Source organism: Rattus norvegicus, chromosome 17 (assembly GCF_021556685.1).
Source record: "Rattus norvegicus strain SHRSP/BbbUtx chromosome 17, alternate assembly SHRSP_T2T, whole genome shotgun sequence".
NCBI lineage: Eukaryota > Metazoa > Chordata > Mammalia > Rodentia > Muridae > Rattus > Rattus norvegicus.
In genome coordinates this window covers 12,708,446-12,780,534 of record NC_141550.1, presented here as the reverse complement: position 1 = coordinate 12,780,534, position 72,089 = coordinate 12,708,446, and the positions used below count along the sequence as shown (strand labels likewise).

The 72,089-nt window shown below is 46.4% G+C and overlaps 1 protein-coding gene and 1 long non-coding RNA gene across 3 annotated transcripts; both read right to left on the bottom strand.

Moving 5' to 3' along the window:
* Positions 1-27,189: 27,189 nt before the first annotated feature.
* Diras2 (DIRAS family GTPase 2) lies at positions 27,190-58,563 on the bottom strand. 2 transcript variants are annotated; one of them, NM_001169578.2, is given in 2 exon segments: positions 27,190-31,147; positions 58,171-58,563. In NM_001169578.2, a coding segment is annotated over 1 exon segment (600 nt). In that variant the 5' UTR covers positions 31,112-31,147; positions 58,171-58,563; the 3' UTR covers positions 27,190-30,511.
* Positions 58,564-59,908: 1,345 nt separating this feature from the next.
* On the bottom strand, positions 59,909-63,650 carry LOC148000004 (uncharacterized). The gene is made up of 3 exons (XR_015641478.1): positions 63,475-63,650; positions 61,323-61,428; positions 59,909-60,647 (listed from the first exon to the last, which is right to left on the bottom strand). It is a non-coding gene; the product is annotated as an uncharacterized LOC148000004 (long non-coding RNA).
* Positions 63,651-72,089: the final 8,439 nt, after the last annotated feature.

Below are 72,089 nucleotides of genomic sequence, written 5' to 3'. Positions count from 1 at the left end.
GTTCAGTCCATAATGTTCTATCTATCCTTGCAAGCTGGAAGCCTGAACTCAATCCCCTAGGACACACATTTTAAAAGCCACGGTGAGTGGCCATCTCCTGTAGCCAGGCAGGATTCCCAGTGGAGGGATAAGGACACCGACCCACCCACAAAACCTCTACCTAAAATGTGCCCTCCCTACAAGATGCACAGAGGAGATGATGGAAGAGAAACTGGGGGGATGGCTACTCATTGACTGCCCCTAATTGAGACCCATCCCATGGACAAAAGCCAATCTCTGACACTAATGATACTCTGTTATGCTTGCAAACAGAAGCCTAGCATAGCTGTCCTCCAAGAACTCCACCCAGGTGGAAACAGATGCAGAGACCCACAGCCAAACATTAGATGGGGCTCAGGGAGTCTTGTAGAAGAGTAGGGGAAGGAATTGGGGGACCCAAAGGAGATAGCGACTCGACAAGAAGACCGAAAGAGTCAACTAACTTGGACACTCAAGGTCTCCAAGAGACTGAACCACTAACCAGAGAGTAAGCATGGGCTGGACCTAGGCCCCCACACATACGTAGCAAATGTGCAGGTTGGTCATCATGTGAGTCCCCCGGCAACTGGAGCAGAGGCTGTCCCTGAATCTCTCGTCTGCCTCCGGATCCCATCCCCCTAACTGAACCACCCTGTCTGACATCAGTGGGAAAGAATGCACCTGGTCCTACAGTGCTGGAGGTGGGGGGAGGATTGGAACCGTGAGGTCCTCATTTTCAGAGGAGAAGGGGAAGGGGGGTGGGGGAAGGTTTTGTGAGGGGGAGCTGGGAGGAGAGGGGAAGCTGTGATCAAGATGTAAAGTGAATGAATGAACAGATTAATGGGGAAAAAAGAGCCAAGGTGGTAGGATGTGCTTGAAATCCCATTGCTAGGGAGTTGACCATCAGCATAACCTCTGTGCTTATTTAAAGACTAAAGTATTTGGAGCAAAGGGAGAGGTTGGGGAGACAGCTTGCTGGGTAAAGCACTTTCCCTGGAAGCACAAAGACCTGAGTTCAATTCCCAGAACCCACTTAAAAGCCCAGGCCTAGTATGAGAGCTTCTGCCCTAATGAGGGTTACTATTGCTCAGCTGAAACATCAGGACCACAAGCAACTTGGGGGAAACAGGGTTTATTCGGTTTACACTTCCACACCGCTCTTCTTCATCAAAGGAAGTCAGGACAAGAACTCAAGCAGGGCAGGAACCTGGAGGCAGGAGCTGATGCAGAGGCCGTGGAGGGGTGCTGCTTACTGACTTGCTCAGCCTGCTTTCTTATAAAACCCAGGACTACCTGTTCAGGGATGGCACAGGCCATAGCAGGCTAGGCCCTCCCACATCAATCACTAATTAAGAAAACGCCCTAGAGGCTTGCCTAAGGCGCAATCTTAGATAGGCATTTTCTCAACTGAGTCTCCCTCCTCTCCAGGGACTCTCTCTTGTGTCAAGTTGACATAAAAGTATCCAGAACTGCTGACTGCTTGTCAACTTGACATGGGAACATCAAACCACAAACGTCCCTTCCTTATCCCCAGGAGCTCACATTAATACAATGTAAATGAGTCCAGATTTTAAAAGTCCCACGGACTTTAAAAATCCAAACACTTACGAGTCCAAAGCCTCTTTTAAATATCCAAACTTTCCTCGAAAGTCCGAAGTCTTTGCAAAACTCCAAAGTCTCTTCGAAAGTTTGAAATCTTTCAACGGTGGGCTCCTATAAAATAAAGAGTGGATAAAACATTTTCTTACTTTCAGAGGCAAGAACCGGGGTGCATTTACAATCAAATCAAATGTTCTAGCCTGGAAGTCTGGATTTTTAATTGTTCTTATGTATTTGTTCATTTTATGTGCACAAGCACTTTCTTGCATGTATTTACGTGCACCATGTATGTGCCTAATTCCTGGTACTCGCTGAGGCCAAGGAACAGCGCCACATCCCCTGACACTGGAGCTATGCCTGTTTGCAAGCAGCCGTGCATCTGCTGGTGACTGAAATGTGTCCTCTGCAACAGCAGCAAGTGCCCTTAGTCACGGGCCGTCCGTCTCTCACAATAACTCCAATCCGTTTGGTCCACTTTCTCTTTGCAGTGTGAATTCCCTTCTTCCAAGTGAGTTGATTTTTACCTCTTTGTCCAAGCCAGGACTCTGATCTCAACCCCAATAGAAATTCTGATGCAGTTTGAAAACATGGTTTCCAGAGAAATCTCCTATCGTTCTTCCAACTTACTGCAACCCAAGCTTGTGACCTGAAGCAAGAAATCACCAACCATTTCATCCAGGTTTTCATGGTTTCTGTCAAAAGTCGCGCGTGTTCCTTGAAGATATTTGTCCTTTGCTTTTCAGTTATGAGACTACAACTCTATGTGCACAAACATAAAAACAACTATACTATCCGGCAAGAAACTAGAGAGCTGAGTGATAAAGTCCCCCTCTCCTGGGCACGGTGCCAGCACGAGGTAGTTTTTGAGTAGTCTATTTGTCTCTGGCAAAAGGTTGTCATATCTTGTAATACGTATTCTGTTTTGTTTTGTTTTGTTTTGTTTTTTAAATAATGTGGTTGTTCTATGAGTTGGCAGGAGTACCACTTTGGGTATTTCTTTCTTGTAGAGACGTCTCACGGGACTTTCAACTTTTTGTTACTCATACAGAGACCATTGCTCTGACAGAGGCTGAGCGAAGAGAGTTTCTCACTTTAAGATCTCAGCTGAGGGGCTACAGAGATGCCTCAGTGGTTAAGACTGAATAAAGCCCTTTGCAGAGGACCTAAGTTCGGTTCATAGCACCCCTGTCGGCCACCTGTGACAGTGCCTGTAACGCCCTCTTGTGGCCTCTTCAGGAACTGCACTTACCTTTTCCTAATTCATCTGAGCCTAGCCCACATGCAATCAGAAATAATAAAAATGGGGGCTAGAAGATATCTCAGCTATTCAAAGTTCTGGCTGCTTTTTCAGGGAGCCTGGGTTTGATTTCCTAGCACCCACATCTTGTAATACGTATTCTGTTTTTGTTTGTTTTTTAATAATTTGGTCGTTTTACCGGTTGGCAGAGCACCTCACAACTGTCTGCAACTCCAGTTATGGGGAATCCTATGTCGTCCTCTGGCCTCTACAGGCACCACACATGCACACAGTTCGTGCACCCACACAAAGATAACCTTGTCTACTGCATCTAAGACTCCGATTTCTCTCCAATTAACTCTGGATTCAGGAATATCCCAACGCAGCCTCAAAAAGAGATTACAGCTTAGGATACGAGGGAATGGTAATCCAAGCTCTGAAATGCACTGATGGTTTTCAGGAAACAGCAAAAAGGAGACGTGTGCTGAAATTATTTGAGGGTTGGAAACCCCAGCCAAGATGGCAGAATCCTGACTGTGGGGTGAAAGACAGGAGACACGGCTGAAACCCACTGAGGCACACATAGGAGGGGGTTGTGGCAGCATTGAGGGGTACCACACTTAACTGCAGGACACTGTAAGGCCAGTGGCTGTCACCAGTGACCTGGAAACCTGCATGAGGCCACGGGAGACAGCCTGTGGCTTGTTGAAAACAATGACTACCATGGAACTCACCCTCAAGCAAGGGGGCACAAACACCCATCCACCAATTTGGGGCAGCTGCTGCTCTTGTTCTGTTCTCTGACAGCCGTGTCCACTGCAATGGTTTTGCCTACACACAAGATCTGCCCCATGAAGTCTCGTCCTCACTAGTGTTGGACCCTTAATGCCTTATAGGCCCCACACCACCACATACACCTGATAGTTTTAATCTCTACCAGTTAGACAAACTCTAGATGACAGAGAGAGACTGAGAATACACTTAGGGCAGAGGGCACAGAAAAAGAATTGGGGTGGACAGCTGCTGGAATGGGACAAGATCTCATTACCAAAGAACTACATGTCCTGGCATCATGACACGAGCTAAGGGACTCAGTGAACTCAGATGTCCACTAATGGGTAAAGAATCAGGAAGATGTGGCATCCGCACAGAAGGTGCACTGACTGGTCCTGTGTGTCAACTTGACAGTAGCTGGAGTTAGCACAGAGAAAGGAGCCTCCCTTAAGGAAATGCCTCCATGAGATCCAGCTGTAAGGCATTTTCTCAATCAGTGATCAAGGGGGATGGGGGAGGGCCCAGCCCATTGTGGGTGGAGCCATCCCTGGGCTGGTGGTCCTGGGTTCTATAAGAAAGCAAGCTGAGCAAGCCAGGGGAAGCAAGCCAGTAAGTAACATCCGTCCATGGCCTCTGCATCAGCTCCTACCTCCAGGTTCCTGCCCTTGTGTGAGTTCCAGTCCTGACTTCCTTTGGTGATGAACAGCAATGTGGAAGTGTAAGCTGAGTAAACCCTTTCCTCCCCAACTTGCTTCTTGGTCATGATGTTTGTGCAAGACCATGACTAAGACACAGAGAGGGCTATTTGGCTGCACAGGACGAGAAATTCTTGTCACCAGCAACAACATGGATGGACCTGGGGGATGTTTCAGTCAGTTGACAAACTAGGCCTCAAAGGACATATTGTACACACTGCCACTCATTTGTAGAATCTGAAAAGATGATGTTATAGAAGGGGGTTTGGGGGTGCCGATTGCCAGGGTCTGTTGAGATCAGTGCCAAGAGAGATGTAAGAGGTTGAACAGCATGTTCAAAGTTAGTGTGAGAGGGGAGCATTAGGTTCTAGTTCACATGAGTCTGCCCATGTCCTGATAATATGTCTCAAGACAGAAAGTTTCAAAGAGATCCTGAGCTGCTCACCACAAAGAAATAAGGATTTTGAGCAATGAATGTGCTAACTAATCCCGATTTAATTATTAAACATTATGTGTGTATTAGTCAGGGTTCCTTAGAGTCACTGAACTAATGGGATGTCTCTATACATTAAGGGAATTTACTGGAATGACTTACAGTCTTTAGTCCAACTAACCCAACAGTGGGCACTTGTGAATGAGAAGTCCAGGACTCTGGTAGTTTCTCAGTCCCACAGGCTAGTCATTTCAGCTGGCCTTCTGTATCCTGAAGCTGAAATCCTGAAGTAGGTTCCACCACATGGGCTGGCAGGTAAGTCCAAGGAGAAGAAGAGAGAGAGCCTTCCCTCTTCCATTGTTCTTATGTAGGCCTCTAGCAGAAGGTGTGGCCTATATTAAAGATGTATACCACCATGCCTGGATTTGGAACTTGTTCTCTCCCTGGCTGGCCTTGAACTCAGAGATCTGCCTGCCTCTGTCTCCTGGGATTAAAGGCTTGTACTACCTTGCCTGGGCCTAACCTTTCCGTGGCCACTATGCCTCAAGATCTGGGGTTAAAAGTGTGTGTCATCCCATGTCAAGATCCGGGTCAGAAGCCTGTGTCTTCCAGCCTCAAGATGTGCATCACAGGTGAGTCCTCCATTTCTGGACTGTAGTTCATTCCACATGTAGCCAAGTGGACAACCAGGAAGAGCATCCCAACATGTAAGACGTAAAACTCTCCTTCATACCTTGTACGTCCACACAATTATTTTGCGTCAATTACGAACTCGAATAATAGAAACAGGGTTGGTAAATGCTGAGGGTGAAGCTGAATTCGGCCTAGAGTTAAAATGACTGACACTTACTGTCTCATAGCATTGCAGGTGTAACATCTGACCACGCCTCCTGGAGTAAAATCAAGGATCCACTGCTGTGTCCTCAATGGCTCTGAGGAAGACTCTGCTTCATTACTGCTCCATTGCAGCTCCCTCACATTCCTGGTGTCTGGAGGCTGCGGGCATCGCTTTCAGTCAAGGCCTCTTTGCTTGTCTGCAAATTCATCAAGCTCACATCTCACTGACCATTCTTCATGGCCACAGCCTCTCTCTGACCTCCACTGGAATATTTTCATTTGCTGAGAACAGTGGTATTCGGCCTGGGCCTCCCTGCTGACCCAGGATCACCTCCTTTTCTCAAGGTGCTCAGTTTAGTCACAAGTACAAAGTCACTTAACCAGAGGAAGTTACTTACTTTCATATGGTATCTCTAGATTCCAGAGCTTGGGATATGGTGGCCATCTTTGAAGTCATTATCTCTCTACTGCCTTGCTCAGTTGAGTAAGACTTGATTGCAGGGCTGTGGTGTCAGTAAGAGGTAGAAAGCTATTCAACCAAGGCCTGATCCTGGAATGGTTCTTCCCAAAGGATTGAAAGGAACAGGGGGAGAGAAACTCTGAGCATCTCCGGAAGACGGGCAGAGGCTGCACTTGACTAGAGTCTTATCTGCAAAAGGAATGAGAGTGACAATCTCCCTCTATGGCCAAGTCAGGTCCATGTCCAGCGTGTGGGTGAGTATCTGCTTTTCTTTTCATCAAAGAGAGGATGACGTGTCCAGTTAAGCATGGGAGCTATTTCTACAGGGTCATAGAAGTGAAGGACTGTGTGATGTCACTTGGTCTTAATAGAAACAATGAGTCTCCATTCTCCTCTACCTTTCTCACTTTCTCAGGCCCCACTCACGGATATCAGGAAGTAACCAGAGAGTGGGAAGGCATTCTCAGAGGCTAAATGTTGCATAGCACTCACGATTTCCTCCCAAGTGAAGCATTTCTTCTCTTGGGGCTGCTCCTGAAGACTCTCTGAGTAAATTCAAGGTTGCATAAGCAATGACAACTACTGAGAATAAGGGACTCTCTGAGCTAATTGTATGGGAAGCTCCAGGGATGTAGCTTCTGTGAGTTGTCACCCATGCTGGGGTGGACTCTCCAATGATGCAGCTGCCTTTGAGTCAGCTCTGCTACTATGGGTCATCCCAATACACTCACTGGTTCACAACACCAGGTTTGGGTGCAATTGTTTCTTTGTTCTGGCATTGGTGCCCCATCTGAGAAAAACAGATTTGTTTCTCACAACACCCCACGAAGTCAACACAGCTTTGTGATGCTTTCCTTCCAATGCTAAGCTCTGGTTTCCAGAGATCATTTCAGTTCTCAGGATCTGTTCTATTCCCACGGGGTTCACAGCACAGCTATCTACTGTTCCGTCCTACTTTGTCATCGGAGTGGCATGGTGATTTTATGTATTTGTTTTCTCTTGGGGGAACTTTAACCAAGGTTCCACAAATATTGTATCATGTCGTATCAACCAGTGAGAAGAGGCAGAATCATTTTTTTTATGTCATCTCTGATTTACAGATGAAAACTTGGAGGCTAATCGGTGTCCGGTATGAGTTGGTAACATCACAATCACGGGGGAAGCCAGCCATCGAATCCACGACCTATGGTGCTGAATTCCAAGAATCTGCCCTGGAAAAGGCAGAATAATGAATGATTCTAAAAAAGGTCCACAGGCTTATCCTGGATTCAGGGAATACATTGGTCCATGTGATAAAGGGACTTTGTGGGTGTGACTAAGGATCGTGGAGTAGAAAGTGCCCTAGTCTGATGTCTGTTACTATGACAAAATACCCTGACAAAAACAATTTAGGAAATAAAAAGGTTATGTGGTGTATAATTCCAGGTTATATCCACTGTTTTGGGGAAATTAAAGGCAAGAACTCAAAGCTTAATGTCCATGGTCAAAAGCAGAGAGATGCATGCATGGATCCGTGCTTGCCTGTTTACTTGCTCTCAGATAGTTTTCTTCTCTCTTACACTGTTCTAGACCCCACTGCTTAGGGATTGGTGCAACCCACAGGAGGCTGGGTCTTCCTAAATCAATTAGATGGCAAGACAATCCCACCACCACAGGCATGCCCACAGGCCAATCAAATCTTGATAATTCCTCATTGAACTTTCTTCTCAATTGATTCTAAGCTGTGCCATTTGACTAACCAGCACAGAGAGATTATCTTAATGCATAGCTTGGATATATCATTATAGTGGTTTGAATATGCTTGGCCTAGGTAGTGGCACTATTAGGAGGTGTTGTCTTGTTGGATTGGGTGTGCTCTTATTGGAGGCAGTGTGTCACTGTGGAGGTGGACAATGAGACCCTCTTCCTAACCACTTGGAAGCCAGTCTTCTCCTACCAGCCTTCAGATGAAGATGTAGAACTCTCAGCTCCCCCTGCACCATGCCTGCCTGGATGCTGCCATGCTTCCTGCCTTGATGATAATGGACTAAACCTCAGAACCTATAAGCCAGCCCCATTTGAATGTCATTGTTATAAGCATTGCCTTGGTCATGATGTCTGTTCACAGAAGTAAAACCCTATGATAACGGCCTTTACCAGAAGTCCTAATGAGACTAATGGAACTACCTAATCTTGGACTTGAAACTCTAGAACCCTGAGCCAAACCTTTTCACTTCGCTTCACCATCCATCTGTGCCAGCTATTGCATCAGAGCGGCACATGGCTGATGACTAAGAGAAGACTAATTATTGCCACAGAGCCAATTACTCAACACCAAGCAATCTAAACGACCATTTATTATCCTTTCATTTCTATGAGTCAGGAAGTCAAGCCAAGAGCCAGCAGGGTCCCCCTGGCTCATGGTTCCCTGTGAGGACACAGTGGAGCTGTTGGTGAGAATGGTAACCTAGCCAGCATGCAGGGACACAGCCTCAGTCCTGAGCTGCAATAGCCACTCAGCAAGCTACAGCAGGCTTAGCTAGAGAGAATATGGAGGGACGAAACTTCTCCTGTGCTAATCAGAAAGTGGCATCCTATCACTTCTGCCCTTGTCTGTCCATCAGAAGGAAACCAACCAGACCAACCCAGGGGAAATAGTCTGCACTGGGTGAGAATATCAAGAGGTACATCTGGTCACTGAGAGCCATTTAAGAGCCAGACTAGCAGAGATTCGATTTAAGATGAGGAAAGACTCTAATTCAGGCTGGTGCTACTCTTCTATGGCAGCTGGAACGGTATAAACAAAAGGGCTTTTATTTCCTCTAAATTGAATGAGAGTGAGGAACAAGAAAATGGTCCAGGAATTGGACTAGTTTGCTAGTGCACGCTTGTAACTGTGGCTGAGACAAATGAACTGCAAGCTAGAGGTGGGGCTAGGCTATGAGACTGTGATTCAGAGAAATACAAAGAAAAGGTAGACGGAGGAGGAAGAGGAGAGGAGAGGAAGAGGAGAGGAGAGGAGGGGAGGAGGGGAGAAGGGGAGGATAAAGGGGAGGAGGGGGAAGAGGAGGAGGCAGAGAAAGCTTAGATGACAATAATCAGAACTTGGAGGGAAGATAAAAGCCAAGATGCTGATGGTAAACACTGAGAGTAAAGGTAGAGAATGATCAAGGAAGACACCTGATGTCAGCCTCAGGTCTCCACATGCACACATCCCATACATACAGGCATTCACACACACCATTCATACTACACCAGAGAAAAGAAAACTAAACAAAAGAAAGGAAAGAAAAAGCAGAGCATACCCAGGAGGCTTCAGACAAGAAAAAAAGACTCGACCAGGAATTGGACTCGTTGTCATTCAAATATGTAACTCTCTGGCAAAACAGCAATAACGACAAAACAAACCTGTCTACATGCCTATGTGCTGAAGATTTGAGTGACACTAAATCCAAACGCAATAGGCTCGCCAGACCAGCTTATTTCTTAGGGGAAGTTTTATGAGAGCATGGCATTCAAGCTGTGGCGTGGTTGCTACTCGATGCATTTATCCAGATTTAGAGTGATAATTCAGAGCTCAAAGAGGAGACGACAAATGGAGGAAAGGTACGGTTTGGTGAGGAAAGGGACATACACATTAAAAGCTGTAGACGAAGTGCCTGTCATTGTTAAAGAAATGGGTGCCATTAAAGAGAAAGCAGGAGAGATGGTGCTGGGGAGTGCTGCTCAGGCAGGGCAGCCTAAAGAAATGTTAGCTCAGATTCAGACACCCTGGCACATATAATGGCTGTCCGGGTGAGTCCAGCTTCTGCTTGAACATCAGCATAACTTAATATTGTCCATGAAATCTTGAAACAAGAGTTTTGGGGGACAAAAAAAAATCCAGAGACTAAAAAATATATGCAAGAGGACAGGGCACCATGTGTGGAATACGTGAGACAGCTGTGTATGCAGCTGGGTAGGCGAATCTGGAGCTGTCATGGAGACAGCCCCAGTGTGTTGGACATGGCAAGGATGTAGGACATCTACTGTGTAAAAGCACAAGAACTAGGTCAAGTTGACCCAAGAGGGCACATATGATGCTACACAGGTCTTGAATATATTTGTTCTTCCTGAGAGGAGGTCTACTTAAGAAGTCCCAGCTTCCCTTGCCTCTGGGACACTTGGCTAAATATCACTGATCAGCTTAAAAGGAATTGAATCCCAACTCACAGACTCTGAGCAAACTCAGGGTGACCCTTTCAGACACAGCTCTTCCAAAGTCACTGGCCCCATTCGGAGCTCCAGAAAGGGGCCTCAGAAGGGTCACTGTGACAAAGTGAACTGTTAACTTTCTGGATTTAGTAGGATTATTGCGAGGTAGAAATGAACTTAGGAAAAGTTTGACCAGGTCTTAATAATAAAAAGAAATTAAAATTTTAGTTCTTTGGAACCCTGGAAAAAGTTAATAACTATTTTCCAAGAAGAATCCTACCAAATGTGTGAAACAAGACTGGGACATTCTGTTAAATAAAGCAATTGGCCTTTGTGACAAAGATCCAGTTGAGCACCCCTCGTGCTCAAACAAGCCCTTTGTGTGGTGGTATCCTCTAGAGGGCTTCAGCCAGTTTGGACAAGAGGGCTATGTGACTAAGAAAATAGCAAATAATGGAGAGTTAACAACCATAAAAGAAAGACACTGATAAGATAGCTGAGACTTGCTGGAAGCATGGAGCTCAAAGGACTATTGAGCCTTAGAGGAAATGACATTTTAAAAGGAGCCAGAATTTTAAAAAGTGTTTCATTGTTAAATCTTGGGCCATGGTGTAGAACGTCCCTTTGGCTGCTCCAATTGCATGAGCTGGAATTGGGCAGCAAATCTGAACGGAAGATAGGGAAAGGTCATTGGTGATTGGTCTCAGATATGTCTGTAGGGTCCTGGGTATGGAAAGAAGTGGGGACAGTTCCTCACAGTACTACCCAATAGTGCACAGGTCAGTGTCCTCTACTCTGCGTCTCTCAGTGTCTGGAGAAACCTGAGAGTATGAGCAGAATCTCTGGCCACCACAGCCCACAGCTGAGGAGTGCTGAGCTCCCGCCTTTCTTCCCCAGTGTGGGACACAAGTGTCTGTCACCAGAGGACAAGACCCTGCATCCCGAGTCTGTCCAGGGTCATCCTGAGCAGACAGTGGACATCAACTGTCTAGTTTCTTTCTATTGTTTGTGTTTTCAATTTGTGAGATAAGGTCTCACTGTGTAGTCCTAGGGGGCTTATAAATCACTACGTAGACCAGGGTGGCCTTGAACTTTCAGTGATCCCCCTGCCTCTGCCTTCTGAGGGCTGTGATTACAGATGCACACTACCACACCTGGGTCTTATTTTTATCTATTTATTTATTTATTTGTGTGTATCTGTATGTGCTTACATACATGAGTCTATGTGTGTGCGCACATGTGAGCTCATGCGTGTGTGTGTGTGTGTGTGTGTGTGTGTGTACATTTACATGTGTACCTGAACCTGCGTCCCCTTGTATGAGTCTGAAGTATTTTCCTGAGGTTAGAGCTGTGATAAGTGGATGTCTGTGGCCTCTGATCTCCCATCTTTGATGGATAATTATTCTTTAATTAGAACATAATTTTTTGTATTCCCTGAAGGAATGTGTGCTCAGTAGGAACCAAATGAATGGTAAATAATAAAGCTATAATTAAGCTGATAGTCCGTAGTACTTCACTGCAAGCATGGGGCACACCACTTCTGGGTTTTTAACTCTATTTACTGCAGAGCCTCTCGGAGTTCACAGGATACTGTGCAACACACGAGACAGCTAATATCTTGATTTGATATTTGAGCTGTTCAGAACACACTCAAGTCATAGAACCTTATACTTGTACGCTGAATCTTTGCTATGCTGTGGGGTACTCACCAGAGAAGACTGCTCAGACATGGGTTTATGCCAACAGAAAAATCTCTGTTAACCGGCCAGGGACTACTACACTGGGTGTTTGGGATCCCAAGGTAGCCCTGAGAATTCCTCAGGTGAGCTTTAAAGAACAAAAATCATATCCTGGGTTGACATACTTCAGTTAGCAAGAACAGTTGGCCAGTACCAGAACTACAGAAGCAAAAAAAAAAGCAAGGTGAGTGTACTTAGAGAGTTCCCCAGAACTCTGGATGCTGATGAATTAGGTCTTTGTTTTCATTTTAATAGGTGGTGGTGTCTACTTGCTGAGTTTTGCAGCCTGAATGGCACTTCCATTGTGGAGCCAGTTGTGCTAGGGGATGGGGAGCCTTTTACTGCCATAAGTAGCAACTAGATGCTCAACTGCTTAACGGCACCAAGATTGTTCTAGACATGTGCTGTGGGTGCACAGGTCCAACATCTCAACACGATACCCAGTGTGTACCTGTGCTCAGTTGAGTTACAACTTAGGCAGGCAGTGCTACACCCTACAGGCAAAGCCCTGGCAATCTTGGAGGGGATTCCCTTTCCTCAGGGTCTAATTCCTTCTTTTCTACTTTCCCTAGAATGTGGTGTGTCCACGGACGTCTTCCTTTACCGAGTGTAGACCCACAGACCTCCTTGTGTAACCGGAGTGATTTGATTTTCTTGTGTGGAAGCTGTTTGCAGGTCAAAGGAATTTCCTGCGGTTGCTGTGAGTATCCCGGGCCAATTCACACCTGACTGACTGATGCAGCCAGGAGTGGATGTTCTGTAAGGGACGGTCACACACTTGTCTTCCCAAGACCCGAGGCTGAGCTTTCAGCACCAAGGGCCGGAACGCAGGGAGTTTTGCATTTGTGACATTTTCAACACATCAAATTTTCGAATACCAAAAATCCTGCCATAGCCAATCAAGACCTTCCCTTTCTAGGGAGAAAGATAGCCATACTGCTTGGAAAAGGTGTGAATAACATAGTGTAGACTGACAATTAGCCAGTGTTTTGCTCTCTGTCATTGCAAGCTGAGTTGTGCAGGATTGAATCAGTTCCAACATGAATCACCCCACAGTCCCTGAGGGTTAGAAGCTTAGCTGTCACTCAGCTTGGACCGGGGCTATCGCTGGGATCTGCAAAGCTAGCATGGTGGCCATCCCAAACATGGCTGGTCCCGCGTTCTCAACCGTTGTTGGCTGGAAGCAGCCCTTGCTTCCTTCCTCTCCGTGCAGGTTTCTCTGTATGCGGGCTGCACGGCGAGCAAGCACAAAGAGCCAGAGAGAGAATAAGCAGGGAAGCTTCCATAAGCCACTCTCGGAAGTCACATCCCGTTGTTTTTCCAAGTTACATGTTAGAAATGAATCTTTCTATTCAGTCCTCACGGTCAACAGCTGATGACGTAGCACTGAATGCCAGAGGGTGGCGCTCGTCCGGAGCAAGATTCTCGTCACTTTTCTTAAGGCAAAACCGACGTCAGGATGGCAGGGATGATTTGGGCTCCATGTTCTGAGGAAATGCGATCCATCACGACAGGAAAGGCGTAATGGTGGGAATTTGTGAGGCAGCTGTTCACATTGTATCCATAGTCAGGGAAGTATAGAGAGATGGATGTGGGTCTTCTCCTTTATACTCAGCGGTGTGACGTCACCAGGGTGGGTCTTACGAGGGTGCAGAGGAAGCCCCGTGTGGGTCCTGAGTCAACGCGTGCTATTGACATGCGCATGGCCCATTCTCCCATGGGAAAACAGCACAGCTTCAGTCTTGGTTGGAGTTCTAATGTTGCTAATGTCCACCGTAGCTTTCTTCCAGCAGGTATTTACAGCCCAAAGACCGCTCCCTCAGAGACTGCTCCCACTGAGATTAGCTAAATCCGGCTCCTTTATCCATACATATACCTCGTTTATCTGTATGCATCAGCATCTCCTCCTTGTTCAGATGGTTGCAAAAACACTCTGTCTCCTTGTTCGACTCTGTATAACAAACTAAGCTTCCAGGGTACTGTGGCTTCTCCACCAGAGAGCCCAGCCCACCTGAACCAGATTTGTCTGTAAGTCTCTATGTTTGTATTTCCTTCATTCTCTTGGCACCCGAGTCGGGTCAAGTCCCTAGAGCTGTGCCGAACATGGAAGGGTTTTTCCCTCCTCCATTAAAACCTCCCTGGAGACTCCGTCAAAGCCCAGAGGAGTGTCTTCGAGGTGACTCCAGACCTTGTAAAGTTGATTATCAGGATTGCCCACCACGGGAACCACCCAGAACTGATGGCTACAACTCGGCAGATAGGAAAAGATGCTAATGACGAAGAAATAGTATGCCAGCATTGGGTGTCTCTGACTGTGCTGATGGACCGGAACGCTCAACTCTGGGAAAGTTAAAAAGAGAGAAGTTAACGTATTATGTACTGGAAAGTTCAGAATCTCCAATGAGCTGTGAGAGTTTTTTGCCAAGTCACCATAAGAAAAAAAGCTAGAGAGGGCTGCCTGAGCTTGCCCTTAGTGTGCTTCTTCTCGCTTTAAGTTTTTAATAAATTATTGTAAAATTGTATGCATATTTGATACTTGGGAAGAGTAATACACTCCCTGGTAAATATGAAATAGTAGAAAATGTAAAATATGAATAAAAGCATTAAAATAATTTTATTTATAACAATGTGTATGTATGTACATGCGAATTGGTGTGGGTCCAGGATGTACATTTTGGAAGGCTCAAACATTCTGGTCACCTCAGCAAATCCCTCGCCCCTGAAGCCCTATAGCTCAGTGGTCACTAGCCTCAGAATAAGAAAACCAGCATTTTCTGTTCTTGCTATGTGCTGGCATTAACGCCTTATTTACAGAAGTCCCTCCAAGGGCTGGAGAGATGGCTTAGCATTAAGAAGGCTGCTGTTCTTACAGAGGACCTGAGTTCAGTTCCTAGAACCCACGTGGGATAGCTTACAACACCTGTAACTCCAGGTTCAAGGGACCTGACGCCTTCTACTGGTCTCTCCAGACAACGGCACAGGGGTGCACATACCAAGAATAAATACATACACAACACAAATAAAAATAACGACAAATCTATTTTAAAAGCAGTTACTTGGTGACTGAAGGCAGTCAAAAATGCGGACGAGAGATCTTAACGTCATAACACAAAATAATAAAGTGTAGTCGATTTAAAAACTTAGCTCCTTAGGAACATAGCCGGTATCCTTAGACAAAACCCGCCAGTTATCCAAAAATCTCTACAAAATTAAGGATGGAAAAGCAAATGCGCCGTAGATTAGTGTTTTAATCTTTTCAGTTCAGAGATTAGAAGGGTTTAGAATATATAAGCGTATTTTAAACTAAAATAATATAAACCAAAGAAGAGAGATGGGTTTATTTATTTATTTTTAGTTATATGAGTACACTGTCGCTATCTATCTTCAGACACACAAAAATAGGGTATCAGATCCCACTACAGATGGTTCTGAGTCACCATGTGGTTTCTGGGATTTGAACTCAGGACCTCTGGAAGACCAATCCCTGCTCTTAACCACTGAGCCATCTCTCCAGCCCCAAGAATGGAGATGTTAACAGAGCACTTGCCTACTGTGCCTGAAGCCCTGGGCTCCATCCCCAGCACCACATGACCAGACATGGTGGTTCGAGTGCCTGTGATACCAACGCTTGGGAGGTAGAGGCAGGCCACTTAGATGTTCAAGGTTAGCCTGAGTTACATAGGGAGTTAGAGGCCATCCTGGAATGTGCGAGGTGGGAATACATGAGATCGGGTCAAAGGAAGAAGAGGAGAAATGAAGGGAGGGCAGGAGAGGGGAGGGAGAGAGAGGAGGGAAAGGAAAACTGTGCTGTCTTTCTGGTTTACAGATTTAAAGAGACTTGTGGATCACCCACCATCAGCATGGTCCTGTATTCACTAAGATGCGTTTCAATGGATGAGGGTATTTCAGGAATATGGTGTTTGGTGCTGAGCCTGGACGTCTTACAGACAAGCAGGGTTCCCTGTGTGCCTCTGTGACAATCTCAGGAGCAGGTGCTGAGCAGTACTTCAGACTCTGCTGTGCTGGCATTGCTCCCAGCCGAGCCCAGTCTCTGTCCTTCCCAGCCTCCATAGAGCATCTCTGCTTTCCTCACAACCTCTGGTGTTCACACATAGTATCCTGCTTGCTGGTCAGCAGCAAAAGGTCCCCAATCTGACTGCCTTCCTTTCACTTCAAGCATTTGCAGAACAATCCACCCAACCCCAGAAAACAGCCGAGGAAAGACACAGATGGTAAGGGACACAGGAGGCCCAGGAGGTCAGTGTTCCTGCCACCAAGCACCCTTTAGTCCTGGCAGATGTACACATGTCCTTTCGGCAGGACAGCAGATCACAACAGTGTCCTGTCACCGTCAGATCTCAGATGCCAGCAGAAGCCAGCGGCCTCTGCGTACTGATCAAGGACGCGAGGGTCGTCTTCTCTCTCTATAGTTTCAGTTCGCACTTACTCCCTCTGCTAAATACTTATAGGGCAAAGGCATTGTCCCACTTCTGAGCTACGTGATACTAGAATCAGCTACTTAGGATTGCTGTAGGGTATGCTTCCTAGAAGAATAAAAGAGAACAGAGGCTGCAGAGGTGGCACGGAACTTCCAGGGGACCCAGTTTGATCCCCAGAATTCACACTGCAGCTCCCCACTATCTGTAACCCCAGTTGCAAGCAATCAGATGCCCTCTTCTGGCTTCTGTGGGCACCAGGCATGCATGCGGTGCACATACATACATAGAGACATACATACATACATACATACATACATACATACATACATACATACAGGCAAAGTACTCATATGCATAAAATAGGAGGAGGAGGAAGAGGAGGAGGTGGAAAAGGAGAAAGTGAGTCTGGCAAGATGAGTCATCAGGCAAAGGTGCTTGCTGTGGAAACCTAGAAAACTGAGTTTAACCCCCAGAACCCGCCCACACATAGATGGAAGGAGAGAGACAACTGCACGATGTTGTCCTCTCACGTTCACACTCATGCACATACACAACAAAAAGCTTTAAAGTGGAAATTTCAATAAATAAAGATAAATGGCGAAGCAACTGCTTAAACAGTCTGCTGTCAAGACGAACACCTTACAGTCAGTGCCTCCTCTGGAAGCCCGGAAGCCCTATCACATACACCAACCCACGCTTTTCTTCACCGTTCCCACCCAATGTTATCCAGTTCTCCTACGATCCTTGAGTTCACAGATCCCAGGGCTGGCGAGACGGTCTAAAGGTTTACAGCACTAGCTGCTTTTTTGAAAGACCCAGGTTGGGTTCCAGGAACCCACATGGCTGCTCACGTCCGTAACCCCACTTTCAGGGGATCTGATGCTCTCTTCTGGCCTCCTCAGGACGAAGCACACATGTGGGGGACAGACATACATGCAGGCAAAACGTGTGTGTAACATACAAAGTAAAACTTTAAAAATTAAATATCCTGGCTTCTAAAGCCCTACATAACCCTTTCCCTCTGTTCCCCTCCAGAACCATGACATCACAGCCACAGTGACATTTGCCCACAGTCACCACCAGCTAACAGCAGCCTGGTGGAATCAGCAGTTCTCTGCATGCTTTTGGGGAAACTGAGAGCTGACAGCCAAGGACCATGAGTCTCCTGTGCAGGCCCAGCACTAACATGGCTCACTGTCTTAGTCAGGGTTTCTATTCCTGCACAAACATCAGGACCAAGAAGCAAGCTGGGGAGGAAAGGGTTTATTCAGCTTACACTTCCACATTGCTGTTCATCACCAAAGAAGTCAGGACTGGAACTCAACCAGGTCAGGAAGCAGGAGCTGATGCAGAGGCCATGGAGGGATGTTTCTTACTGGCTTGCTTCCCCTGGCTTGTTCAGCTTGCTTTCTTATAGAACCCACGACCACCAGCCCAGGGATGGCACCATCCACAATGGGCTGGGCCCTCCCACCCTTGATCACTAATTGAGAAAATGCCTTACAGCTGGGTCTCATGGAGGCATTTCCTCGGGGAGTCTCCTTCCTCTGTGATAACTCCAGCTTGTGTCAAGTAGACACACAAAACCAGCCAGTACACATACCTATGTGATTTCTGATTGGGTCTAGTAAATTCACATATGAGAATGTTCTTTCTTGTGCTGCTAAGATTTCTCTTGGGTTTCCAAAATGCTTCCTAGAACAGAATGTAAAAAGAACGCTGAGCTTTTTTTAAATCCACTATATTTTAGATAGACCCTCAAGGGTTATTGGTGTGACCCACTGTCAGTGCCAGTGCAGATTGATCTGTACACCCGACCCCGAGGTGTACTCAGCTTTGTTCTTGCTGTTCTGCTGCTGCCGTTCTTGTTGACTTTCGCTGTATGAGTCTCCTGCCCACATGTATGTCTGTGTACCACCACATGTATGCCTGGTACTTACAGAGGCCAGAAGGTTTCAGATCCTCTGGAACTGGAGTAAGAGATGGTTGTAAGCTGTCATGTGGATGCTAGGAATCAGTATATATGAAATGACATATATATTATAGATATATTCCCATATATATATTGGGTTTATTAGAATGACTTACAGGTTGTGGTCTGATTAACCCAACAATGGCTTCCTTGGAAGGTTGAAGAATCCAAGAGTTGATCAGTCCACGAGGCTGGATGTCTCAGCTGGTCTTCAGTATATGCCAGAATCCAGAAGAAGTAGGTTCTGATGTCAGTGAAGGAATTGACTTGCTGTTGGTCTCCCCAGCTCCAAAGACCTGAACTAAAGGTGTGCCTTCCCACCTCAACCACCCAAATTAGTAGTGGATGTTCCCATTTCAAATGATTTAATTAAGCAAAAAACCCTCACAGGTAGGCCTAGCCATCTTTTGGGTTTCAGTTAATTCCAGATGTCATCAGACTGACAGCCCAAGTAGCCATCACAGTATTATGAGGCTTATCTGTGTAACCTATCAGTGGCTATAGCCTTGAGGAGTATGAGTCCTTCCCCTCAGCTGACAGTAACTCAGAGAGGAATGGAGTCGGAGGATCCCTTCCCCCATCCATGAGGGTGTGTGAGTGGCTCCAGTCTTGTGCAAGGAGACACTACTATGATTTAAAGAAGACATCAGCCATGGAATATGCACAAGACAAGTGTCTCACAGCACCCATTCCCACCCTCCAGCAACACAACCTTTCTGTTTCTTCTTTTCTGACGTTCCCTTGAGCTGTGGAAGGAACAGTCACTTGTTCTCAACACTCTGACTCATTGTGAGTCTCTACATTAACCGTGGACCACTGTGAACAGAAGCTTCGTGAGTCAGACTGACTATAAACATGTCCAGATATAAACGTCGCTACCAAGAAGGCAATTCAGCACCACGGTGACACACATACCTTTACCCAACGCTCGGGAACCAGAGGCAGGGGCATCTCTGGGTTTGAGGCCAGCCTGCTTTACAGAGTGAGTTCCAGTATAGGTAGGGATACAAAGTAACACTACCTCAAAAAAAATGGCAACAATTTTAACAGAAGTTTCCCAAAACTAACCAGGTGGAGAGGAAAGGGTTAACGGTGACCAAATTAAAGCCTGATCTGGCTTGGAGGACTGTGTGGCTCACATTATTCAAGCTACAAATGTGTCCATCTCTCTTAAATGATGCAACATGAATGTCTGAGTTGGAAACCAAAGAGAAAATGAAAGAGAATAATTTAAAGCAGCCATGATTTATTGATGGCTGTTGGTGTCGGGAAATTTGCAAATATCTTAAGTCCCCTAAGCCAGCACATCTCAGAAGTTAATATGCTTGAGTGTTGACCATGGATCTTGTTAAAAGGCCGTAAAATTCAGTAGAACCATGGTCAGGCTCAGAAGGGCTCCTGGGGATTGGAAGTGTTTCCTATCCTAGATTCTGAAACTACGGGACTCTGTGTGCATTCAAATTCATAAAATTGTATACCAGAAAATAATTTACTTTCAAGGAACAAAACTTTAGGGCTTTAACAACAGGGGATATGAGCATTTGCTCTGTGGGTGCATAGGCCTGAGGGCCTATAACCCCGATGTTGGGAAGTAGAGACGGGTAAATCCTAGAAGATTTTGGTGAGCTTCGAGATTAGTGAAAGACACTGTATTGTAGAAATACAGCAAAGAATGACAGAGGAAGACACCTTACTTCCTCTTTTTGTCTCTGTATGTGTGCCCTCATGTGCATATCACACATACTCATACCACAAACACAAATATATGAACATAATTCGAAATCTCACACACACACACACACACACACACACACACACACAAACATTAGTGTGTCTTGTTCTAATGCCCTGGGAATTTCAAGATCCTGGTCATAAAGAAACAGAGCAGGTTCTGCAGAGAGAGATAGAGAGAGAGAGAGAGAGAGAGAGAGAGAGAGAGAGAGAGAGAGAGAGTCTACAGGATAACTAGCTAAGAATCTGAAAAATGGGCAATACCATGAAAGGAGGAAAAGCAAAAACGTTTGAAACTGCTTAGATTGAAAAACTAACTATAGACACCTGACACCCAATGGCAAGGTGTAACCTTTAGTCTCTTCACGAGGGAACCGTGAGGCAAGAACTAGTGCTGGCATAATGTGGAAAGATGACTGTGAACTCTGAAGATTAAGTACAGACCGATGGGCACATCGCTGAAGGCAGTCACTGTGTTCGCACTAGGAAAATCTCTCTGCTCTTCAACTTACTCTGAAAGACGAGGTAGCAGCATGATGGTGTCTACAGCTCGTGTGCAAAAGCCTGGACAGGAGCCACACGGCAACAGAGGGATTTGGAACTGGCAGTCTGTTAACTGACAGGTATGTGAAACAAATGTCATACTAAATCAGAGTGCATTAATGCCTGGTCTGCTGCAACAACTTGGCCCAATGTTAGCGATTTAAAGCAATATGCATCTTGTCTTTTGGTTTTGGAAGTCAGAAGCTCAAAATGGGTCTGGGGCACTGTTCACCCATGAAGGCTCTTAAAGAAAATCCATTTCTTTCATTCATCAATCTAGAAGCTCCTGCCTTGTGAATCTTGTAAGTTCCTGGCCCTTCCCCCTGTTGAGAGTTCTCTTCTTCTGAGGACCATTGGAAGCTCCAGAGTTGGCTCCCTATCTCCTAGCTTTTAATTCGTCATGTCTTCAACCCGTGGGTTTATTCAGCTTAGTTAGTTACTTTTCTAATGTTGTGGTAAGACACCATGACCAAAACAGCTCATAGAATAAAGTTTATTTGAGCCTTACATTTTCAGGGAGTTAGAGTCCACGATGGGTAGAGCAAAGACATGGTGGCAGGAACAGCTAAGAGCTCACATCTTTCTCCATAGTAGGATGCAGGGAGAGGGAGCACTAAGAATGACAGCCAGGGGCTTTTGAAACCTCAAAGCCTGTTCCCAGTGACACACCCCCTCCAATAAGGCTTTACCTCCTAATCCTTCTCAAACACCAGCTGGGATCAAGTATTAAAATATAAAAGGTTATGGAAGCCATTCTCATTAAAATACCACATGGGGTTATTTACAGCAGCAAGGGTGAATCAAGGGAAGTTGTGTCACCAAAAGACCCATGGAAGCTTGACTGAGAACCCAGAAAAAATGTGACTAGCTTGTAGTTGGCTCTGCTGATGAGTCTCCTACCCTACCCTCAGAAGTCATTCCTGCTTTGATAACATTGGGGAAGGTCCTTGTGAATCTTCTAACTTTCTGAGTTTCTTAGGTCTTGTAAGTTTTGTGAACTTCCTGAATCTTATAAGGTCCCTTCCTTCTGCCTAGATTGTTTCAATTCAGAGGAAATAGCTACATGACACAACGTAAGAATAAGAGAGCAGCCTCCACTACAGATCCCACTGACATTCAAAGGCTGATAAGAGAAACTCAACAACAAATGGCCATCTACCATTCCTTGAAAATGATAACTACTGAAGTTTCCTCAAGATGAAGGAAGTTCCATCCAGTGGTAATGCATGGAGTAGACTGAAGGACAGATAGCACTTGGTAAAAGTGATATAGGCTGTGGTTTTCTATGATGTTTCCATCTGTGGAGAGAAGTTTCCTTGAAAAGGGGAGAAGGCCACACTTATCTGTGGATATAAGGACAACAGTTTATAGGTTGTTGCTAGAGATTGTATGGATTATTGGTTATAGATCCTCCTCCAATAAGCATAACTTAACTAGCACTAACTAGTCAGCTAAGTTTCCAGGTATTATATCCATCCTATTGAATAAAACTTAAGTCCACAAACTGCCCAGATATGAGCTGAACAAGGATAATATAAACCTTGGTTATTATCTTCTTAATTTATAAAAATCTTGCATCTTCTCTCTGGACTTCGTATGTACTGAAGTTTGAAGATGGAATGTTTCCCCCAGTGACTCCTGTATTTGATCATCTGGTCTCCAGCTGCTGGCACTGAATTGGGAGGCTGTGGAACCTTTAAGGGGTAGGGTCTTGCTGGAGGAAGAGGATTTGATAGTATGGCCACAGTTCCTAGGTGCACTCTGCTTTTTGACTTCAGATGTGATGTGACCAACTCTTTTCTTCTACGATGACCATGCCTTCCCTGCCATGGACTTTATCATTTCCAACTGTAAGTCTAAATAGACCCTTACCCCTTTAAAGTGTTTCTTGTCAAGTATTTGGTCACAGTGATGACAACGATATAGTATTTGATCACTTTTCCCATTCCTATGCTTTGTCTCTTTTTGTTGTAGAGAAAGAAGAACTAGAAATCAAGCTTTGTCAGATTTTGACAGACTACCCACAGCTCCTAGTTGAGTTCATAATGTTCCTGCCATGCTCTGTAATGAAACAGATATTACATGAAAAACTTTAAGTGGCATTTAATTACATTCTCTTGCAGGATTAGATGATGTGAAAGCTGAGAGTCCATTCCTTCACATGACCTAGGACTCTTGAAAAACAGCCTCGCCATCCTCTGACTAATTGCCATGGCAACAAGCTTTAATATTTAGAGTCCCCTGTCTGCCCCTGAGCATCATGCCAGCATTGGCTGCCCCAAAACTTTCCCACCTCTTCCCTGTCTTTTCTGGTTTTTATTGTTTTTCTAAGACAGGCTGTCATATAGACTAAACTGGCCTCAAAATCCCTAGGCCTCAGAGGATGATCTTGGGTTATAGATCCTCCTTAGTGTTGGGATTACAGACATCCATGACTGCCCCCAGTTTATCATCATGGGATAGAATACAAGCATTTTTTTTAACATTTGGCAAACATCCTATTAACTGAGCTATATCCCTACCTCATCTCTCCTTTTCATTAAACAAAGAAATAAACTACTTTTCTTCTACCTACTGGAGAGGAGTCCTCTTGCCTCCAAGACCTTACTCAACAAAACCTCCTGTAGCAAGACTCTCTCATGAGACTTTGACCTTCTGTTCTTGTCTAAATCCTCAACAAATGGATAAAGTGTAGAAATAGGAAGTAACTGAAGCCTAGTGGCTATGCAATGTGTCACAGTGAGAGAAGCGATTGGCAAGCAGGCATCACTTTTGTCTTACTACGTGAGGTCCTGTTTCTTATTCTCACACCTGTCATGCCCCATATCCTCTGCTGCACAGTCTTCTGATTCTTCTTTATGAGTGCATATCTCAGTTAACATTATGGATTCCTGGTGGGTAGAATCCAACAGAAAAACAACTTTGAGTTTCCAACTGCAATGATATTTTGACCAGATTGAGAGATGCTGAAAGGGTTGGGAACGAAGTCCTCTTGGGGTTGTCTGCAAAAAAAATGCTTGCAGGAGACACTTGCAAGTAGGTCGGAGAGCTGGATATGCAAGAGCCACTCCCAAGAGGACAGCACTAGTCACATAGGTGGGAGTCTGGATGGCACAAACAAGCTCAGGTTGGCCTCCAACTTATGGTCCTCCTGCCTCAGCCCCCAAGCACCAAGATTACCAGTGTGTGTCACTGTGACTAGATTTTGTATTAAATAGTTTTTATTCTAGCATATGGAATTTTTAGCAAATGAAGAGTGGGGTCCACACTCACATGATTTAGTGCACGGAGATGTAAAGCAGATAATGAGTGGACAGTCAGCCATGTTGCCTGTTCCCAACCTTCCAGAATAAAAATTTGGTTGGGAGTTGTGTTCTACAACTGATGCTCTTTTCCAGCAGATGAGGTGGCCATGTTAATGATACCAAATGAAGCACTAGAGTAGCAGGCTAATGCCCTGGAATTCTAGAGAGCTCCCATACAGAATAATGACCTAGCTGGCATTCGTTCCTTTCCCTTGTTGCCTTATGCCTGTGGGCTCTCTACTGTGACTGCATTACCTGTAAGTAAGCTGGAAAAATACGGAAAAACAAAATCCCCAGATCCCCTCATAACCATAACCCGACTAGAAAATCTCACCCCATCCCTTGTCTTGGGGATGACACGCATTGCCCATTGCAGCCCCTATTGTTGATGATGGTTGGAAAGGACCTCCAGGAAGACTCCATCCCTCAGCTATGTCCCTTGGTCCTGGCTGATCCAGTCCCTGGAGCAAAGGTCTAGTGGACACGAAGGGGTCTGCTCTTGCACTGGGAGCAGGAGGCCACCACACGCCATCTCCACAGAGAACTCAAAAGGAAGGCGTCTTTTATGGGAAGGTAAATGGCAGTCTCAAGCCTCCTATATTTAGTGCTTCCTGAGAGCTGCTATTTTGGGCTATGTGTGAATGGAAGCAGACAGCCCGGGTTTGGAGTGTAGCGAGAAGCAGTAAAAATGTGACCTAAAAAAAGCCAGATCCCAGCAGAGCGATCCCAGACCACATGCCAGAGATGAGTCCTCGTCGACCAGTGGAAAGTCCAGCCTTGCAGCCAGAAAAGGAAAAGGAGATTTGGGTTTTGACGCTGGCTGGCTGGCTGGGAGCCATCTCCAGCTACTGGCCTGGAGAAGTTCTTTCTCAGGAGGATATTGCGTGTGGAAGGCTCACTCTGGGACAGTGCAGGGCTGTCTCTAGTTGGTGGGCTTCCTCAATTAGAAGAGATGCTTGCTTCCTCGTTTCAACCATAGTTGAGGGAATTTGGCAGATCACTCTGCCTCAGCCATAGCCCTAGTCTCTCTCTCTCTCTCTCTCTCTCTCTCTCTCTCTCTCTCTCTCCCCCTCTCCTGAAAAGGCTGTACTACCTATAACAGAAAGCAACGGCCCTGTTCCAAAGACACTATAAGGCTCATTTACTCAAAGGTGATTAGAAAAAATAATCTCAATTAAGAGGAGTCTTCAATTCTCTGAGTGTTCTGGGCAATTTAATTCTCCGCTTGACTTAATTAAGCTCTAGCCAGTAAAACTTTTCCATTTCCATTAAAACATTGTGTGTGTGTGTGTGTGTGTGTGAGAGAGAGAGAGAGAGAGAGAGAGAGAGAGAAAGAGAGAGAGAGAGAAAGAGAGAGAGAAAGAGAGAGACAGAGAATATGTGTATATGTGTATATATGCATTCTTAATTTTGTGAGCCTAATTTAAGTCTTCTTTGATAAGTCACCAAGGGTGCCTGGAGATGACTGTTGTGAAAATAGTGTCTTGCCATCTAGGGATACACGGAACTCCATGCTGTCAGATGTGCATGTGCGTGCATGCGGGTGCGTGTGTGTCCGCACACATGCATCTTACATTAATTAAAACTGGAAGGACATCTCTTGCTGCTTGGGTGGGGTGCTCCTAAGTCTTGATACCTTTGTATCACTTCATCTTCTCAGGGAAGTCTGATAAATAGCAGCCAGCACATCCTTACGCTGTTGGGACCCGCTCGTTGGTGACTACCTCAGTAGATGGGAAAGGCTGGATAAAGCAGCATTGATTATGAAATGGCGAGGGCCAGTTGAAAGGCCGACAGGAACTGGAAGGCGTGGTGTGCAGACAGCATGGCCAGAAAGCTGCTCAAAGGACTTCTAAAATGGGAACGTTTCTGTGCCTTTGTATTTGCACAGAACAAATTCTGCACCGCAGACCTTGCTAAATAGTATGTAGCCCAGGGATTTTGCCTGCTTCTGCTGAAGGCTCACATGTGGCAAGCCAGCACCCAGGGCTTTCTGAATAGCATTAAATGAACCCCATGCCCACCCTGCAGATTCTGGCAAGCCCCAGTTTGCAGAAGCAGAGAGTAGAAGCTAGCCATAGTCACTCAGTCAGCAGCAGAGTCAAGGCTATCTTTCTGGTCTGTTTCCTGGTTTTTTTTTTTTTTTTTTTTTTTTTTACAACATAGGCTTTACTTCACAGTCTGTGGAGGTAGGAGGAATGGAGAGGTGGCAGGGCCCAAGGCTGGAAGCAATTGCTAGGGGCTTTGTCCTTAATTGCCTGAAGGGAGAGAATGCGTAGAGCTGAAAAGAAAGGGAAAAACTGTCTTCTCTGCTGTTTAGTCGGTGTCTTTCCCTCCTTCTCCCTCCTCTGTCCATGCCTGAGGCATCAGCCCTCACTTCCACCCAGGGGCAGGAGCAATGAGAAAACTTTCCTAGGATATCTCAAGGTAAGCTTGTTACTATCCAAGACAGATTTAGAACCTGCAACCCTCCAAGGCCACACGACTGCTACTGGCGGAGCAGCGGGTCCACATCACACCAGCCCGATCAGCCCTTAAAAATCGGAAGCACAGGGCTAGGGAGATGGCTCAGTCAGCCAAGTGCAGAGTTCAGATCTTCAGATACTCACATAAAAACCCAGACATGCATGGGGTAACCTGACTTTGTAGCCCTCTATGTCATGCCACAATGTGTGTGGCTTGAGTAAAATATATATCTGCTAATATACATAATGTGTGTGTATATATATGCCATATATGTATACATATACATATACAAATACACACAATATATACATTTATGTATTTGTATTATGTATATGTATACATATATATGTCATTCCCTAGAGTTTGAAACTCATCAATTTAAACTTGAAAACATTATCTTCAGTTTTCTTTTTTCTTTTTTGTTTTAAGTAAGAGGTCTTGAGGCAGAAGGCGTAGCTTACTTGTTAATATAGGTGCTATGCAAGCATGAAACCCTGAATTGGAACCCATAGCCCATAGGTAGTTGTTGTTTGTTGTTATTGTTTAAGAAGCTGGACCTGAAAAATAGGGAGATGGACACAGGATGATCCCAGACACACTAGTGTAACCAGCGATCCTCACGTCCCGGTGATAGACACTGTCTCAAAACAACAACAACAAACAAGATAGTTGGCTCCTGAGACATGACACCTGATGTTAACCTCTGACCTCCACAGGCTCATACACGCACATACAAGCTCACACACTAAAAAAAGCCAAAACTCCAGACAGGGTGCTGTAACTGAGCTTTATTGTAACTGGTTCCACGGATTGGGGCCATGGCTGCCGCTAGAACCTTATACAAGGTGATTCTCATAACCATAGAGTTATGTCAGACATACCCAAAGAAAAAAAAATGGAACCGGAACAGCAAGGGCCGGCGGAAGTGGGAGCATGTGCCGGCATCTCGCATGCTGATGCTCGCTCTGCAGATAGTTGGTTTGACACAAGGTCTTTGTGGGCTACTGAATCCCAGGAGGTGTCCTTCCTGTAGGAGTTCCACATGCCCCTTTGGCTTTGGGTATTTCCAGACAGCTCGTGTAGGAGCAGAGCTTTACAAACTTGGGGGGGTGGGGGTGGGGAGGGATATCACAGCGCAATTCTAAAATATTTAGTACATTTTGTTCTACAAAGGATGTTACAAATAGTGAGACCGATATACTAGCATGTGGATATATAGAGATTAGGTATATACAATTTACTACTTTATACCTCGAAAGTGCAGGAAGATAAATTACATTATATATATATATATATTGGTTTGGATCTAGTGGACACTTGGATATATTGCTCTTGTATGGACTTAATGCATTGGATGCGTGCCCATGGCTTGTCACTGAATGGAGAGGGGACCGTTGGGGATTAGGGAACTCATGGAGCCCCGTGCTTAACCCCAGAGTGCCATCTTCAAAGCAATATTTCAAGTTTTATAACGAGCCGGGGCTGGGTCAGGAATTTCCAGCCCCGTGTGCAGTGTGGGATGTTACCAAGAGGCCCAGCTTCCTGACTTGGGATGGGACCGAAGCAGAGCTGAAAGCTGCTGTCCTCGGCCCCTGAGTCAGAGGGAAGCTTGCCCAAAGGTGACATTAAGATAGCTACCCAGTGCTCAGCTCGATCTACAGAACACAGTGTCCCAATGAAGCCTGAGAAGGGAGGCTTCACTGACCTCCCTCCCATCCTCTAAACAAACAGGCAGCACAGAGAGGAGCAAAGACTCTGAATGGAACTGTAGCAAGATCCTCCTGCCAATGAAGACTGAAAGCCTTCGGGATCCGGAAACTGACTGACGGGGCTGAAAGAAACTTGATGTGTGGTCACTGGGGACGGGGAAGCATGTAGCAACACTCATGTCAAAAGCGTGGTTACAGTCGGTAGGACAGACAGGATTTTACTGCGAAGGGACCACCACAAACATATATATCCTCTAGGATGTGTATATATAATGTATATAATGTCACATCATCCACAGAGCCGTGGTCTTTCCCTCGCTGTTCCCAATCCAAAATGGCAAGCTGATATGTTTTCTCTGAGAGGAGAAATAGAGCAACAAATTAAAGACATTCTAGAAAATTCCACAACTCCATGTTACTGTGAGGGAATGGCCACTGGGGACAAACAGGGATGACGGGAGAGGTTCAGAGTGGGTCTGGAAGGGGACACAAGCGCTCCAGGCTCTTGCTTGGTTCCCGGACTTGCTCATTTCTCAGGGTGGCTGCTTGCCCAGGTAACCCCAAGGGTTTTGTTCTAGAAGTCTAAGGAGATGGGAAGATCGTTGAGGCATATGGTTTTCTGAGGGACCTCCCTGACCCTCAGCATATCACCAGGGTGGGTTGTGGTTGAAAGAGCAGAGAGGGCCAGACCAGACAAGGGGACTGAATCATAGAGGTCTGAAGGAAGAGAGGGTGTTTGAACACAGTGTGCTTCAGAGGCAATGGTGGAGCAAGAGGCCTACCAGAACACCCCGGCATTGGGACCTCTGCCCACTGGCCATGAGAGTACTGTTTAGGCTCACACAGTCAGTGCTACAACCTCCTCTACCTGCTGGCTGGTCAGTGGTAAGATGGCTAAGAGAGTGATCGAACTGGCACCAAAGACCAGCATGGGTTTATCCTACCGTGTGAAACACCTTCTCATTGGCTGTGTACATAAGAATTTCCAATAATCAGAATCCAGCTGGACTCCAAGATGGGAGGCAAATTACATTAAAGCATGGGCACTGTGCCCAGAAAAGAGAGACTAGACCAACCTATCTGCTGCTGGCCGCTGATCCCTCAAGCAGCGGCTGGGGCTCGTTCTAAGGAATATGGGGTGCATTCAATGTCCTGAGGAGAGGATTTCTTCTGGGGTGCATGCGGAACTGAGGAACTCTTCAGGACGTTTAGCAAGGTTGAAATTGAGAGGAGAAGGTTTACCGGGAAGTAGACGTACTCCCTAGCAATCTACTTCCGGTGTAGATAAATCGTTAAAAACACAGTGAATAGCGTCCGTTTCAAAGTATTTCGTTAAGTCGCGGTGCACAGCATCTACATGCTTGTGTCGTCTAGAAAAATGGATGTGCTTCTGGTTGTTAGACGCTCTTGGTTGGCTGGTTCCCAGCTGGGTACACATGGAGTTATTTAAGACAAGAAAACCATCTTGGGGGGAGGGGAAGAGGGAGTCTAAAAAAATGCCTACTTTTATTTCCTTTTATTTAAAAATCAGAGGGCTGGAAGAAGTGGCAACCCTCGAAGGTCAAAAGGAGGAAAGTTCACATTTCTAGAACCCTCAAAGTATAGCACACGCACACGCGCGCGCGCGGACACACACACACACACACACACACACACACACACACACACACACACGGGCGTTATTGCGATGTTTACATGATGTCACAATGTCCCGACTCAGAAACCGAAGAAGTGCTGACACAGCATCGTGCCACAAGTGGCCTTGGCATTACAGGTGAAGTGTATACTCCTAACAGGCTGACACGGTACTTGCTAAGAAGGCTTTGAGGAATGAGGGGGCCAACCCCCTCAGTGTGTGTCAGTAGGAATGGCATGAGCATCACTTAGATGGGGACTGTGGTATTTAATCTTTAATCCCACTAAAAATCCACTCATGGGAACCGCTGGGATCCACGGGTTTCTCACTTCCTTCGACTGCCTGCTCCTCCCCCCCCCCAAAGATGTTAGTGGCTTCCAAACTAGGTTGCCTGATGTGGGGTGGTACCAGTAGCTATGTCACACGCACATGCATTACACAGTACCCTCAGTTTCTCCCGGGTCCACAGCTCTGAGTCCCCTCATCTTCCAATGGCTAAAGCCCATTCAGGACTGGCCTCCGCTCCCGGGGATGCTAAGAGCTTCCCAGATTCTGCGTCTCCTGAGGGGTGGGCTAGTGGGGCGTGTGGAATGCCTCTTAAGGACATTTGCAGGGTGTGTCGCAGCCAAATGCAATGTTTAACACACGGGCATCGGACATGCTGCCCTGACGACAGTGGGGTTCACAGAGGGGAGGAAGAGAGAGGCCCTGAGGGCAGCAGCAGCTCTTTCTGCACAAAGGCCTCTCACATGACCACACACTTGCCCTTGAGCTTCTCCTTCCTCTTCTGCTGCTTGCTCTTCTTGCCATCGATCTGGAGGCTCACGGTCCTGCGCTTCTCCAGGTTCAGTAGCTCCTGAAAGAGTTCCTTGACGTTGTGGTTGAGCTTGGCCGATGTCTCCATGAAGGCACACTTCCACGTGCGCGCCAGGGCCTCCGCCTCGCTGCTCTGGACCTCGCGGTTGGGGCTCTCGTCACACTTGTTCCCTACCAGCATGATGGGGATGCTCTCCACATCCCCCTTGATCTCGCAGATCTGCTCATAGATGGGCTTGAGTTCCTCCAGGGACTGCCGGCTGGTAATGGAGTAGACCAGGATGAAGGCGTGGCCCTTGGAGATGGACAGCCGCTGCATGGCCGGGAACTGGTGGCTCCCGGTCGTGTCGGTGATCTGCAGCGTACAGATGCTCTTGTCACAGCTGATCACCTGCCGGTAGGTGTCTTCCACAGTTGGGATGTAGCTCTCCCTGAAGGTCCCTTTCACAAACCTCAAAACCAGGGAGCTCTTGCCAACGCCACCTGCCCCAAACACGGCCACCCGGTAGTCATTGCTCTGTTCCGGCATGTTGCTTCAGAATTCCAGCTACTGACCAGGAGGTACCTAGCAGAGGAAGCAGACATTGAGAGAGTTAATTTGAAACCCCCCAAAACACAGGTTTTGCCTTCTTTTGCTAAAATTTAAAAAATGAAGTGAATAAGTTTGTGCTCATGATTTCTACCTAAAAAACACTCCCGATTACATTTGGCTACTTCCACAATTCAAAACCCAAAGTCTCTTGATTAGTCCTGTTTCCCGTAAAGCAATCGGTCTACTTGGTAGATAGCTGAAGTCGGTCCATTCTTCCCTATTGACCTTGACTCTGAGCATGTTTGCTAACATATAGGCTTTTTGCCCAGGAAGAAGATAAAGAGCCAGCCTGAGGCAGACAGAATGAAGGCAGACCGTGGGTGGTGAGGAATCGTCATAGGCGCTAGATGTACATACAAAGTCCCCACAGCATCACGGTAGCATCGTGGTAGCATTGCATACACAACATGCTGGGCCCAAGAATACAGTGTGACAGGGCCATAGCGGTGGCTTAGTGTGCAAAGTGCTTGCTGCTCAAACATGAGAACCTGAACTCAGATCCTCAGCCCCCAGGTAAAAGCCAGGTGTGGTGGCACATGTCTGGAAGCCCAGCACAGGGTGGGGTGGTAGCGGAGACAAGAGGATCCGTGAGCGGCTAGCACAGCTGAATGTGTGAGCTCCAGATTCAGTGAGACACTGTCAAAGGAAGGAAGGGAGGAAGGAAGGAAGGGAGGGAGGGAGAGAAGAAGGAAGGGAGAGAGGGAGGAAAGAAGGGAAGGAGGGAGGGAGGAAGGAAGGGAGGGAGGAAAGAAGGAAGGAAAAGAAAGAAAAGAAAAGGGAAGGGAAGGAAAAGGGAAAACGTGAGCATGCTTCAGTTGATGGGCCCACACTCGTATGTATATGTGTCACATAAATTGAATTCAACAGATTGGGAAAAAAGAGAGAGCACCAAGTTGCAAACAGAGAGTGGAGCAGGAGTCAAGGGAGTCGGAGTGAGGGATACATAATTGTATATATGTATGGAGTTCTCAAATAATACATTTAAATTATAAATAAGTGATTAGAGAGTGAAAGAGGAAGATACCCAATGTCTAACTGGCCATCCTGTGAATGCACACATATGTGCATGTACAGTCTAGCACACATGTGCACATGTATGTATACAGTGCATACAACACACACACACACACACACACACACACACACACACACACACCTGGCTTGCTTTCTTTTCAAAATCCAAGAGGAATAAATAAGCAAAGTGAGCCCCACCCCACCCCGCCCCCAGTGTATGGAGTTACATATATTGAATGTTTCTGCTTGCAGTCTACAACTGAATATATTGTTTCTGCTCCCAGTGTATGGTGTTAAGTATATATACTTAATATATATATATTTAATATACTTAAATATATTTAAGTATATAAAATATATATATTTAATATACTTAAATATATTAAGTATAACAGTGTTTCTGTTCCCAGTGTACAGCATTACAAAGTATATTGAATGTTTCCACCCTCAGTACACAGCGTTAAGTATGTAGAATGTTTCTATCAGTCCGTGAAATTATCAACCTTGTAGAGAAGTTCTATCATTATCATTGTTGATACACTGGAAACAAGAGACAAGGAATTCTATGTCCCCAACTTCATCATCATGGAGAGACATCATGACCACCCCCAGGCTGTCACCAGGCAGGCCTGGCCACCTTGTCTCGGATGTCAGCCAACACATAGTATAAACTGTGTCTTCTGGGTAGGAAGACTTAAGTGCTAACTAGGAAACTTGCATGTTTTAGTCACTGACTCTAAAACAAGTACACGATTTATCTGTAAAAAGTCCTAAGTATTGACATTATGAGTACAGTGATATGAGGTATGTATATTAATGTCACTAAGATTGAATCCAGTGAGATCTCTGCTCCTATGAGCATTACACATTAACATAAAGGATGTGTAACTATACTTCCTTCGTGGCTGGAGAAATGGCTTGGTAGTTAAAAGCACATTCTGTTCTTACAGAGGACCCAAGCATTGTTCTCAGCACCCATGTCAATTGCCCACAGCTCCAACCCCAGGGAAGCTGGTGCCTTCTTCTTGAGTCCGCTGATTTCTGCGATCACAGGCAAATACCCACACATCGACACACATGCATAACCAAAGGTGCTTAATGAAAAATAAAAGATTTTAAATGTGCTTTCTTCCTTTACAAACCATCGAATACCTTCTTAGACAAAGAAAGACACACCTTACACAAAACCATAGAAAACTAAACCACACCCACCATTTTAACGCTAGAATGGCCATTATGTGTGTGCATGTGAAGCATATGTGTGACCACTATTTGGTTGCAGGCAAATGGCGTGCTGACACTTCACTTCCTTAGGTTTTGAGTCACTACGGAGCAATAGCAAGTATTGCTGGCCAAAATAATTTTCAGAGTCCAGTAAAAAGCTGTCAACTGTAAGTAACTGAGGCAGGAAGTGGGTTTGTGCCATGAGATCCTCTTCTGACTATGTCCTGAATGTCTGCTTATGTACTGAGTCAGCTCAGTTGTCTGTGTTCTGGAATGTGGTAGATAATACCAAACAACTTGTGGTGGTTTGAATATGCTTGGCCTGGGAACGGCACTATTAGGAGATGTGGCCTTATTGGAGGATGTATATCACTGGGAGCCTGGGCTTCAAGACCTTGTGCTAGCTGCCTGGAAGTCAATCTCCTCCCGTCTGTCTTTGGAATGAGGATGTAGAACCCTCAGCTCCTCCTGCACCATGTCTGCCTGGATGCTGCCATGTTCCCACCTTGATGATAATGGACTGAACCCCTGAACCTGTAAGCCAGCCCCAGTTAAATGTGGCCCTTCAAAGAGTTGCCTTGGTTATGGTATCTGTTCACAGCAGTGAAATCCTAACAGAGACACAACTGATTCAATTAAGTTGGCAGTTTTTGTGGAATATACGGTGACTTAACAAACTAACTAAACATAAGCGCTAAAATAGAGCAGGAAGATGTCAGGCCATTAATTAATAGAAGTCTGCTCAGGGGTTTGATTGATTGTTCATGAGATAATTAAGACCAATCCAGGCATGCAGCATATGACAAATTGTCCTGAAATTTAGATTTAAAAACAAAATTCAATGGCATCTTGAATCTGATTTGAAATGTCTCTCTCCAGACTCAGTGTGGGAGGCCCTCACTGTTGGGAGGGCTATGCCCTCGTGCCCTCTTGGCTGGTATTATAACTACATTGCTCCAGATCGAACAGAAGGACCCAGCTATGCACTGACATGTCATTAGATCTGGACCTTCATGTTGCCAAAAGCATGATTGGTCCACACCATAAGAGTTTGAAGAATGGGCTGGCTCATGGGGCCACTATGTTGCATTCTCTCCATAATTCAACCAGCCCAAGAAGCAATACTAAATTACTAGAATCCATGGTTACCAGTGTTTATCCGTCTAGAGAAATATCTACTTTGCTTTGGCTAGAGTCCAGATTGGTGAGAATCCAAGAAGCTACTGTGTCTGCAAGGACCTGAGTCAGGATGTAGCCAAAGGATGTGAAGTGTGATGTACCTCTCAATGGGACAGAGCTGGGACATGACCCCATGTTCCACCTCAGAATCATTTATCTACTTCATGTCCATAAAATACTCCCATAGACCCTACAAACACGGTGTTTACCCAAAGAAACAAAGCAGTCTAAGGCCCCAAAATACAAGAGTTATTCAGTGTGGCCCACACAGCATGTGCTGCTACACAATTACAGAAGGCAGGAGGATCCAGTGAGGCATATGACTCTGTCTGGAGCCCAAGGGACATCTCATGGAAAACTGGGGTTGGACAGATGGCAAATGGATGAAAGGCTTGTTGGTCCCAAGGCAGGGCCATATGGGAAGGAGAAAATGTGAGAAAAACAGGATGTTTGTGTCCCTTGGCATCTGGGGTGGTTGGACATGAAGAACTGTGTGAATTCTAACAAGGTGAGAGTGGGGGGCAGGTGAGCTTTATGGGGGAGCTGAATAAAGAATAGAGAATCCAAAAGACAAAACAGAGGGTTGGGGATTTAGCTCAGTGGTAGAGCGCTTGTCTAGGAAGCGCAAGGCCCTGGGTTCGGTCCCCAGCTCCAAAAAAAAAGAAAAAGAAAAAAAAAAACCAAAAGACAAAACAGAAACCCCTCAAACTGGTTCATTCCACATGCAAGTAATTAATTTCTCTTTAGCTAAGATAGTTCCACCAATGGATGGGGAGACTCAACTTACTAAAATCGGAAATAAAACGGGAGACAGAATGACTGGCCTCACAAAAATAAAGACTGTAAGTAATATGATGGGTTCCTGGCCTCCTGTGTGCCAATGGGGTGGAAATATAAAGGGGAAGGGAAGGAAAATCAGATAAATGGACTCAAAAATTAAAAATAAAACCATGAGGGTCCTCCAAGGTGTTAAGCCAGTAGCCAGAAGCTACCTTAAGAAAAACAAACAAACGAACAAAAACCAGGTCTAAGTAGCTTTGCCAGTGAGTTCCACAAACCCTTAAAAGAAACAGTATCAATTCTTCATAAACTTTTACCAAAAAAACTAAAAGAAGAAATACTATTCCTTGTTCTTTCTTGAGTCTCATGTTATATTACGTTGATAGAAAAACCAGACAGATGTCCCAAGAAAACTATATGCCAGTATCTCTTGATGATAAATAGAAAAATCCCCAACCGAATAATATGTCCTTGAGATCTTTGCTGTATAAAGAGATGGTACGACATAACCAAGTGGCGTTTATACAAAAGGCAAAATACTTCACACTTGAAAATTAAATGATGGAAGGGGGCCAGCAAGATGGCTTCGCAGGGAAAGGCACCCGTTCTTGAGCCTGATGATCTGAGTTCATTCTTTCAATTCCTGGGATCTACATGGTGGAAGGAGAGACCTGGCTCCTGTCAGGGATTGCCGCCATGTACATGTCACAGTAAGCATAATAGACGCACAAGCACACATGCGCAAGCGCGCGCACACTCACTTACACATACCAGAAATAAGAGGAAAACTCCTAGGACAAACAGTGCACTGTGAAAAGCTCGGAGTGGGTAGCATTAAGGGTAGAGGCTAAATGTGCCTCCCTCACAATGGGAGGAAGAGGAGGCACTGATTCTGTCATTCCCAGCCTGTGCTCAGCCAAGGAAATTCAGGCACAAACATGAAGCAAAAGCCTGCGTCAGGTTCACGCGTGTCTTCTAAAGAGCTATGTGTTAAAGGCTGTGGAACCTTTAAGAAGTGAGGTCTAGTAAAAAGCTTGGGGAAACGAGTTCTCAAAGGAGATTGAGGGTCCACGATCTGTTTCCCCTTTCTCTTTTGCTCTGACACACATTCCCACTGTGAAATATCACCCAGGCTCAAAGCAGGGGGTTATCAACCAGTCATTGGAAGGACCCCCTAAAACTTGTGAACCAAAACGACATTTTTCCCTTCCTTAGTTGATCACCTCTGGTGCTTGTTATAGCACCAGAGAGCTGACTGACAGGGATGGGGACAGAAAGTATATCTGTGGTTGCCCTGGGATGGAGTGAGTAGATTCTGAGGGGTGAGAGGTGGTTGGTAAGGTATGGGTAAACCCTCTGCCATTGACAATGGTGATGGGGCCAGTCCCGGAAACACACCAGAAGCACCAGATCATGCATTTTAATTATTTTAATTGGGTGAATTATGCCTCTGTAAAGTTGTTACTTAAGAAAAGCACTGATAAAAGCAGTAATTGTCTGTGTGTAATCCAGCGTCTCCTGGCTCTAAAACCAATTCCTAGACACAGAGGAATGGAAATGAGCCCTTTATGATAATAACACATGAAATACAACAGGTTAGATTGTGTTCCTAATAGATAAAGGGACTGGACTTATACTCACAACAGAAGAGCCTGCTGTGAGAAGTCACATGCAGAGTAAATGCATTCCTATGGTAAGCAAGAGCGCTAGGGAGAGTGCACAGGACACAGCCTGATTAAACCTGACAGTTGCCTGCTGGGGACTAGGAAAGTGGAACATCTTGACATGGGGTGGGGGGGAGGGGGGAAGACTGACGTTAACACTTGCCATTACATAAGGTAGATATCTAGATCATTCCCAATAACATTTTTACTCACTTAGAATTAGCATAGAATTAAAATCCAAAGTTTTAAAACAATTCATAAAATTCTAGGGAATCCAGAAGGATCTATCATGTGACTCTCAGGTTGAGGACTGGCTGTGCTATGAAAAACACAGAGAGAGGCTTTGACTGGAAAACTGGGAGTTCTGTGAAGACAAGGTGGGTCTCACTCAAGAGATGCGCTGGTGGAAGTGACAGGGGTAGTTGGGGAGTGCAGAAGTCATGGCGGGGATAGGAGTAGTGAGTATGAGACAGCTATAGACCAGACCAGGAATGTGGAGCTCTCTTTAAAGAAATGTATAACTAAGGAACGGGAAAGGAGAGTACAGAGTCATACAGGACTCAGAGGAGTGGGGAAACTGCACACATTCAGTGCTGGATAAACCATCTGGAAGGGTCTAGGAGGCCCTAGAATCCAGTGCATGTGGCAGGGTTGTCCTTATTCAGAGAAAAGACCAGAGGCAGGGAGGGATGAAGGATGGATAGACAGACAGACAGAGAGATAGAAGGTAGATTGATGGTAGATAATGATAGATAGATAGATAGATAGATAGATAGATAGATAGATAGATAGATAGACAGACAGACAAACAGAGAGATTGGTGATTGCTAGATAGATAGATATGAATGATAAACAGAGATGAATGATAGACAGATGAATGATAGATAGATGATAGATACATGATAGACAGACAGATGATAGATAGATAGATAGATAGATAGATAGATAGATAGATAGATAGATAGATAGAATTAGATAGACCCCAGTATTTAAATCTCTAAAGCTATTTGCCATTTGTTCTAAACCTTGCCATCAGCATTCCATTCTTGTCTTTGGGTCTTTTCCAGCCCCTGTCTATGGGCGCCATGGACAGGATTTCAGACAGGAGTAGACAACAGGACAGGCCATCTGTGCAGGAAAGGACACCTGTTCCCATCACACTCTGCTGACTGAGGATTAATTTGTTGTTTGCAACATTTGAAATTATTTGGATTCCCCACCCCCTAAATTGCTCTCAGTTCCCAATTTCTTTTCATTCAATTCGTCTGCTGCCTTGAATATACTACATGTTTGGGGTATAGATGTGACTGGCAAATTATTTTCAATGGAGCTGCAGCTCCATGTGATTTTAGTGTCCCTCGAGTTTTAATCCCTGGGGGAAGAGTTGAGGGAGTAAAAACTCATTATGACTCTGGTGTTCACAGCCGGGAATTTGGGAAAATGGTTCTGTGAAAGTGAGGTAGCCCTGTACAACTGAACCTGGTGGCATTATAAGGACAGAAACTATGTTACATGTGCATATACGCTATGCCCTTCACCACCTCTGGATGCCACCATCAAGAAGGCTACCGTTAGATGTGCCTCTCTATCACGCACAAGGGCTAAAGAAAATAGCCTGCCTTAGGGACCTCATTATAGTAACTAAATTTTGGTCAGTACAGATGGTATTCCAATGGTTATTCTCAAGTCCTCTCACCTGATTGAATGTCTGCCTCCTAAGGAGTGAAGCCTGCCTATGAAAACTACACAGCAGGCTCTCACAGCATCTACATCCCCAGATTCAACCAACCTCAGATCAAAGATGTCAAGAAAAAAAGATTGTCTCTACTTAATATCCATAGTATACTTATTCATTCATTTGTTATGCTTCCCTAAGCGACACAGTGTAACGATGATTGGCATTATATTGAGTGTATGGTTGAAAGGCTATAGGAAGGTATGTGGAGGTCCTAAGCAAACACTGTCCATTATAGATGAAGGGCCTGAGTACCCTGGGATACTTGTATTCTGGGGAGGGCCGTTTTCTGAGACACAAGAAAATCAAGGATGGGGAGTTGAAACTAGAGATAAATGACAGAGCCTGAGAAATTCAGCCTTTGAAAAGGCCCAATCACTTAGATTCCTTCCCTGCGAATAACACCCACATCCTGAGCTCAGAGGTTCTCATGTCTCCTGCAGGGTGAACACACCCCCCCAGAAGGGTTCCCCATTGCTCATCCGTGGTACTCACTCTCATTATAACTCTTTACATTGTAACATTATCCCCTTTCTTGTTTTCTTGTTCAAGGCAGGGTCTCACTATGTAGCCATGGCTGCCCTGCAACACACTATGCAAACCAGGCTGGCTTCAAACGCACAGAGATCTGCCTGCCTCTGCCTCCTGAGTACCAGGACTAAAGGCGTCCCATGCCAAGCTCACTGTTCCGTTTAAATGTTTCCAAGATGTTCACACTTGAGAGCCCACCTGAGCTGTTCATAAAAAGCAAACAAGCAGTGGCTTTGAGTGATATTACAACACGGAAAAGGGGTGGTTTTGCAGGAAATTTGAAGACACGGCTAAGAATTTTCCGAGTAAGCCATATTTTGTTGTATTATAATATGGACTGAGAGGATCTTGTGCAGCCCAGGATGGCCTCAAACTCGGTCTTCCAAGTGCTGGGATTTTTTTGGAGAAAAGTCATATACTACACCCACCCATCCCCACGTTTTACACACACACACACACACACACACACATATACATACATATGCATATGCGTATGTGTATGTATATACACATACACATATATACATATATGTGTGTATATATGTATATATTTGTACACGTATATACATATACATGTATATGCATGTGTGTATATACATACACATATGTACATATATGTGTGTATGTATATACACACATGCATATACATGTATATGTATATATGTGTGTATGTATGTATCTTGATGTAATCAATGGCTTGTTTCATATTTCAGGTACCTTCCTAGCTGACTATAACACACGATAGGTTTGTTTGATGGTGAAGAAAGTTCCCCTGATCATCAAAGAGTCAACCATACAAGCCTTGTCCTTCTCCTAAAAGCAAGTGTAGCAGAGGCAGCCTGGGCAGGAGAGGGTTGGGTGCTCTTCACAGGGTGTACAGTGTGTGCAACATAGAGAGGGTGGGCATCGGGGATGGGAGGAGCTGAGCTTCCAGATCAGTTGCTTTTGGGAGACAAATAAGCTCACAACTTAAGCTTGGCCAACGTTCCTAGCAGACATTCGTTTGGGGAAAGCAAGATGCCCAGAGCCAGCGAAGTGCTCCTAGGGCACTGTCAGGTCTGGTCAGGACCTGCCTGCAATGGTGGGCTCTTCTGGGTTTTCTTTTCTTTCCTGTCAGCAAGAGCAACAAGCAAGGAAAACCACATAAATAACAACACCGACTCCTGGTCGCAGGGCCAGTTATCAATGTTCAGTGCAGCATGCTGACCCCTGGGGAAGGGAGGCCAAAAGGACAGAGGCTGCTGCAGCACAGGACTCTGAACATCTGGAACAGGGCAGTGATGCATGGGGTGATGCTGGCCTGAGGGCCTCACACACTGTCCGAGGCCAGAGAGCAAGGCTGCCCATGCAAACAAGGTCAGGCCCATTTCCACACTAGCCAAGCTGCTAAGTGACTAGACGGGAGTTCTAGCTCGTTTGCTATTCTGTGACTCATTTTTTGTTTCCAAATCTGAGAGTTAATCACCAAATGCAAGGTCGTGGGGATTTTCCCACGTGTCTTCTAAGAATTCTATGGCTGTACCTCGAATTGCTGATCCACCAAGAGCTCACTCACAGACATGGTGCAAGCTGTGTTTCAGGCAGCATTTCCTTCCTTACGTCCAGTTGTCTCACTGGCATTCGCTCCCTCCTCATGTGCTCAGACCCTTTCTAATTGATAGAGTAGGGGCCTTGCTAAAAACGAAACAACTGGGGGCTGGGAAATGGCTCAGTGGTTACAGTGGCTCTCAGAGGGCCTGAGTTCAAATCCCAGCACTCAGCTTGGGCAGCTCACATCTACCTGGAATTCCAGGTCCCAGGAATGTGATGCTCTCTTCTAGACTCCATAGGCATGTATACACACTCATAGATAGGCATGTACACAGACACACACACCACATACCACACACCACACCATACCACATACACCCCTACACACACCCCACATCATATACACAGACCACACACATCAGACCACACACATACCACATACCACATATTCCATATACACCCACACTCACACCCATACCACAGACATACACAGACACACACACACATGCATACACACACCATACCACATACCACACCACACACATGCACACCACAAACGTACCACACACACACACCAGACCATGCACACACCACATCATACCACATACACCCCTACACACACCCCACATCATATACATACACACCCATACCCATACCACACACATACATACACACACACAGACACACACATACACACACAAGACCATGCACATACCACACACACACACACTACATACTACACATACCCACACATACATCCCACATACACACACACCACACCACACATACACACACATCACACCACACAGTGCACACCACACACACACACCAGACCATACACACACCACACACAATACCACACACATCACACACACACCATATCACAAACATAACACACACACATACACACACCAGACCATGCACACACCACACACCACACACACACACACACAAACCCCACATATACACACCACACCACATATACACACCAGGCCATGCATACACCATACACACAATACCACACACATCTCTCTCTCTCTCTCTCTCTCTCTCTCTCTCTCTCTCTCACTCTCTCTCTCTCTCTCTCTCTCTCACACACACACACACACACACACACACATAACACCATACACACCAGACCACACACATACCAGACCACATACATACCACACACCACACACTCAACACACACACACATACACACACACACACACACACACACACACCATACCACACTATTAATCAACTGTAAACACAAGCCTTGTTTTTGGATTCTCATGTCTGCCCCTTTGGCTCCCAGATCCCCACATATGTTAGGGCACATTGTTTTGATTTCTGTAACTTTGGGGTGACTTTGTGAATGGTAGTATGAGCCCTCCAAGTTTATTCTCCATGTTTGAGGTTGTTTTGAACCCTTTAAGACTCCTTACCATCCCACATAAGTAGATAAACTAGGCTTCATTCAACCTTTGCCCAGCAACGAATTTTTACTGAGAAAGTTAAGGAGGAAGCTAGAGAAGAGGGGCGAATGGACAATCTGAGAAGAATCTAGGACCTTCAATAAAGAAAGAAGGTCTACAACCGAGAAAGCAAAAGATGGGCAAACAGACACACCTATAGGACGTACAGATGTTTCTCTAAAGTGCACCTGCTTTAGAGGGTCTAACGCCAGCCCTTAGACACAGAAACCCAAAATCCAGTGAAGGACTGCTTTACCCTCGAGGTAACTATTCAAAACAAAATAAAATTATAAATGAGGCTGAAGAGATGGCTCAAGAGTTGAGAGTATTTGCTGCTCTTCCAAAGAACATGAATTCACTTCCTTGTGCCTGAGTTAGGTAGCCCACAACAGCCTTAACATTGCCTGTCCCCACTTCCATGGGCGCATGCACACAAGTACATACACACAGACACACACTCACACACACACACACACACACACACACACACACATATACAGACACCCAGACACATACACAGACACTCACACACATACACAGAGACACATACACACACACACAGACACACACACACACATAGACACATACACAGACACAGACAGACACACACTCACACACACATCATTTTAAAACAGGATAAATGGTGGCAGTGACGTAGAAAAGCAGGAAAGCTGTCATTACGGTGGCAGAATGACCAGGGAAGTTAGTAACTCCACTTCCCAGAACATCCTCAGGTACTCACAGCCACTGTTACTCACAAGAGCAGAGAGCTGGGAGCCTTTCAGATCCCACTGGCAAGTGAAGGAATAGAAAAGGTAGAATTACATACAAGAGAAGGTGCACCCTTCAGCCTTGGTTGGGATTAGGGAGAAATCCCAACATCACACACCAACCTAGAAGACAGCGTGAGTAAGGTGAGCTAAGCTAGCTGCAAAAAGATGCCAAGGCTGAGAAGCTGGCTCAATGGAGCTTTCCCAAGACACACTTAGAAAAAACAAACCCAGTTTGTCAGCACTCAGGAGATGGAGAGAGGCAGAAACACAGGTTTTGCTGACCAGCCAGCCTAGCCTGATTGACGAGTTCCAGACTAGAAGACCCAGTGTCCAAACATGAGGTAGATGGTGTCTTCAGTATGTGCACACACGTGTGCACCTGCATACACGCCAACATGAAAAACACATACAAGATCCTGTGGTCTCGTCTGTGAGGAAAGGTTGGCCATATTCAAAATCATAGAGCAGGACACAGCATTGCCGGGTTAATGGGAGTTGCTGAATGAGTGGAGTGGAATTTTAGCCCTGCAGGAGGGGATGCTCTCAAAATGGAGGATTCTGAGGGATCTGTGGGATCTGTGTGGTGGCACTGCCCAGCAATATGGCTGTACTAATGCCATCAGACCATGCACTTGGAGATGGTTAATGTGGCAGATTTTACATTGTGAAGATTTCACCACAATAAAAATATATAAGACCATATATGGGAAGTTTTTTTCCTAATCATTTAGCAAGACATGTCAGTAAAAATGTTGATATCTACCAAGGAGACACTCTTCTCCTGTTGTCTGTACTACACCATGTAAACAACAAAGATCTAATCTGGTCTGGCAGCCGTTTCCCCAATCTAATTTCTCCAGAGGACCAATGAAAATGCACACCTCTCTCCCAGCTCTAATTTTATATTGGGTTAATGACAGTAAGGAGTGGTGAGTGCTGGGCCCAGCACTTAGAGCCAAGCCTGCTCATGCTTTTAAACATTCTGCCCACCAGCTATCAAGAGTGCATCTGGGCTTTGTCAAACCAAGCAGAGCTGGATTTGAAGGCTTTTGATTTGGACAGCTCACACACGATTCTGACATTGATCGCACGTTAAAATGATAATTCTCCGTCTTTATACAAATAATATTTAAATCAATACCTCGGTATTTTTTAAATGTTTATTTATTTACTGTTCATGTGTGGGTCAGAGGATAACTTTGGGGAGTTGGTTCTCTCCTTCACTCTTTGGGCCCCTGGGAATGGGACTTAGGTCATCAGACCTCACGGGATGTACCTTTAATCTCTGAGCCATCTTGCTTCCTCCCGCCTTTTAAATCATTTAAATGTGGTTACAGAAAGAACATGGTAGCTCACATCTGTGATTCTGGTACTGAGACGGGCAAAGGCAGGACATTCTGGAGTCCCAAACCAATCTGTGTTACATGACTCTGTCTCAAAGAATTAAAATTAAAAAATACAGTTTACAAATCCCCCTGTGTGGCTGGCACGAGGCATCTATGGATCTGCGCTGCCCACCTGCCTCCCTCAAGCAACTTCAGTAGGAAAGTGGCCCCCGCACATATTTTCAAGTTTGTAAGCACTGGTAAGGAAGGGGGTCTGTGCGGTTGAAAAGAATCCTCCCCAGTACCTTATTAAAAGGTCATTCCATCTTATGTAAGAAAATTGAACACTGGCAGAGAAAATCCTGGGAGCATTCAGGAGAAAAGAAAAAGAAGGAGGAAGAAGAGGGAAGGAAGGAAGGGAGGGAGGGAGGGAGGGAGGGAGGGAGGGAGGAAGGGAGGGAGGGAGGAAGGAAGGGAAGGAAGGAAGGAAGGAAGGAAGGAAGGAAGGAAGGAAGGAAGGAGAAAGAGAGATGGGGCAATAGTGAGTAAACCTCTCCCTTCTGGTCCAGGGAGATTGCTCAGCAGATAAAGGTATCCACTAACAAGCGCTAGGAGCTGAGTTCCTTAACCCCACAGGGTAGGAGAGAACCAACACCCAAAAGGGATGCTCTGACCTGTATGTACATGCACAAGAGTGCCAACACTTACAGTAAATAAATAAAGTTGTTTACAATAAATAGACAAATAACTCCGACAGGTTTAAACTCTCCTACAGGCACAATCAAAAACTTGAAAATCCGCTTATTAGAAAACACTTCCAAGTGGAAGGTTTCCCATCAGTGTGGGTCCACTTGGTTAAGGTTAGGGTTAGGGTCAGTGCAGTGTGTCCAGTTCCATTTCAAGAATTTACAGTGTGACTGGACAAGTGAGATTTTTGAGCAATGATCCAAGAGAGAACTCCCATCCTATGGTGGAATGGACAAGCAGGATATTTGAGCAGTGTTCCAAGAGAGGTGCTGTGGCGGGGGTGGGAGCTGTCCAGCACAGAGCAGCAGGTGCAGACACTGGCACTAGCCAGCAGGCTCTGGATACAAGGAGGAGCCTTCCCTGGATACAAGGAGGAGCCTTCCCCTGGTTACAGCACATAAGGCCAGTGTGGTGATTTGAATGAAAATGGCCCCCATAGGCCCAGTAGTTAGGGGGCCTTTTGGAGTAGGTGCAGCCTCTTTGGAGGAAGTGGTCGCTGGAGGCAGGCCTTGAGTCTCAGTGTTTAAGCCACACCCAGTCTGGCAATCTCTCCCTGTTGCTTGCGGATCCAGATGTAGAATTCCCAGCTCCTCTCCAGAACCATATCTGCCGGTGCCTCAGCATTCGTCCCCCCACCCCATGCCCTGTGATGACAATGAACTGAACCTATGCACTGCCATAAGCCAGCCCCAGAGAAATGTTCTCCTTCATAGGAGTCTCTGTAACCATGGTGTCTCCTCACTAAGACAGCCTGCAAAGTCACAAACAGGAACAGACAGGTCCAATGGAAACTTGGGGGAGTGAGGCAGACATCAGGTTTTACTGTGAGCAGAATGGGAAACCACCAGGTTGGCATGGGGAAGTCCACTTTTACTGAAACAACCAACATGAAGCAAGCCTAGAGCCAGGGCCCCACCATAAGATGCCAGCATTCCCAATGCACTCTTAGAACAGCTCTGCCAGGCTGGGAAAGGAAATCGAGAAGAGCTCTATGTGCCTCGCCAGAGAACTGGCTCCTCTGCCCTGGTTGCTCACTGCTCCTCCACCACCACACAGGTGGCACATCTTCGCTGACTTAAACGTCACCCCTACGCCAACTGTCACAGACCTCACAACCTATGGCGAGGATCTTCCCCCTAGACTGCAGGGATGTGGATGACTTCCTTGACATCTCACCTGCTCCATGAACAAAGCTGAGCTACCCACATAGCCATTTCCGATCCCCCTGCAGCATCCTCAACTCAGCTACTTTCAACAGGATCCTTCCAGTTCCCTGGGCCAAGCAACCTGGAGTCCTCCTTACACCCACATGCCCACATGCCTCCCATCCACTCCATTAGCAACACCTTCAGGAGATACTCAGACACCTCCGCAGGTCGCTCTCCACTGCTGCTACAAAACCCTGCAAGCACTCAGATATAGTACCAGCTGTGTGGAAGCTGTTGCCCAACTGGTCAGTTTCGTGTGGCCCTTGGACTACTCCAATCCCTGTGGGCTCCAGAACATGCATTATGTTCACACCCTTCAACCAGCCTCTGTGATGTCTTCTTGAGAGTACAAGCTGATACTTGCCTTACACACACACACACACACACACACACACACACACACCACACCACAGATACACACTATACACACACCACACACTATACACACACAACACACAGAGATACACACACACTATACACAACACATACAGATACACATACCACACACAGATACACACTATACACACACCACACTCTATACACACACCACACATAGAGATACTATACACACCAGGCACACACACTATACACAATACATACAGATACACACTATACACACACCACACACTACACGCACACCACACATAGAGATACTATACACACACCACACACACAGATACACACTATACACACACATACATACATACATACCCCACACATATACACCACACACAAATATACACCATACACGCAGATACACACACACTATACACAACACACACAGGTGTACATTATACATACACCACACACACACCATATTTCTATCTCACATACATATACACACATACCCCACACATATATACCACACACAGATACACACACACCACACGCAGATACACATACACTATATACAACACACACCCTTTTCTACCACTGTGCCCAAAGCTCACTTCTTCCCAGCCACACAAGCCTCCGCTGCCCCTTGACACACTAAGCATGCTCCTGCCTCAGGACTCTCCTACCCACTACTCAGACTGTTCTTTCTCTAGTCATTCACGGGGCTCACATCCTGGTCTGTTACAGGCTTGCACTCACAGATCAGCCTTCTCGGTGAGAACGTCTCTGGCCCAGCTACCTCCCTTGACTCCCAGCCTCATCCTGGGTGGCCTGCGGCCTCCTTTTTACCATCTCTGAAGTACACAGGCCTTTCTAGCCTCCTGCCCAGTTCCCCTGTTTTGAAGTTTGATTGCACCCCTGCTTTATAAAAGCTATTCATGTGCCTTTTGTCTGCTGCATTTGTTGCTACTGCTGGACCCCCAAGGGGTGAGAATTGCCAGCCCACAGAAAATGTGTACAAACAGCCTGTTTGGGGCATGAATGAATCTACACTCTGCTTCTAAGGAACAAACTAGAAGGGCGGATTAATCAGCTGGCCGTGGGCAACAATCTCTGGGCACAGAGCTCTGCCCTAGACCCCACCATGTTGCCTGCCCTGGCACCTTTCATGAATCTGTGGTAGTGACGGGTGTTTTGGGTGGACTGGGTGCCCCACTCCTAACCCCTTTAATATCTCTTTCTAAAAAATTATTTGTATGTTTGAGCGCATGAGTCATGGTAACTTTGGAGGTCAGAAAGGAGAATTGGATTCCCCTAGAACTGGAGTTACAGGCAGTTGTGATTTGCTCATGTGGGTACTAGGACCCAAGCTGGGGTCATCTGGAAGAACAGTGCATGCCTTTACTTGCAGAGCCATCTCTCCAGTCCCATGAGTGGGCCTTGGGTGATCCCTGAGCTACAGTAGCAGAGGACTATGTCATTACCACCATAGCAAGACCACGGAGCTAGTCCCCGTCCCATGCCTGGCTCTCTGTTGAAAGATCACTGTCTAATCTGGTTCAAGGTCACATGTTTTGCCCAGGAAGGTAGAGTGAGCCTTTTAGATGCTATAGGGAGAACTATTGTCAACAGCAAGAAAAGGCATAAGCAATGTCTCAGGGGTAGCCAAGGACAGTAGACCACCCTGGGAGAGATCCTGGCTACTCTGCAGAGGGACAAAAAATGGTCTGAAGCAAGGGAGTGCAGAGAGAAGCAACGGCAGGGAAGACAAACCAGTAGGGCAGCAGCAGCAGCTAGGGCTGGGCAGAGGTCAAGAGCAGCTATAAAAGTTAAGTCCTTAAGAGGTAAAGTGGATGCTGGGCAGGCCTAAGGAACTGAGCCCAAGCCCTGGGATCCACACAAATATGCAGGTGTAATGGTATTGTAGTGAATTCTTATAACTGCACCACTGGGGAGGCAGAGACGGACAGACCCCTGGGGCTCGATGGTCAGCCAGACTAGCTGAGGTCCACAAGTTCAGCGGGAGACCCTGTCTCATAAAGCAAGGTGTATGTATGACTCCTGAGGAATGACACCTGACTTTGACTACCAACTGCCACATGCATGCCCACCAGCACATACATGAACATGCGTACACATACATCTACTCTCTACTTGCGGCATATACTCGGCAAGAGTCTGAGGGCCTCAGTGGCTGCATCACCAGATGAAGGAAGCGAGACTGTGTATTCCCAGCCGCAGTGACTTGCCACCTAATGAAGGTGGGGTACTTCAGCTCCAGTTCAACTGAGTATAAACACTCGAGGAGGAGGAGGAGGAAGAAGACATTACATCCTAGAGGACCAGAAAAATGTGGTCTGTTTTGAATAAGGCAAGGCATCTGTGGAGAAGCATTGTCTATCATACAAGATACAAATTATAGAATCCTCAGTCATGTGATGTTACACCCAGGCATGGTCAAGACCACAAATCCAGGAAGCCTTGCAATGCAGCAAGGGCCTGCAGTCAGTCATCATGGGGCTCTGGGTTCCAAAACATTGTGTGCATAGGGTAGAGGCCTGTTTGTCTACATGCATGTATGTATGCAGTACTGTGCAGGGGGTGGGGTGAGTGTGTGAAAGACATTCGCTGCTGACAGTAGTTCTCCCTATAGCATCTAAAAGGCTCGCACTAGTGTGTGTGCATGTGTGTGTGTATATAACATGTGTGCAGAGGGTTAAAGTATGAAAAGAAAAAGAGTGTGTGTGTTCATGCATTCATGTGTGCATGTGTGTATATAGTACGTGTGCAGAGGGTGTATAGTATGAAAGAAAAAGAGTGCTCGTGTGTGTGTGTGTGTGTGTGTGTGTGTGTGTACACACGCATGTGACAACCTCAAGTGTCAGTCTTGGTCTCCCTTCCTCCATTTGAGCCATGTCTCTTTGCTATTCACCACTACCCTAGCTGGCCTGGGAGCTCCTGGGAATTTTCCCACCCTCCCATCTTCTTATAGAATACTGGTATTAAAGGAATATGGCACCGTGCTGCTTTTAAGTGGGTTCCGGAAATTTGAACCCAGGTCCTCACGTTTGCCTGAGAGCTTCACCCACTGATCCAGTTTACCAGTCCCAGGCCCATCCTTCCATCAGTTTCTACAGTTCCTAGGTCTGAGTCCCTTTGACAGTCTCAGGGCATGTGTGGAGCAAATTGCCTTTGCCCTTAAAGAATGACTTAGTTTCCATTAAGGAGTCTCAGGAAAGGCTAGCACTGTTTCTAAAAGATGGGTATTGCAGGAGAGAAAAACTCTCTGAATGTCACTGTTGAAGTCTCCCAAAAACCTTACCAAGGCAAACACCGTGCTATGACTGCTCAGGAAATGCAAGACACGTAAGACAGACAAACTCCAGTGTCTTCTGGTCTATGCTCAGGGCAGACTCAATGCTTTACACTGATTCAGCATGAGTTTTGACTCCGCTGCCAGGGTCACCCTCTTTCCAGTGTATAACTGGGAAGGGAAGGGGACATTTAGCATGCAGGTTAGTGACTTGGCAGACGCTAATGTCGATTGGCTTGGTGAGGTAACAATGCAATGGTCTACAGATGGAGAGAGATCAAAATAGGGTTGGGGAGTCAGAGAGACAAATCGGAACACAGTGTCCAGGCAGTGCGTCCAGGGCTGCCCTACTGAGAGACAGTTTGCTCCCCATTGGCTGCATAGAAGTCCACTTTGGAGAGTCTCTTACTCAATTAAGATCCTTTTTGCATAAATATCTCATTTTAAAAACCTATCTGTAGAGAAAAAAATCTCCTATGCATAGAATGTCTAGGTTAAAGGACATAATTCAGTGGTTCTCCACCTTTGTAATGCTGCGACCCTTTGTAATACAGCTCCTCACATTGTAGCGACTCCCCCAAACCATAAAACTATTTCATTGCTACTTCATAACCGTAATCTTACTACTCTTACAAATGGTAATATAAGATAACCTCTGGAGACAGAAGGTTAACAAAGGCGTCACACCCCACACATTGAGAACCACTGACGTAACCAGTGACATCACCTGGTTGATGTGACCTCACTACATTTGCCCGTTCCACAACAAAGTCACCACCACTTCTCTCCACCTCACACTCGATAGGAGGCAAACGCTGATTTCACAAGCTTGTCTGACACAGAATGGTGTAGAATTTTTTGGTCTTTGGGATAGATGAAGAGATATGCTTCTGATCTGTAACCTCCGACCCGAGACAGTGAATGTAATTGCACATTTAGAAGCAGCCAGAGTTTGTATCACTGGACACCGGATGTTCTCACCCTCTGTTTAGATATCTCCCGGATTGAATATCTCCTGACATGAACAGACAATACTGCGTTATCTTTTGTGTCTTGGGGTGGACGGGAGTCCAAGGCCATCCTGGTATACACATTAGTGTCTCTCAAACTCCTCATGGCGAAGCATGATCAACAGCATCACGATCTTGAACCAGACCTGCTGAATCAGTGGCTCAGGGCTTGTCTGTCTGTCTGTCTGTCTGTTTTACTTTCCAGTTGTGAAAATCAAACCCAGAGCTTCTTGCCAGTAAGCCAAGGACTCCATCACAGAACTATTATTTCAGCTCTAAATCTTAGAACTAAGATCCCAGCAAACCCCTCAAGGGATTCTGCTGAGTCTAAGCCACAAAACCCACCCAATTAAGAAATCAGGCTCAACTGAGACAGGTCACAAATATCTATTCTTCGATGTTGCTGTTGGTGTTTGTGCAGAAATGCAGAATTTGTATGAATCTGACTTAAATCTTCTCAGTTTAGAAAAATCCTCCCTACTCTGAGATTATTCTGCATTCTCTCCCATATTTTATTTTTGCATTATGTTTTTGTTTTGTTCCAAAACCCTGATTCATCCCCCACCCCGAAAAAGATTACTGAAATTGGGGCACATGTATTCAGAGGGATTCAGACCAACATTTGAAGAATGGAAATATTCTTCCCAAGTGAACCCACCTGGGAAAATCAAAACACAAACCAAAAACCCCTGCTCGGTCATCATGATAATGTAGGTAATTTAGAAGCTTTTCAAATCTGGGTCACCCAGCCATATCCGCTCTCCCGTAATTCCACGCCCCTCTTTGCTCGCAAGCACTCACACAGACATCACTGCCATGGTGGTGTGGGATTTCTGTGGAGCACACACCTCCTCCTCCCACTCACTGATTTTAATTAGATTTTTAAGTGCATGCGTGCGTGCGTGGAGGTCTATGCGTGTTACTCTGTGTACAGTTGCAATTGTGAGCACGCCAGAGCCAAACATCACTCTCAGAAACGCTATCCATCCCTTTGACACTGGGGCTCCCGTTGGCCTATTAGATTAGAATGACTGTTCAGTCCATCCCAAGCCTCCGTCTGCTTCTAGCTTCTCAGTACTGGGACTGCAAGCTCATGTGCCATTCTGCATGTTTTATACTTGAATTCTGGGGCTCCAACACAGACCCCCAGGCCTGTGATGTAAGCACCTTACTGACTAAGCTATCTCCCTAGCTCAGCCTTTTAAAATTGTAATTATACACACACACACACACACACACACACACACACACACACACACACATACACACACACACACATACACACACACACACACTTCTAAACCTACAGACCTATATGAATGATGTAGCCTGTTGCATGCTGATACTGTATATGTCATGAAAATCAGGCTAAGCAAGTCTCTGTCTTCCAGCATTGGCTTAGGATGAGAACTCTGCAGGATGATTCTCCTTGCTTTTTAAAAGGCGCAGATAGCCGTTGTTATCTGAGGTTGTTGAGTCATGGCACACCAGAGCACCTTGTTCCTAGCAGTAAACAAGTATCTGCTGGTCAACTCCTCCCCACCTTCTCTCCTTCCGCTCTCTGTATCTGATGACCACCAGTGAAGTCCAAAGTGGTCCTATGAGAGACGGGCAAAGGTCAAGACAAAGAAGCCAGATGTTTGGCCAAGCCGTTGAGCAAGAGAGGACCATTGTGGATACTGCTCTTTAACTCTCGGGGAACCATTTCATCAGTGAGGAGACGAGAAGGTAATTTACTGATCTCAGGTGAGTGCACATGGGGTGGTGCAGGCTAGACCATCATGGTGGGAAGGTGGATCTATGCTTATGGAGGTCCAGCCCTGAGCTGGACTGTTCTCAAGGGTTGGATGTGAATGCTACAGAATGCTGAATAGATTCTGCCTGGCTTTGTCCTGGCAGAGGCATGGGTTCTGACCCTGAACTCAAATGTTTCAAAACTGTTAGAATAAGGAATCAGCTGGAGGCCCTGAGTTCAATCCCAGCATCAAACATACATACAAATACTTGGAAAGCTAAGGATAACAGGTAAGACGCTTCACCTCCTCAAAGGATCCTTAGAGCTTTAATGCATGTCTCAGCCCTACTCCGCTTGAGGCATTAAGAAAGAAATATGGTAGATGCTTTTATGAGTGTGTATGTGAGTGTGTACATGGGTGTGGGTGTGTAGATATTTTGAATGTCTGTGTGGTTGTGTGTGAATGTGTTTTGTGTTTGTATCGGTGTATATACATGGGTGTGGGTGTGTAGATATTTTGAATATGTGAGTGTGTGGTTGTGTATGAGTGTGTTTGTGTGTCTCTGTGCATACATGGGTGTGAGTATGTGGTTGTGTAGGACTTCTGGTATGTGGATGTGTGGATACGTAGGTGTGCCAGTGTGTAAAAAAATGTGAATGTGTAGGTATCCAGATGTATGGGTGGTTGTGAGAGTATGTGTGTGTGTATGAATGTGTAGAAATGGGCATCTATGGGTAGGTAAGAGGACATGTGGATATAGGAGTGTATGGATGTATGCAGATGTGCAGGTGTGTGGATATGTAGATGGGAGGTTGAGATCTGGAAGTATGGGTGTGCAGTGGGTATGCAGGTGTGTGTGTGTGTGTGTGTGTGTGTGTGTGAGTTGTGACTGTGTGGGCTTGTGGGAATGTGGGTGTGTGAGTGTGTAGGTCTGTGGGTGTGGAGGCATGTGGATGTGCAGGTATTATGTGTGGGTGTGTGCATTGATGTTTGTGTGGGTGTGTGCTTGTGTAGAGGTGTGGTAAGGTGGGTTAGGTAGGTTTGTGAGTGCGTGACTGTTTGGATGGGCAGGTGTGTGGATGTGTGAAAGAATATGGGTGTGTGGGTGTGTAAGCGTGTGGGTGTGCACTGTATAAAGCCCTGATGGAAAAGTTCCCAAGTGTTCCCATTTTCTAAGAAAAACAATCTCTTCCCAGACATTAACTGCCTTGAGATTTTTTTTTTTTTTGCCTGAGATTCTTTGACACAAAGTGCTGCTTTCTTTCAAAGTCCGCCATGATGAATTCTGAGCCAGAGGACCCAATGACATCAACAGGTTCCTCTCCAACCCTGACTGACCTGCAGAACCACCCTGACACCCTGCCTTCCATTCAAATCAGTCACGATTTGGCTTCAAACTCTGGGCAGGTTGCATTAGTGACATGTAGAGAATCACACAAACCTTGTCTAGTGTCACAGAAACAAGCAGATTTAAACACTGACAATATCCCTACGGGTGGCAGATCGCACCTGATGATCAGAGACAGAAGAATATCTAGCCACATAGCATGTCACTACCTGCCCAATGGTCACAAGCTTACCAGTGAGTTTGTAGGCACTTTCTCAGTAAAGGAACTTAAATAGGAAACTTGACTTAAGCAAATCCAGGCTGGTACCTCAGGACAGAAATTAGCGCCTATCCCTGGCTTCTGCAACAGCAGACCTCTAGTCTCCAGGAAGGCTGGATGCAGACCGCTCAGTCAGTACAGGGCTGTGGTGTGAACAGGACCTGAACTTGAGGCCCAGTGAAAGCCAGAACATGGTGCACGTTTGGAAGCCCAATGCTGAAGAAGTAGAGACAAGGGGGTTTGGAGGTCAGGTAGTCTAGTGGGTCAGTGAGCTCCAGGCTCAGCGAGAGACTCTGTACCAATAAATAAGAACTTAAATAAGAACTCCTGACATGGTCCTCTGGCCTCCACACACGTGTGGATATATATACACACAGGCACACACATATTCACACACTCCCACGTGCACACAACAAAGAGAAATAAAGAGGCTCAGATTTCTGAAAAGAAAGAAGAACCAGGTCTCATACCAATGCAACTCCTTTGTTTATCTGTGATGGCCTTAAATTGGCAATGGACCCTGACATGGTAACGTTTATCATTATTTTATATTTTGTTACATGTTATTTATTTTGTGTACATGGAGGGATGTGTGAAGGTGGCTGCTTGGAGGTCAGAAGATGCCATGAAAGAACTGGTTCTCCCCTTCCACCATGCGCATCCCAGGGTTGACCTTGAGTGAACAGGCTTGGTAGTGGTAGCCCTTACCCACTAAAGCATTTCCTGGGCCCCCTTTAGCTTTTAACAGCCACTGGCCACACAGACTACCCAATCTGTATTGAAATGTCTTGTGAGTCTAAGACCCAGCATGGGGAAAGGCAAAGAGAAAGAAAGAGCATTGGTGTTTTAGACTGACTGTAGCTGTAAGTGGTGGTTTTTTTTAATATGCGAAACATTAAACGTGAAAACACTGAACTTGATTTCCCTGCTTCTTTTTCACTTCTGTGGTGACTAATCTCCCCGTTTGAATTATGCGTGTAGCACTCCTGTTCTGTATCAACTGGACAGCAGTGATTTACAAGACAGGACTTGCTGCTCCAGGGCGAGAACTGTACAGAATCTCTCTTCAGAGCTTGCCAGAAGCAACAGCAAGGGAAAAAGAGAGAAGACATCTTCTCCCGTCCCTTCACAAAACTTCTCATCAGGTCAAGGAAGAGAAGCTTACCCACCGAGTAATTAGAAAGCTAAAGCATCATTTGAAGGCAAATAGACAATACTATGTTCTTGCCTGATGTCTTAACTTTTAAAAGGCCACCAGGGCTTGAGCCAGAGATGGCTCAGTCAGTGTTAGTGCTCAGACAGCACAGAGCTCACCATGGAAGAAAGAAAACCCAAGTTCATATCCTTGGCGTCCATGTAAAAGAGGCAGGCATGGCCGTTCATGTCTGAGGCGGCAGAGTCAGGAGGGTCTCTGGGGCTTGCTGGCTGGCGAGCGCCACCAAAGGAGACCCTTGGTAATGATCTCTGGTCACATACTAATTAATGCACATGTGTGTGCACATGCATGCAATGCATCCACAGGTACTTGCACGTGTGTGCACACACACACACACACACACACAGAGAGAGAGAGAGAGAGAGAGAGAGAGAGAGAGAGAGAGAGAGAATATCAGCAAGTTTGAAAACACGGAAACCATCATCTTCATTTTTGATAGATGAATGTTTTCCTGGAAAAAAAATCACTACCAAAATCAATTAATGTCATAGAAATCAGTTTAGCCCTGAAAAGACATCTGTCCATGGCCAATGTGCTCCTTCCAGAAGCACAGGTGATCGATCAATAGACAGGTCGGAGTTAGCTTGCAAAAGAAAATGGGATATTAGCTCACCTCATCAAGAAGTCAGTGCTGAGTACTTTCAGCAAACTGGGGGCAAGCGAATTCCCCCATTGTCAGAGAAACTTCCCGGTGTAAAAGCATGTTGTGTTCATCTTGGACACACGATGCCTTTTCATTTAAAGCCATTGACTGAATTACAATATGCCAACCATCCCTTGGTTAAGTACAGTATATTTTTGACTACAAGAGGTATAATTTCTTTCTTCATTAAAAAAAAAAAAACAAACAAGAGCCCCACTCCACTATTTTTTCAGAGGTTTGGATTGCCCCATCTAATGCCTGTCTTTTGTTGCTAGCATAAGCTGTTTCTAGGGAAGTATAGAATGGTGTGTGTTATAGAGAATGGGACACATATGGGAAGCCAGTACCAAGGTCCCCATCTGCCCTTCTCAGGCTGAAATAGTTCTGTTGACAAGGCTGGTTGCTAGGCAGCTGGAGTCCCCTCCCTGCTCAGCTTACCTTCTAAACAGTGTGTTTGAAGCATCAGGAGCATCCCGCTAAAGCACTCACGAAAAAGCTTCTATAGGTTTCTATATAAGGACGGGTTCCCAACACAAGAAAACTGAGTAGCGGGCAGGGATTCTGAGCCTACCTACACACAGTCTGTGTTAGCCCTGGCTCTCTCCACTCCTTGCCTGGATTCTCCAGGAGACAGCCACCGGCACTAAATTTAATGTCCTCAGTCAAGTAGACCTCTTCCTGTGCCATTTCTGTTCCTCAGATAAATTTGGGATGGGGGTGTAGGGGTGTTGTGTCTTCTTGTGTCTGGGCTCAGGGGCCTCTCCAATATGAAAGGCTAGCACGGCTAAAACTGAAGAGTTTGCAATTTCAGGCAACAGCGATTTAAAAAAAAAAAGTATGATTCCCATACAAATTTGTTAAATTTATTCTAATTTTATTCTCCTCTTTTTCTCTACCGCCCACTCCACCTCCTCGAATCCAAATGTCAGTGGGAAAGAGCACATTTGGACCGATCTGAGATCTAAAATACTTCAGCTTTTTGCTGTTACTTAGAAAATAGTCCTTTAAAATAATATTTTACGGGGTTTATTTTTTTCTTTTAAGCAAATCACAAAACTTCTGCTAGTATAAACTAGCATGTGCGGCGGTTGGTGGGGGTTGGGGGGGGTGCTGATTTAAAGGTAACATGGACCAAAATGTGAAGTAAATGCCAAAACAAGGCCGGCTGTGCACGAACTCCTCCACCCAAGTTACACTGTGTTCCACCTTTGAAGGCATGAAGAACCCAGACGCCGGGCGTCCAGTTCCAAAGATACCCCCAACCCCAAAGACTCTGAACTGGGACACGGAATTGGAAAACAGGGTGGAGAAGTCCAACCCTTGGGCAGCCAGCTGTCATTGTCCTCTGATGGAGACCCACGTTCTTCCGCCAGGACTAGCTGCGGAGGCTTGCCTGGGCTCCCAGCTTCCCACGGGGAGAAGAAAGGGAGTCCCGTGGATACCCCAAGTCTGGTCTTTAACATGGGAAATGAGATGTTGAGCTGGGTCTCTTTCCAGAGCGGTTAAGTCTAGAGGCTAGGGTCCAAACATCAGGAATCCCCCTAGCCCGTTTCTTCTTGGCTCTAAATGTTTCTTTCTCTCGCTGTACCTCTTTGGGAGACTTTTCCTAAATCCATGGAATATTCCGCATTCATTATAATACCTGCAGTCAAAGAATTCCCCCAACCGCAACTCCTGTTAGGACGGGATCCCCAATCCTCTGTAAGACCCTGAGGTTTTGCTTCTTCAAAGCAATGGTAGGTGTTCAGTCTAACGTTCTCCCAACTGAGCTATTGCTTCGTCCTCGCCCTTCCCTCCTGGAAGGATGTAGGATGAGGCTGGCTGGTCCCCCTCTCCCCGTCCTGGGATGGATACTCATCTTCAGCCCCAGAGAGTAATCCGGCCCCTCCGGCTCCCAGGACTTGCCAAAAGCTCCGGGCACCTGTGAGCTGAATCCAGCTCCAGCCGAGAGCCGAGGTGGCTTACCTGGGGAGAGCCGGCTCAGAGCGGCAGGTCTCCAGGCGCAGCTCCGGGACCCGCTGCGCGCAGCGCGATGCGGTGGCTGCCGAGGCGGAGCGCGCGTTGCTCCCGCCTGATGACGCTGTCAGCTGCCCTGCGCCCCGCACCGCCCCGTGCACCGCCCAGAGCACTGCACCCCCAGTGCAATGTCCAGAGCCCTGCACCTCCAGTGCAACGCCCAATGCAACGCCCAGTGCAACGTCCTGCGCCCTGTCCTGCCCCTTGCTGCCCTCCTGCACCCGCCCGGGCTCTGCACAGCCTTGCAACCCCCAGCACCTCTCCCTGCACCGCCGTGCACCGCCCGCACGCGCGCCTGGCCCTGCGCAGTCCTCCCACGCGGTGCTCTCTGGCTCTAGCCTCCCGGCCTCCGGCTCCGCCCTCCTCAAGCTCTTGCTCTGGAGAAGCTCGGTTGCCGGTTGCGGTGGCCACTGAGGCTCCAATGGCGCCTGCTTTTCACCGGGAGCCTTCAGCTGCCCTCTACCGAAAGCTTCTGGAATAGATAGCAAGAGACTGCAATTTTCGGAAAATTAAATGAATCAAATATCATTTCGTGGAAAGGACACTGAATTCTTGTGTTTAAAACTATACCCCGTATCCAAGTGTGCTTAATCACTACTTACCACACAATAAGACTACTAGGTCTTAGTTTCTGTTCCCGTAGCTGTGACAGAAACGACCTAAGGAAAAATGGGTAGTAAGGAAGCAAGGAAGGAAAAAAAATCCTGAAGCAGCTGATCATATCACACCAGTAATCAGAACTTAGACGAGTGTGGAAGCATGCTGCTTCCCAGATCGCTTTGTATGGTCCAGGTTCCCCTACCCAGGAATGGTCTGGCCCACAGTCAAGACCAGTTTGCACATCACTTAAGTAATCAAGATAATCTCTCCGCCCACACGCCAGAGGCCCATCTCCAGGTGACTCTAAGTATCAAGTCGACAATAGTAATCACATGTGCTAAATCACAAGACAGCCTGTCACTTAGAGGTGCCGAGAAATTCCCAGCCCAGTAGCCAACCATACGGCAAGAATTAAGGCATTTTAACAGAGCAGGGCTCCGACAGAAGCACTGTGGGTAAGCTTGGGTGGCCACCACCTTTCTACTCAGCAGTTTTTCATGTGAATTTCAAAGAATTAATCATGTTTGCTAGGGGGTGGTCCGGGAGCAGGAGTTGGGGAAGAGAGAGAGAGAGAGAGACAGAGAGAGAGACAGAGAGAGAGACAGAGAGAGAGAGAGAGAGAGAGAGAGAGAGAGAGAGAGAGAGAGAACTTACACTGGCATTTTGTAAGTGTTGGACAGCATCTACCTATATCACACTTGCACTCTGTGGCTGGAGCAAGGTCTTTTTTCCATTCTTACTCTGTGTGTCCTTTGGCAATGTGCTAAAAGAACTACACAACGAGGCCTGTATCTTCTAAATTAGGCTTCACTTATAGATTCTATAATAATCTAGTCACTTTTCTGTTTGGGTAAGTTCTGGAGTCCTGTCATTTCAGACGATGTAATCCTTTGTCCTTGGTTTCCGAAGCAAATCTCTGCCATGCTATTCACAGGAAACATGTTTGTTTGTTTGTTTGTTGTTTCTTTTATCTTATGCAAGATAAAACCATTTACAGTTAAGATTAACATCTTTGTTCCTTGGTCCAGGTAGATTCTGGCCTTGGTGTTAGGGCCACTAAAATATGAAAGGAGTAAACCGCTTTTACCAAGGCCATTTGTGAGTGACCTCCACAAATATCGCCCGGCTTTGATTATGTCCGTGAGCAGGACGTCCACATGTCCACAGCGTCTTTATTATGAAGGTCTGTGTGGCTGTGGAGAGGGCCCAGTTGCTATAGTACTTGATGAGTACGCACAAGACCGCAGGCTTGATCCCACCCATGCAAAAAAAAAAAAAAAGAAAGTTAACATTGACATTCTTCTAATCAGAGTTAGAAGGGTCAGAGACAGTGTTAAGGGACAGCTAACTGCATTTTTTTCTTCCTTTTCCGAGTTAAATGTGTTAGAATTTGATTTATTCGTTTACTGTTCCTTAACTGTGCTTTTCTCTAACTGTGTCCTAAGATAAAGGTCCCCTTGCTTTTTTTTTTTTTTTACTTCTCCTTCCTCTATAATGTTGTGAATTATTCATCATACGTTGTTCCCACTGTTTCAAGATATGTCCCAAGAATTGACTGACTGTAGGCATAAATTTTTCTCAGCCTACTTTAATAAACATTCAACCTCCCCTCTAGCCCACCACCCACCAAAGGTAGTGGAAAAGAAAAGTTATCAGGGCATAGGGAAAGTAGACATGTTTAGAAATAGTTCTTTGGGCGCAAATCCAATCTTCGTTGTCAGGATATCAGCAGTTCAATCCAGTAGCGAACACCAAGTTCAAATAAACAGCTGCCATCCGGTGCTCTCCAAAGACACCACAGACAAGCCAGCAAGGGCAGTTCAATCCTAAAACAAAAAACAAAAACAAAAACAAAAAAGTGCAAGGCTCACCAATGGGCCGGGGAAGGGTTGTGGGGTGGGTGGGGGGAGAGCTCACAAGAAGTTCTTTGGCGAGTTTCTCCCTATGACGTCACCGCAAGCGGAGCTCAGCAACGCAATGTAGGGTAAACCAACCCTTGCTTGCGGTCAGCGAAGAAGAGCAAGGCAGAGCAAAGCAAAACGAAGCCCCCAGCTCACACTGTCTACGGGTCGTATTTATATTCCTTCTGAACATTGTGTGCCCTTTCACATGTTTGCCTCGACAAATCGTCCTTTCCCCCGTGACTGCTTTGGGGAAAACATTCTTTCACGTGTCCGCTTTAGCGAAACACCTTTTCACCTGTGTGCCCCACCCCCCACCCAACCCCCGCAAACAATCATTTGACGTAACTTTCCTAAGAAAGCAGAAGTTTCCACGTCAACTGATCAACTCCATGCATGCTATGTCCCTATAAATCCACAACACGTGCTTATCCTAAGAGGATTTAAAAGAGCAACAGCAATACTCTGCCTTGTGATAACTGGTTCGCTTGCTGTGAAAGAAGCCCTCTTGCTCTTGGTCTCGGCTGCTTCCTTCTGCTCTCAATGAGAGGATAAGTTTGACCTGGTCATAGAAGTCAGGTTTTTTTTGTTTTTTTTTACCTTGTGACACTTCGATGTTAGCTCCTGGTTCTCAACTCCAGAACGACAGGAGTCTCCTTGTTCAGCCATCCTGGACAAATAGGTGTGTTCCAGGTCAATGAGAGACCTTGTTGTTTAAAAGAAAAACGTGTTTGACACACCTGAGGTTGACCTCAGACCTCTACATGTGCTTACCTGCTTGTGTACTCTAGGGAAGAAAGGAAGGAAAAAAGGAAGGAAGGAAGAAGGAAGAAAAGAAGGAAGAAAGGATCTTTGTGATACTGGGGAAATTGACCCAGAAGAGTGAACCCATATGGGGACACACTGCTGCTGAGCCTAAAGTCTGAGCAAACCACCCAGGCTAACAAGTTAAGTTCCTGCTTGCCATGACAACCGAAACATAGGTTACATGGTGAAGTGAAACCTCAGATGTAAACAAGAGAGTGGAAAGACCAAAAAGGGAGAAACACAAGTCCAACACCGCTCTACTCTAGAGCAGGGGTCTTCCTGCAGAGCCCTGTGCTCAGCCAAAAGATATCACCATTCCCTCTAAGAGTCTGGCACAGGAGCCCAGATGACCCCAGCTTAAGAAGGAACAGTTAAAATGATGTTCCTAGCCTCTCTGTCACTTGTCATGAGCCCCTCACCCTAGAGGCTAGTCTAAGTGTCCTGCCAGCTGATGGTCAGAAATCCCAGCGTCGCAGCTGAGAGCCTTTGCTGCTGAGGTTGCAGGCATAGCAACCATGTTCCTTTTCTACAGAGGAGAGCATTGCAGTAGCAACGAGCCATGTGCCAGGCCCGAACCTGCATGCTCTTGTATGCAGCCTTCCTCTTTCCTCAGATACCTCCGGGGACCTTACAGACATGAGTAAACCTTTGTTAACAGTCCAAGCCCCTGGTTTCCCTGTGATGCTGTAATGAGGGGTTTTATCCTCCAGCAGAGACTCCATCCAGCAACTTGGACCCCTCCTGGGATCTTATTTGAGTTCCTTAGCAAGCTTTGGTGTTTAGCTTCAGAAGCCACTGAAAACGTTACACTTGGCAACTGTGAAGACACACCATAGCAACTAACTCACTCTCCCCCCCACACACACCCTGGTGCTCTCAAGTGCACATCATGCCTTTCTGCTAACTCCTGTTCTTACATTTGTGTAAAATGCTTAACAAACAAACAAACAAAAACCTCCTATTCTACTTCCTGATGGCCTGTCCTGAAATTCTTTCCTGTAGGGAGTTTATATGAGTAAAGGACCAGGAGGCTCCTGAGAGGGTGGAGGCAGAGGCACAGGCAAAGGCAGAATGGAGCAAAGCAGTGCCTCACCCTACTGCTGTTGGTCCTGTCACCTTGTCACTTCCTTGGATACAAGAGTCTGAACCATTTGTTTCTGACCCCTTTCCCTTGACTGTCTGCATGTTCTGGACATTAAGGTAGCTGTAAATACCTTAACCCAAGACTCTAGTCCAGCAGCTTAAAGGTTAAAAAAACAACAACAAAAAAACAAACAAAAAACAAAAAACAGGCATATGCAGGTGCAGGTCTAAACCGCCATACCACATCACCCCAAAGTTCATTTGAATAACATGACCCCACCTCAGAACTTCAGCCTCAGAATCTCCCTTTAATTGAGACACCCTCATCCTTCAGAATGCCCCTTCCTTTGAGAGGAGAAGACTCCAGCAACAGGCTTCTGAATCGTCTTAAGCAACAGAATTACTAGAGATAGAGGGGATCTCTCTCTCTCTCTCACACACACACACACACACACACACACACCTCATTAAATGTCATGAATATAGAGTCTTTGATTTAAGTCTGAGATAGAATTTGTGGTAATGGGACTGGAGTTTAGAGCAGGGGTCTATGTAAGGAATGTCTCGCCATGACGCAGAGCGAGGTAACAGGTGATGGTGGGCTTCTGTATGCTGGGGAGGAAGAACCAGTTTCCCTCTCTCAGTGGCAAAGGAAAAACTGGTCTAGCCTGTCAATCCACTGTGATAACCCCACCCTTCTTTACAGATTCGATGCAGAGCGTTGGGGTAGATATGAAAAGGGCTCCTGGGTTGGGGATTTAGCTCAGTGGTAAAGCGCTTGCCTAGCAAGTGCAAGGCCCTGGGTTCAGTCCCCAGCTCCGAAAAAAAAAAAAAGAAAAAGAAAAAGAAAAGGGCTCCTTACCTCCTCTTCCAGTTTGCTCTTACAACTCGGGACTGTGCAAGCTTACCCTTGGCCAACCCTCAAGTTTACAAAAATCACAGTTTCTCTCCACAACCAAACACGAATGTTTTGAGGGAAGGACGACTCTGGGCAGATGCAGGCTCCTCCAGACATCTGGGCTGATGAAGGGCTGCTCTGAGGCTTCTCAGTCCTACTATCGCCCTCTGCTGGTCATCTTTGAGTTCTGTACAAACTACAATCTGGATGAGGGCTACCGACTTACCCCAGGGCAAGACCTGGGTCTATAGCATGTTGGTAACCAACCAGCAAGAAGTGATGCTCGACTCTAATGAGGCAAAAACTTCTGAGGAGAGAAGAGCCGTGACTGAACAGGGACACTTGTGGGTCTCGAGACAATGTACCTCTGACGCTGTTCTCCAGAAGTCTGCCCTCTTTATAAATTTTTCCTGAGATGGGGTTTTCAGTGTCCGCAGCCTTGGGGACTGTGGGAAATGCTTAGAATTGTACGTGCAGGGCTTCCACTGTGGCTGAGCGCTCACCATACACACAAAGTTCCATCCCAACCCTACGTAAAATGGGCTGGCGTATACCTGTCAACCCAGCAATGGAGTGGTGGAGGCAGGAGGATCAAAAATTCAAGGTCATTTTGGTTGCATCACACTGAGTTTGAAGTCAGCCCAGGCTATGTGAGATCCTAGGGGTCAGGGTAGCAGGAAGGGAGGGGGCAGGGAGGGAGAGAGGGAAGTGCTAGGTAAGTAAGCACATTCCAGCTTTACCCCAGACACACTGAAACAGACTCTGAGATTGGGTACAGCAGTCTTATCCAACAACCCCAGCGTTCCCAATGCGCAGCAGAATTCTAAATACATTGAACTAAAACTTGTCTCTTCAGAACTGGATCTCTCCACAGATGCCCGTTGGCATATTTCCCCCAGAACTGTTGCAAGGTACCATCTTGAGAGAACAGACTCAGGACAACAGCGCTCTCACGCCCTGGTGATGTGTCTGGCAGGAAGAACTCAACAGATTCTCGCAGCATCACAGTAGCTGGCAGCCCTCCCTGCCTTGCAAGGTTCCACCACACATGAGTTGAGGATTCTGCTTCTCAGAAAACATCACCGCTCTTCCCAATCCTTCCGGACAAGTCGAGGTGTGCCTCTGCCCGGAGTGACTGTGTGCCTATCCATTCTAATAACCAGGGAGGGGCCAGGCCCCGCAAACAAAAGCATAAGCCCTGCTTAGGAGAGCTCGATGTGTCCGGGAAAGACACAAAGGCATCCTCCAGGTAGGGAGGAGAAATAAGAAAAGAATAAGAGCTTCTCTGTGGGGCTGGAGGAATGGCTCAGAGGTTAAGAGCACTGACTGCTCTTCCAGAGGTCCTGAGTTCAGTTCCCAGCAACCACACGGTGGCTCTCAACCATCTGTAATGGGATCTGATGCCCTCTTCTGGTGCGTCTGAGACAGCTACAGTGTACTCATATATATAAATAAATAAGCATTAAAAGAGAGAGAGAGCTCATCTGTAAGTTCACTGGCTCCATAGTAAGCTCTCTAACACTCAGCTGACCGTGCAGAGCCGGCCCACATTGTGGCAAAGGAGCCAGTTATGCCTATGTGTTTCCCCTGCTCCTGGGATGTCATCTTGGGCAAAGTGCCTCTCTTTGGCAGAGGACAATGGCCAGGAAAGGGGCAGGCTCAGCTGCTTCTGCACAAATGCCCCATGCGGGGGTCAGTGAGCTCAGTCTTGAGTGGTATGTGTCGTGTCCATGACAGTTGTCCAGGTCGATTTGTAGAGGACGGTGGCCACAGCTGAGTTGTTTTTGGGGTGGGTCTCTCTGCTGAGAAGAAAGGGGTTAGTCCTAATTCTGTATTTTTAATTATCCCCTTGGGCTCAATCCAACCACATTGGATGCTTTTAAGTCTAATGAGGGTTCTAGCTGCTTTATCCTGATTCTCCGTGGATCCGATCCTCCTTGGATGTTATATGTGTTCCGATAAGAAGGAGGCACCACACTGGCACCCTGTTCTTAATCTTTGCAGCTTGTTCAAGCTCCACGATGCTAACGCTGGCATCTGTTCTCTGTAATCTGGGGAGTTTCTTGTCCCTGCCTCATGTAAGATTGACCTGAGGTATAGGCAGAAACAATCGGGACCCTATTTGTCTGTGATTGTTAACCTTGACTGTCAAGTGGATGGGATTCGAGTCACCATGGAAACAAACCTCTGTGTGTATCTGTAGGGATGCTCTGAATTCTCTAGATGAAGGTGGAAAGACCCCACCCTGAATATGGGCAGCACCGGGTTCTGTGCTGAGGTAAAAGGAAAAAGTGAACTGCCCACCAGCATTCTTCTCTTCCTGCTTCCTTACCACAGATCCAATGTGACCACCTTCCTCAACATGGTGGATTGTACCGGGGAGCCATGAGCCAAAAGTAACCCTTCCTTCACTTGCTTTCCTCTGGTATTTTGTCATAGCAACAAAACAAGTAATGCATGTGAAGCACACGAGCGTGCATGCACGTGCACGTATGTGCGCGCGCTCACACACACACGCACACACACGCACACACACGCACACACACACACACACACGAATATAACATGCCTCACCTAACTGCCTTGTGTAAGTGGAACTGCTTCGAACTATGATAGTTTGGTCTTCCGTCTCTTAATGAAATAATGTCTAAAGAGACAACTTAGAAAGATGTATCGGTCCCCAGCTCCGAAAAAAAGAACAAAAAAAAAAAAGAAAGAAAGAAAGAAAGAAAGAAAGAAAGAAAGAAGATGTATTCTACACACTATTTCAGTCCATCCCAACAACCAATGCATTGAAAAGCATCTCACTTCCGGTTAGACCGGAAGCAGCCAGGGGTAACGCCTGCCCTCTCCAGGGCTCATTCTGTTTTCCTGTTTCATTTCATCTAGGCCTAGGGGATGGTTTTATCCACATTTTGGGGTAGGAGCACCTTCCCCATGCAACCTCACATCACGAACAGCAAAGTGTCTACCAATACAGAGATAGATGATTCAAGGACTCATAGGTACACCCAGAGTTTCTTATTTTCTAGGTGCTTCTCAGTCCAATCGGGTTGACTGGTGACCAGGATTACCTATCCTCACACCCCAGAAGAGGTAGTGAAGTATTGACTCCATCGGGTTTTATCTGGACACGGTATTGTGGATTCCGTCGGGAGAGGTCACGCAGATGTTGGGTGGGCCTTCTTCACTTTGGAACCAGGGTGTTGCTCCGGACACCTGCCCTTAACTCACAAAGAGGAAGTGGTGAAGCAGATGTGATTTTTCACACACAAATTCAAATACCAGCGAGTACGAACCCTTCTTCGAGAGGCAAAGCCGGGCCAGCTATGACGAGAACAGGAGCAATGGAGCATGAGCTGCAGTGTGCAGGAAGTACGGTTGCAGAAAGATATCCACACATTACAAAACGGCTCAGACAATAGTAAAGCACCATGATGAAATTGCAGGCCTGATCAGGAGAGAAAATGGCAGAAATTCTGAGGTTCTTTCCTCATCCCAATAGTCAGGAAGCCTTCCTTGCTCAACAGCTTGACTTACAGCTCATAAAACCGAGAGGTGGCTTGACATGTAACAATGCTTGCTGCTCTTGCAGACCATCAGCGTTCAGTTCCCAGCATCCTGATCAGGCATCTTGCAACTCCCAGTAATTCCAGCTGGAGTGGGGCATCTGACGCCCTCTTGTGGTCTCTGCGGGTATTGCACTCCTGTGCTCGCACTGCACCCTCCCCGACACGTATACATAATTAAAAATAAAGCTAATTTTTAAAGGACAGAAATTAAGGCTTAAGTCCTTTTTTCTAAACTAGTCAACTAGCCAAAGGGAATATTCCTTTTTTTTTCCAAGACGGAATCAGATACGAACAAGGAGCCAGAAGTACACGGTGAGCACAGATCAAAAGGCATTATAAATAAGCTTGCAGACAAAACCCTAAGCAGTTGGGACTGCACCATGCTTGTGGTGTCAGTAAGTGGAAACACAGTTAATGAAACGGATAAGTGGCTCTTTCCCATTGAAAAGCGACTTGCATCAGCCATGTTGCCAGTGAAGGCCTACAGTAAAGAGAGAGCTGAGAGTCGGGAAGCACACACACACAGTCAGTGCACACAGACATCAGAGAACAGAGGCACCCCATGAAGCAGAGCTATGAAGCCAGGAATCCAGGAAGCAGTGATCTAAGGCCGGCTTGGAGTCAGGGGGAAAACAGTAGCCTTCAGAGTATCCACCCTGTGCTACAGAGATTCAAGCGTGCGGTGTGGGAATCACTCATGGGTGGGCCGAGGAAGCCTGACAGAATAGAGGAAACCCAGCCCACATCTCCCTGAAGATGCTCCTGCCCACCATTCTACCTTAGGCTTCTGGCAGCTCTTCAGCCTTCTGTCAGAAAGGCACCCAGGGAGAAACCACTGATTTCAGACCTCTGAGTCTGCCCCAGCCTGGGCATGCAGAAGACCACTGTGCCCCAGCCCTCCAGATTCACTCCCTAAATCAGCATCAGAGACATGGAGTCTTTGCACAAAAGACAACCAGATAGGCCAGCCTCGGTCATTTGTAGAGCTGATGGCCTCAGAGTTTTGTATGAGAACTAACCCCAAGGTATCTTGAGGCCAATGAAAGGAGCAGACCCCTTGTGAGGGTACACTAGGGTAGGCAAAGGCTGGGGGGGATGGGGTCGGCAGAGGATGATGAGTTAAGCTACTACCAGCTATGTCTTTACCATTTTACCAGAGTGTGCTGATGCTGCATTGTAATGCCAGCAGTTGGGAGGTGGAGGCAGGAGGATCAGGAGCTCAAGGACATCCTTGACATAAAGTGCATTCAAGGTCTGCCTGGAATGAAACCTTGTTTCCAACAAACAAGCAAAACGGCGTAGACAGAGCCAAGAAAAATTTTAAGGACTTCCAAGAAGAGCCACAGTCCTGAGTGACAAGGAGACCAGGGAGGCATTATGAAGAAGACAGGGTAGTGAGGTTCCACGATATCCCAACCACCCTGCAAGCTGTCCTCTAACAGTCACTGAAGCAACCGGTGCACCAAAGTAGCACTCAGCAGAAAGGCTGATATCCAGAGACACCCACAGCAGGTGCGCAGGCCCTGGACACAGAGGAGGCCTCAGACAGCCAATCTCCAATCTGACTCGCCTGACCCTCTAGCATCCACACTGGCCTTGGGTACCTTCAGCTCAGGTTAAAGCCCTGGTTATGAAATAACATGCTGAAGGTTCTGTGTGGGGTAAACGCTTGGCCAAGGTTAGGTGGTGATTAATCATTCAGGAAAGCAGGCTAGTCAGAATCTACAACCCCACCTCTGGAGTCTTTAAGCAGGAGCCTGCACAGAAGAGCCAGATGTGCAAGGACCCAGGGGCAGAAATCATACATATAAAACACAATTATGGGAGAACACACATGCACACAACATGCACATCTATACACATACACATGCACACATACAGGCACACACACATATACACAGATGCATATACATAAAGACAAATGAAGATGCACATACATACATACACACCCAGACATGTGTGCACACACATACAGATATATGCACACATATATACACACATGCACAGACACATACATCCATACACATCCATGCACACATCCATCCATGCACATGCACACATAAACACCTGCATGTACACATATACATATGCACACAGACACATGCATACATATCCATACATGCACACACACATGCACACACATACATCCATATACATCCATGCACACATCCATCCATGCACATGCACACATAAACACCTGCATGTACACATATACATATGCACACAGACACATATGTACCTATCCATACATGCACAGACACATACATTCATACACATCCATGCACACATCCATCCATGCACATGCACACATAAGCACCTGCATGAACACATATGCATGTGCACATAGACACATGTACACATCCATCCATGCACATGCACACATAAGCACCTGCATGAACACATATGCATGTGTACCCAGACACATGCATACCTAGCCATACACACACACACACACGTTCATATGCACACACATGCACAAACACACACACACACACTCAACGCTGCAAGGCCATGGAACTGCTGCGGTGCCGGGAGCACGCTGGATTGCTTTTGCCTTGTGCATTATTAATGGCCCATGAAACGCCCACTGACTTCACGATCTGTCAAGAGAAAACACACTCAGCAGCGGTGTTCCTCCAGGATCCAGCAATGCGGCTGCAGCAATGCTCTTCCACGGGAAGAGCTCAGATAAATGCAAGTATAATCTCCTATGTCCTATCTGCGTGGAAGAGGCGACAATGGTTAATCCATGTCACGGCTCTAAGATCAAAGATCTGAGCCAAGGAATGCCATCAGTGCTCTGTCCATCAGTGGGGCTGGCTTGTACTGGCACCACTGTCTCCGAGGTCAGCTGCTGCCTCCCTTTGGCTAACTCATGCTGCTAGCCACAGCCTGCCCATGTCCCCTTCCAGCCAGGCCCCATCCTCTGCTTCTCTTTACAGGATTACGCATGGAATGCTCCTTCACCAACGTGGGAACAGCCCGAGTTGAGTCCTCTTTAAAAAAACAAAAACAAAAACAAACGAAAAAACTCTGCTTCAAGTAAAGGAAAAAAATATTTAAAAGCTCACTAGCATTCAAAATCTGTACCATTGGACATAAGTAGGCTCACAGCTCACAGAGCGAGACAGCCATCATCTGCATGGCTTCAGTGAGAGGCCTGAAGCTGAGCTGTGGCTGTTTCCGGGCTGATGCTTTGTCTACACCAGGGCATCTCTGTTGGGGAGGAGGCTGTGTTTGGCTTAGCTCTTCTAAGGTGTGTGCAAAAAGTCCATCTTGTAATGATGCTTCTGGCCAGAGATCAGACCAGAGAGGCAGGAAGCCTCCAGCACCCTAATGGCATAGAGATATCTAGAGCCTCTCCTCCTCCTCCTCCTCCTCCTCCTCCCCCCCCCTCCTCCTCCTCCTCCTTGTCCTCCTCCTCATCATCCTCCTCCTCTTCCTCCTCCTCCCCCTCCTCCCCCTCCTCCTCCTCCTCCTCCTCCTCCTCCTCCTCCTCCTCCTCCTCCCCAACAGCCTGCCTCTAGCATCATACACTAGTCTTGGGCATCCGTACATCTCATAAGGTTAAAGCTTCTGACCATTATAGCAGCTTCTGCCAGCCCTTCTTGGCAGTAGCAGAGAGGAATGGAGAGAAACGTTGAGACTTGCCCCATTCCTTGCTTTGTTTGGGCATTGTTCTGACATGCTTAGAATCTTGGTGGAAATTCATGATGCCTCTGCGTGCTACCAACGATGTCTCTCCTTGTACTAGCATGAGCACCGGGAACAGAGAGAAGTTACTTGCCCCAAAGCCTCCCTGCTTTTCAATGTGGGGCTTAACCACTGCGTGAAAACAACCCTTAGGGCACATTTGATCTTACGTTAGCACAGGTATTCAAACGCCATCTCCCATCAACTCTGCCACCCAACATCTTCACGACAGAAAGCAGAACTGGAGGGTGTTTGTAGTCTAGAAGCAGAGTTGTGGGTTTTATAGGAGTTTCGTGAGATTGGCAGGAGACTCTAGAGAAGAGGGTTGGCCTGACCTCTCCCTAGAGCCCCTTCCCACAAATGTGGGTTTTTAAAGATACCCAGGGAGGATATAGATTATTCGCCCGAGGGAAGCTCAAGCTATTTCTGTCTGTTTATCTGTCCAACTCTTTGCCGTTTAAAATGACACATCTTCTCAACCAACCACAAGCCATGTAACCATGCCGCCCATGGTGAAAGCGCTAGGCCACAGTCCCCTGTATCTGCAGCTGGGGCTGCACAGTGAGGAGAGCAGGGAGCAGACAGAAGCATTTTTACCTCAGACAATGGAAGTGTCACTGGGTATGAAAAGCCCCGCATTAGCAGGTCAAATGCAGACAGAGAGAGAGATGGCAGGTCCCCCTGCAACATTAGTACTGCTGTGTAGACAGCTGCCTGCTGGGACAGGGCAGACTTTATCACCTGAGGAGGCCAGCAGAACACTCCCCTCCCATGGGTTCCCCAGTCTCACTTTATATGAGGGCGAGCTGGGGATGAAACACAGTGGGTAGGTTCAATCCCAGCACCAAGAAAACCAGATAGGGCATTGTGTGCCTGCTATCCCAGCACTGACGAGCATCGGGATGAGAAATGCGGGGTCATCCTCTGCTACCTGTGGAGTTCACGACCAGCCTAGGATCTGAGACCTTGTTGCAATAAGAAGAGTGGAAGAAAGGGAGGAAATAAAGAAGAGTGGGAGGGAGGGAAGGAAGGAAGGCAGGGAGGAGGGAGGGAGGAAAAGAGGAGAGAAAGAAAAGTAGCAAAAAAAAGAGATATTGTGCATGATGAATTCTTTAGACTAAGAAGACTGGAGTATCAGGAATGGAGCACTGGGGCCACAGAGGGAGAATACGGGCACTGTGTGCTTGTCTGTGCACCACCCCTCAGAGCAGAAGGTATCATCGACCACACCCTTCAGAGGAGACGGCATTGTTTTGGCTCGGCACTGAAAACAGGCGAAACTGGCATCGGAAAGGCCAAGGTTCTCCACCACAA

Excerpts from the sequence above, each read along its gene's own strand:
- Diras2 (XM_087590003.1), bottom strand. The coding sequence starts at position 31,111 with ATGCCGGAACAGAGCAATGACTACCGGGTGGCCGTGTTTGGGGCAGGT.